The sequence below is a fragment of the Helicoverpa armigera genome, chromosome 2, assembly GCF_030705265.1.
Source record: "Helicoverpa armigera isolate CAAS_96S chromosome 2, ASM3070526v1, whole genome shotgun sequence".
In the NCBI taxonomy this organism is placed as follows: domain Eukaryota; kingdom Metazoa; phylum Arthropoda; class Insecta; order Lepidoptera; family Noctuidae; genus Helicoverpa; species Helicoverpa armigera.
Window position 1 is genome coordinate 15,049,932 of NC_087121.1, and position 72,089 is coordinate 15,122,020.

The window sequence follows — 72,089 nt, forward strand, 5'->3', positions numbered from 1 at the left end:
CGTTAGTAGAATGAGGAGAGATGGCGCTGCCGTCGCGTAAACACTCAGTCCGCGTCGAAAGTTTTAGAAAATCTCTTATAATTAGATTTAACTAGACAATAACCTTACAAATGTGCTAAAGTGATTATAAACTCATAAATATGTGGTACAAGTGTTATCCTTAAAATACATTTAGCTTCAACAAAGATACATAAACCTGATAAGTGACAGTGAACTTGAATAAACAACAGTGAGATACGGATACCTTGAAACTATATTTAGTCATTTTATTTGTATACGAACCTGGTGAACTAAATGTGATTGATCAGCAGTGTAATTAAAGTCATATAAGTGCTAAAACTAATTTTAACGGCGGTTATTTTTCACTTGTTTAAACTCGCGCAAAAACAGCGCCCCAAGTGACCATTACACGAACTATCCCAAAGCTGTGAGAAAAATAAAACAACGCCATCTATGTTAAAGCTGTCAAACTAACTCGCGTAAACTATTGATATATAGGAAGTTTCAAACCTTGAACATTTCCCCAACTGCTACCTAAACTAACCACAAGATGGCGCTCTGTGCAGGTTGTAAACAATTAATACCTGATAGACTGAATCTTATTTGTTCATTATGCAACGAAAATTACGATTTGGAATGTGCGAACATAGCAGAAAACCAATATAAAAAATTCACACCGGAGATAAAAGCAAAATGGGAATGTCAAGAATGTAGATGCAAAAAACCTAAAAACAACAAATGCAGCACACCCGCAAGACCCCAACTTCCCACCGATTACAACAGTTCTCCAGAGGCCTTCGTTACACTCCGGAGAAAAGCAAGTCAATCACAACACAACGATACTACACTCTCAGACAACACAAATATATTTGGAGACACATTTAATGGGGAGAAACACACTGAACCTGGACTACAAGCACAGATAACATTACAAAGCTTAAGTGAACTAATATCCGCGAAACTGAAGGAAAATAATTTATCTATTATATCAGAAATAAAAAATACTATCCAAAAAGAAATTAACACAGCTATCCTTAAACTTCGAGAAGACGTGAAGAAAGAAACTGACTCCCTGCATGAACAAAACCACCAACGCAAGTCAGAGATAGATACGTTAAACACAAAAATTGAAAACCTAAAAAAAGAAACAGAACGCCTACAATCCGAAATAAAAACTCTGTCGAATAAAGCTTTACCTAAATACGCATCTGAGAACAACTTGAAAAAAATAGTTTTATACGGCCTCCCTGAAATTTACAAAGAGCCTGAAAACGAGCTCCACTTTAGAATATTAGACGTATTCCGTGATATTCTGCAAGTTGACCTGTTAGGCTATATTGAAGATACCCATAGAATTGGAAAGTATAAAAACAACACCCGACCTTTGGTTATCGAACTCATAAGCAAAAGAATGACAAAATACTTAGTACAGAATCAACAATATTTCCGTGGCACTGGACTCTATTTGTCTGAATTCCTTGATGAAGACGCGCTGAAAGAGAGACACACCATGCGAGAAAAAATGCTAACAGCCCGTAAGAAAGGTCATTATGCTATTATTAAAAATAACCAATTATATATAGAAGGAGAGCAAATAAATTACAACCACGACACAGAAATATGTACCAACAGCAACAGCCCTACATTTCATGACAACAAACGCGAAGAAAACCATACATTTCGGAACAACAGATCGACTTTACGACACGACTAACTCGAAGAAAACACCACAACCCGATGAAATCGACCAACAATTCACGATATTATTCCAAAACATTCAAAGCATATGTAATAAACAGCATATAATAGAAGCTTTTATAAACCAGACCCAAGAATATGAAGCAATATGTATGACGGAAACGTGGCTCTCAGAAGAAAAACTCGATCTCATTAACTTCACTGGATACAAAGTGGCTGCATCATACTGCAGGAAAACTCGTGGAGGTGGCGGAATCTGCATACTACTAAAAGAAAATATAGACTGTATAGAAAAACATGATGTTACAAGAATGTCAATTGAGTATATTGTAGAAATGTGTGCAATCGAACTAGTCAACGAAAACATATTATTAATTACTATATATTGGAATAGAAGAGAAGAAGACGTATTTTACAACCAATTAAACAAAATGTTAACTCATATTAACCTAAAATATTCAAAGTATAATATAATTATCGGGGGCGACTTTAATATCGATATGCAACAAAATAGTAAAAAAGCAAAAAATCTATCAGACCTTATGTCAGAATTTAATTTTACACAGCAAATAAAACAACCAACTCGAATAACACAAAACTCATCAACTTGTATAGATCTAATTTTTACGAATTCTAAAAATACACGTCCACAAACGTCAGTCGAAGAATTGGGATTCTCTGACCATTGTAGCACAATAATAAGCCTCAAAATACCGCATCCTCAAAACCAAAACAAAGTCTACCACGTCAAAAAACGAATATATACTAAAAATAATATATGTTTATTTAAATCTGCACTGCAGCTAATAAATTGGAGCGACTACATTAAACCTAACAATAATATAAATCAAAACTACGAAGCTTTTAATGATATTATAACTACTACATTAAATAAAATTATACCTAAAAGAAAAATTAAACTAAAAAGAAGCAAAAATAAATTCTGGTTAACTAAGGGAATCAAACTCGCATGCAAAAATAAAAGATTACTTAAAATACTATGCTTAAAATCGTGCAATCTAGTTATTAAAAGATATTACAAAAAATACGAAAAAATATTAAAACGATCAATAATTACAGCAAAAAAAATACAATACATAAATAGAATAAAAACGTCTGAAAATAAAGTAAAAACTATGTGGTCTATAATAAAAGAACGCACAAATAAAAATCGTACCGCAGAAAAGCAAAATATACAATTAAAATTAAATAATGTCTCTATTACCGAACCTAAACAAATAGTAAACATATTTAATAATTTCTTTGCCTCAATTGGTAACGACCAAACGAACCCAGCTAGTCATCAACCACGCGATCTGCCTGTAACTCAACAGTTAGAGAATACATTCTTCCTTAGACCAATAGATTACCGCGAAACCAATAAATTAATAAAAAACTTGAAAAACAAAAATAGTCATGGAATAGACGAATTACCCCCTTCCCTATTCAAACACTGCGCCGACGAACTCACTCCACCACTTTGCGTATTAATAAATCAATCGTTCGAAGAAGGTACATTCCCTGATCTTCTAAAAAAGGCTATCATAAAACCGATACACAAAAAAAACTCGAAAATTGATCCCAACAACTACCGCCCTATAGCACTCTTGCCAACGGCCTCAAAATTATTTGAAAAAGCTATGTGCAATCGGGTATATAACTTCTGCGAGAGATTCAACATTTTTGATGAGGGACAAAACGGATTTCGCAAACATAGGTCAACCACACTTGCAGTTTATAAATACATTCAAGAAGTAATTAACATTTTAAATAATAAAAAATACGCAGTAGGTATATTACTTGATATGACTAAGGCATACGATAGAGTTCAATTTAGTATATTGTTGGACAAACTATACAAAATAGGAATTCGCGGTGTTACCCACCAATGGTTCGAGTCTTATCTTAAGGACAGAGAACAATATGTAGAAATTGACTACTTTAACCAGGACACTAATGAAATATTAAACGTAAGATCAGAAAAACAAATTTTAAACTCCTCAATTCCACAAGGCAGCGTAATTGGATGTTTGCTATTTCTTATCTACATAAACGACCTTCCGAAAATTATGAATGAGCCTAGTGTACTATTCGCGGACGACGTTTCCCTCCTCACCTCATGCAATAACGAAACAGAAATAAACGCAAAGCTTCACACCATACTTAATAAAACTACAGAATGGATGGACCAACATAATCTAGAAATAAATTATAAAAAAACTAAAATAATGACCTTTTACCCCTATCAAAAATCCCCAATAACAATTAACTTCTCAACTAACAATACAAAAATAGATGTTGTCGACAACTTCACACTACTCGGACTTACCATAGACACTCATATTAACTGGAAGACGCACATACAAAATATTAAATCCAAGATCTCCAAATTTATTTACGCTTTCCGCGAAGTAAAGGTAACCACAGACCTACCAACTGCTCTAAGTACTTACTACGCGTATGCGCACTCCTGGTTCAGCTACGGCATCATCATGTGGGGAAACAGCACCGACGCACCATCACTCTTCACTCTACAAAAGAAACTAATCCGCATACTAACAAACATAGAACAAACAGACAGCTGCAAACCCTATTTCCAAAAACACAAAATACTCACATTACCATGCATCTATATATTAGAAATATGTAAATTCGTTAGGAGATACTCAAAGTTCTTTACCAAACGCGGAGACAAACACACCAATAGATCACTGAGACACAAAAATATGCTGATGCTACCTACCTCCAACATGACACTACACTCCAACAGCCCCTACGTGATGTGCATCAAAATATATAATAAATTGCCCAACAAAATTAAGGACGAAACAAGTGACACAAAGTTCCTGAATATGCTAAAACAAATATTATTAAAAAAAGCATACTATACAATCAACGAGTATATTACCGATAAAGAAATAACTTAAAATTAATAAAAGCAACATATAAAGAAAAATAACTATAAAACGAAGTTATGCTACACAAAGATATACGCAATATTATAATATAAATAAATACTTAAATAATATACTACATACTACCTACTATATTACATTAAACGCCTTCCTCTCTTCTAACTCTTTGCTGTGCCCATCAGGGTCCATAATTGTGACTACCACTATTATTTTATATTTTCCACCAAATGTACATTATGGAATGCAATAAATGATATGATATGATATGATATGATATGATAATCTACGTCACGAACACAGTTGTTCACTGAACTAAAGTAATTAGAAGTCGCATTTCACGTAAAATACGTCAGGGAATGCCAATGGTCTTAAGTGCTTTATTGAAAAGTGGACTTTTAGCTCGGGGTTTGAAGTCATAGAAATGTTTCTAGACGTAAAAGGGTAGTGGTCTTAAGAATCTTTGAAATCAAGATTCTTTGACTTATTGTAGGTTAAGATTTGTGCTTTGGTTAGGTACTGGTAAGGACTATGCCTTTGAGGTCAACATTTGCATGGAATTAAAAAGTCGTGTTTTATAAATTTTTTAACATTTCGTATTTTAGAAAAATATATTTTAACGGGAAAATAAAATTGAGGAAACCAATTTTCTAACCACGAGCTTAAAGCTAGAATTTATCAACGGGTTGGAGTTTGAGAGCAAAGAACGATATTTATTGTTTCTTGACTTACCAGTTACTTAGTAAGGTAAGGGTGAAAATGTTACTGAAGGTGTTTATCATATGTTTTATCTATAAAGATATGAAAGTGAGTTTCAAAAAACGTTTTCTTCATACAATACACGACAATATCACTTCCAGATATAATTCCGTGGCGTGTAACAGTATCCCGCGCAAATGGGTGTTCGCCGGCCACGGTATTGCGTTACACAAGCGACAGGGGACGGCCATTTCCTTCAGTCGAGGCGCTAACTCAATCACCACTCTCAGGATTTTTCCCCCCGGGTTCCGTCGCAGACGTGACCGAACCACGTTGATGACTGCCTAACTAAGTTCACTTCAATTCTACGTACTTTCGTCTTTGTCCGCGGGCTACATTTCAGGTGCACTCTTGACTCTTTGCTTTTAAGTACGACTGGTTCTGTTTGCTCGAGTTTTTTTTCTGTGTCACTGAGCCAATAGTGACTTTGTTGAAACAGAAATATCTGATTTCTGTTATAATTCTTGGAAGAGTAAATAGTCGTATGGTTCAATTTCATGTTGTGTTTCTTGGTATCCTGTAATTGATCATTTCTTTGTCGGTTACTGTATTTTTTCACTGTAAATTGAACCTTCTTTAGTTTATTTCCTTGAGCTAGTGCTTTAGTTGTAAGAACTATAGATGTTCTTCTGAACTTTTACTATCTTTGGAAATTGGGGGACTCTGAATGTAGGATTGAGCAATAAAACTTTTATATTGCTTTTCTGTTTTCAAAACAGTCACAATAATGTTATGGCATAAAGTACCTAGTCGTTGTTTCACTACCAGTGTAATCAGTAAAATGGCTGTAAATGTAGGCATAAATAAACAACTTCCACATTCAAAGGAAACGAATTTACGAAAGAAAAAACTTTTTCTTGAAATAATGAACTACCTAATTGGTTTCGGAATCCAGTCAAGTAAATTTTAATTGGTATTTAACGAATATTAAAGTAGACCTTGTTATATAAAGTTGCTTAATCATGAAATATGGCAAGTAACGTCTTTTATTATTAGTGGAACATTCATGAGTTATAATAGTCGCCGTGACAAAGTATAAAGGAAGTCAGCTCGCAAAAGGTGTGCAGTTAAAGGCAGCGAACATTGCTAATTAGAAGTGCTGTTGCCGGCGCAATGCACAAAGTTACAGCTACCTTTCATACTGCAACTGCACTTTGCTCAGGAACATTTTTCCGCCGCGACTGAGGGCAATGCCGACGTTTGCGCCTTTTTGTTCGAACTAGCTAGTTACGTGTGACACACAACCGTCGGGAATAGAGGACGGTACATTATTCCTGGCTATTGTTTTATTTTTTTTAATTGCAGAATTGTATATAATGTTCAAACATCTGCAGCTAGCGTATACTGTTCTTGTTAATTACAGATTTAATTAAAGTTATGAACTTTCATATATCTATCAGAATATTTTGACATTCTGAATAAACAAAAAAAAACTGCAAACTGAACTGAATCGGATCCACCCATTTCATATACTATGTGTAGAAGCAAATATCCGATATTTTTTGCTATACAAATTTCGATATTTCGAGCTGGTATATTTTAATTGTGATGGGCGACAGGTGTTGGCTCGTATACTTTTATAGCCGTGTGTATGTTGTATTTCGTACTGTACGGCCATGGGTTGCCTTTCACGTTACCTTTTAGCTTTTACATTGTGAAATTGGTGTTGTTCACGTTAATAAACTTTTTCTTTGTGATCCATTCATTTAGGTATGTTTCTTCGCACACATGTCGGTACATAGTAGGGAGCTCTTTCATTTGGTCTTGTTAACTGTTTTACTTCGTGTTACAAAGTTAGTTCTGCTACATTGGTCCTTTGAGTTCCTGTTAGTAACAAAGACTTGATAATGTTTCCATTAAAATAGTTGCCCAAACACTATGTCACACTGTGTAAAATTACAGCTCTGTATGAAAACATCTTATTTTCATTACAGCATATTTCATATTATTTAGGAGTCTGTGTGCCTAAACATGTTGGTAAGTTATTATTCCACATATAACCTTTCTCATTACTTGTATCGTAGCTGAGCTTGCCATTACCGTAAGTTTTATTATGACTACATCATGAAAACGGCTAAGTCATGAGTGTATACAGCGCTGCCTGAAAATGGGGCGTACTGTGGGTTATTGCATATTGCGATAAAAAATGTTTTCATAAAAATCTCGCTGAGTTCGCTCAGCGCCGCTCACTGATCTTTTAATCTCTTAATTACATGAGGGCAGAATACGCGGGATTTCACCAAAATAACCATGCAAAATGGATGGCCACCCCCGCCCCGCGCACACCTCGTGAATATGAATTATTCTTTCGTAGCTACAGTTTGGACGCATATTTACATTTTATATGAGCGCCTACGACGCTTCGCTCAGCGCTGCTATTTCACTGCGCTGGCGTTTTTGTAGCTACGGCTGGCAGATTTTTCGTGAAAGGTAACATTTTTATTCTATTTTTGGCACGATTCATCATCAATCCCGTTCACGCAGAAGAGGTATACCTTCCGGGGCTATTTCCGCAAGTCGATTGCGAAACTCCCACAATGCTAGTTTTTATTGCAAATCCATAGCTGAAGACTTGGGCGCTCGGGAGTACGGTGCCGGTTTATCACGGAGAGCTCCCGGTGTCGGCCCACAGTGGCCCCCTCTTTAACTTTACGAGCATCGCTGAGAACGAAGCAGCCGCAGTAAAATTTCAATATCCGCCAAAATATGACATTTCATTTGGCCTCTCGCTGAAATGCCAAGATGGGACGTAAAAATGTAATGGGTTTCTTTCTAATTATTTATGTTCCTAATAGAATGGGCCTGCTCTCTTTGATATTAAACCTATAAACCAGTGTATTTTTTTCGTGCCTGCTATTTCATAAAATGTTCCTTTTAGAGGCCATACAATGGAGAAATATTTTTTTGAAAACAAGTTGGCTATGTTCGAATATCTTGGATGATCGAATGAGACATCTTTAATTAATACGTTTAAATATTATGAAAACTAAGATTTATAGCACCTGATATACGGAACGATGCATAGGAGCGTCAGTCAGCCCTCCGTGGGTACGGTGGGGAACGCGTAAGTACCTACTTATAAATCAATTTACGTACCTAATATTTTAATTTATAAACCGAACGAGCCGAACATTGTAAAGAACGGTAATATGTTTATTACCGAAATACTATTTATATTGATTGGATGGGATTACCATTTCCTATAGGATAGTAAATGTCGTTCACAAATTCGTTTTTCTGTTGAGTCTGAACGGCGCTTTCACGCTACTACGTAACAGTGGAAACTGGAACAAAATGGATCGCAAAAAAGAGTTACAAGAATGTTTCTGCGTCACTTGGCGAGTGTGACGTGGATAACGTTAAATGATAGTGGTATTATAGATTCCAGAGCTATTTACTTACATTTAAGGATATAAAATAAACGTGCATGTATCCTGTTTGCTACACAAAATACTTAAGTGTAAATAAATTTACGTACCATAAATTGTACCTACTGAAAAAATAAATTAATCTGGATCTGAATCTGTATGTATTTTAACTAAATATATAGTTAATGAAAGGCCTTTGCTGTTTTTATATTCCTTTTCTACACCATCGATAGAAAATCGATTTCTGTCAACGACAGCTCCTAACTGTTTTTCAGTACGATAACCACAAACACGACAGTGGATGCAAATGAACACTTTCCTAAGGTTAAAGTAGCTAAAGACTGGGCGATAGGAAGATTCTTCTGGGAGGGGCGTATGAAGAATATTACACATGCTGTTTTGATGACAGTTTGGAACACAAACTTTCAGGTAAGAGTTACGTAACATGGTTGAAATAGCTGCTACATGGAGGTAGTATAAAACCTTGAAGTCAATAAGACCTACCTATAAATTGTTCTTAGTCGCAGTAACGATGCTCAAGAGACTGGCAGCATTGAACTTTGGCAACAATGCTTAGGACTTCGGCCAAACTAATAGTAAGACTGTGGCTCATAAAATATCTATCTTACACACTAAAATATGATTCTTGTTTCAGGCCTTCATTCTTATATTAATAGTATACAAGTATTTAGTTTATTTCCTAATAGTGTACTACTTGGAAGGAAACTGGATATTCTTGCAGTTGTCCGTGTATATTGCAGAATTATTTTTTACTTTCGATATATTGGTTCACCTACTTCACAAGCATTGGTCCCTGGTTCGATTACATGTTAGAGTTTATCGGAGGAACTCTTTCTTCTTGGCTTATGATATAATATCAGTTGTGCCTTATAATTTGATATGTAAGTATATTATATGTAACTATATTCTGTAAAATTGCTGGCTATAACTTGTGTGTGTTAATAGTGTCATAATAATGTTTATTATATTTTAGTTTCAAAAAGACCTGCCTACGAATCCGTTACATTAATTGGAAGGTGGTTAGCCATAGGAAGAATTTACAGACTATTTATCTACTTTCAAGAAATTAATGAACATGTAAGTATTAAATGATGTGATGTAATTTTTTTACAAATCCAGTAGTCACCAAAACATGTTGTAGTTATTTTAGTATATTTCATTACCAATATTATCGTTGAAGCGTAAAAACCACCATTTTCAATCTTTTTGAATTTACTGCGTTATTTGTCATCCGATTGTAAATATATTTTATGAATGCTATGTTACCCGATTTATTTTGAACACAACGAATGCTTTGCATACATGCTAACTTACTATGAAACTGTTTAATTATTTAAATTAATAAATAAAAAACATTATAATACTTCTATTAATGTTAACGATATTTTGTAACCAGATGCGTAAGTCCCGGCGGTTTTTGTTCTTCTGTGAACAATTCCTGGTGTCTGCATTAGTACTTCATGCGAGTACTTGCATGTGGTACTCGTTACACCGCCCGCCAGAAATGGAACACGCTTGGTACAATCTGGGCTATCCTCCACACGTGCAGTCAAGGAACCTTAAGTTTGACAAGTAAATATTTCTTTCCGTATTTTAAGGTTTATTAATGACTGGTTAACATCAAACCTAATAGTGTTTTTAAGTATTTGTACTGTGTTACTGAGCAGAACTAGATGACATTGTAAGTGTAGATAACGCGGTTAAGAGACAATTCTGTTTCATTTTGTATCAAAAGGTGAAGCAGTTTCCTCAATACCGCGAAATGCCAGTCCTGTACAATCACAGAATAACGAGAAAATGAGCGCATTTTTCCAGTTTTTACGATTCCGGGTCTCGTTCCCGATTAAGAACATTACCGCAATATCTGCTGAACCATTAATTATGATTATGTAATTTGTTTAGAGGATACAGATAACGGTAACACCGGGAAAATATAACCGTTACCTCTTTTGCAACCGGTTAAAAAAAATCCCTTCATTGAACTTAACATTCTCTATTGTTAATTGTATAATGTAAAAAGATTCTTATATGTAAAGTCGTGTATTAACAGTTACAGAACAAGTTGGTACTATTGTACTTGTCGTTTCTTCAACGTCGTATTTGGCGATTCTTTTCCTATGGTAAGTTTAGTTTTTCCTTTTCTATTTGATGGTGTTATCAACCAATTATTTTATTCACCTCAGACTTTTCTAGTTGAATAAAGCAGTTGATTGTAGCATAAAGTCAGACTATTAGAAAATTGTTATTACGGGTTCTACTTCACTGATTTTATTCACCATTTTTATAGTCGAGCTTACAAAAGTGGTTGACGTCAAGCCTGATGCTCGTCGGCTATGTGTTCTTCCGATATCGTTTTATTGGCACTCTCGCCTGGGAACTGGTCATAGAAAGAACTAGAAGATCCAACTTTGTGGACAATGTAATGTACTTTTAAAATCATTTTCCAAATCCAAACCATATAAAAGCTTAATACTTTGCCAACATAACCAAATATAAATAACAAATGAATATGTGATTACGGCTGAAAATACATTATTTATTTAACAATAACCCGGTATGAATATTCATGATCAGATTGTACAGTTTTTAATCCTTATGAATAATTGTTGGAAATTAACTAGGTTATGAATAACCGATCGGTTTGTTTTCAGTACCATCACATGATAAACTACCTAAAGTTCAGCAGGGCGCCATCTTGGCTCGTAGATCAATGCAAGAACTATAAGCTCCAACTGTGGAAGATGAAGGCCGGGATCCTGACATCGCAACACCTACAGAAACTGCCTCTGCCATTACAGATGGAACTAATCTTCGACATTAACGTCGGGAATTTCCATAACTCCATGCTATTTAGAGAGACTAGTTAGTTCAATGTATAGTATGCTACACTAACTTTATAATGGGAGCTGCGAAGTTTGCGCTGAATTCAATACCTTTGTAATTTCTGTCGAACTTCCTAAAAACGGAGTCGGCGTTTACTTTGAGGCTTTTTGAGTATAATGATATTGTATTGAAAGGAAGTTTTCGTTAATTAAGAGCTGCTTCGTGCACATTTTATTAAAGTTTGTTAATCATCTATTGTTTCGGTTTTAAGTGGAATATCTCTGAAGCAACGTTCTCTGAAGAGCTCGAAGATTTTAGGTAGTTTTGTGCAAACTTACTTCATACGGACGTCATTTGTAGTTCTTTGAAGTTGATTGATGAATATTGCGGTTCCATTAGCTCATATTTTCTGCTTATCATGCAATAGCAGGAAAAAAAGTGTTTGTATTCTGATCGGATTAATTCATTGTAAAATTCTCTTTATCGTCGAATTTCCGTGGAAATTTCGAATGAGAATCCTATTAAATTCATGAGCTTTAAATCCTCGTCTCGTTTTTCGATTTCAATGGTATTAAAAGTGTTTGTTACTACTTTTAGAGGAATCGTTTATGCGTCAGATATCCCTGTTGATGCGCCATGAGTTGTACTTGGCTGGGCAGCATATTTGGAGCCAGGGCGTGGTGAAGAGTGGTATGATATGTATCAAGCGAGGCGTCATTGAAATGTTGTCTGATGAAGATGATGAGAGTCCCATGATTGCCTTTAAAGATGGAACTGTAAGTATTTCAAATGGATTGTACCATTTAATTATACGAGTAGGTGCACTTAAAAAGACAATGGTACCTACGCTTATCATAGGGATGGCGAGCGTAGCGATAAACTTGTATTGTAGTATTTAAATTGAAGAGATGTTACGGGCTTTTTTATTAGTTTTCTTTCTTTTTTCCTCATGCTCTCCATTGAACATGTGCTATGTCTTTGTAGAATTGTAGGAAAATATAATTTTGTTTCCTACATTTATAGATACGGAAATACATTAAGGTAATAAAACGGTAACAAAGAAAAAAATAATAGCTTATTTCATATTGAAATTTCGTTCGGGAGATAATTTACTTTTAATATCGGGTTTCCATTGTGTTTGTAATAATAATTCCGTAATATTCTGAATTAAATTGAATTACGTATAGTAAACGTACTTAATAACGATTTGATTATGATTATTACGGATAATGAGCAACGTTTTGTAATTTATGTTCATGAGGATATATTAATAAACCAATTAAATTATATTATATGGATAATCCATCATAATTATTCGAAGCGAGTCGTAGGTACTCAGCAGAAGTGATGGCTATGTGGTATGTATTTTTATCGACATTGACCATATACCTCTACATACATATTTTTTATTTATGCGACTTCACATGGTTCAGCTTATAGAGTAGCACTAATTAACTACTACAATACTAATCGCGCTTTGAAACTTAGATTAAATTGTCTGTTCAGTATGTAGGCTTGAACTTACAACTACACTCAAGTGAGCCGAGGTCGAGATTGTGGGACTGCGGGAACTATAAAGGAAACGACCGCGATTTACGAATACTCGTAACTTTGGGACCAGTTAGACGTACGTTTTATTACATGCACTTAGTTGTCATTACTAGGAGTCTGAATGTTGGGAAGATACTGGCAAACTGATTTGTCCTTATAAAAATCCAAGTCTAAAATATATTTAATTGTGTGCGTTTATTGTACGTCGATTTATTTTAGGGCTATTTTCTGAGATTTTTCTCAGTAATTAAAAAAGAAGGTATACTTATTTTTATAAAGTTTTAAAGTCAAGTTGTAATTATGTTTTCAGGTCCTTGGCGAGTTGAGCTTGTTCTACTCAATCCCATCCAAAGTTACTGTGAAGGCGGCTACTTATGTTGAGTTACAGGTAAAAAAAATACAAAATATGTTTACCTATGTTGGATAATATCTCCGATACTTAATTATGATAGTCTTAAGTATAGATTTTATGAAAAAAAAAATGCTAAAACCAGTTAAAATATTGATAGTGGCGGATTAATAGTGCTATCAACTTACAGTCATAATTTTATAAATTTCGTAGGTTTTAAAAAGAACCGACTTCATGCGAGTTATCGCGGAGCATCCCTGCATGTTTGAGCTCATACGTAAGAAAATTGGCGATAGACTCAACAGCTCGAGAACTAGACAGGTAAAATAAATACTTGACTCCTTTATAATACAGCTCCTCACTATTTCAAATTACACAAAAACCTTTATTGACATGTAATTTCTCAAAACATTCATCATAAGATTAGTTTTATCAATTACAAGTTAAGCGTAGTTTTTTCATATAAACAACATTACTTAACTACAAAAAATCTACGCTATTTTAAACAGTTTGGAATTTTCATTTTGAGTTTAAACCGTAGGTTTTAGTTTCAGCCGCACCGGTTTGTTCGGCGCCCACCTGAATTTCACTGGAATAATAAACTAGATGTAACTTCAACATTTAACAATATCACTAAAACTTTTTGTCCCTTGAACAACATAATTATTAATTTTAGCTAACAGGTATTTAATAAGCTTGTTGATCAAAAGGATAAAGGACTTTTGTAATAGTAATATGTAATTTAAACGTGCTTTATAACTTTTAACTAATAATAAATTATTCTCGAATAGTTTCTATTTAAATCTCAATAAAACCTTAAATATTTTCAGTAAAAAAATATTGCTATAATAGTCCACAAAACAAATACACATTCGTTTGTTGATTGAACAATATCACCAAAAAATACTTGTTTAGTTTTTAACATATTTTGCTGTGCATATGTGTACTCAAAATATTTATATATGCATGTTTTTTTTATCCAAACTTTTCATAAAGAACGCAGATACAGTTACATAGCTTAGTTCATTTAATAAAACGATTTAAAAGTATGTCCTTTTATCTAAACTCGTCACAAAAAAAAACAAACAATTACATAGCTTAGTTCATTTTAACATTTCTCTAGGAGGCAATAGAGAATTACGATCAAGGCGACTCGAGACTCATTCGAACCCGCTACCGGCCCATGAAAGTGCTTAAAGACAGGTTAGCCGGCATCGAGGAAGAGGACCCCACGTTTGTAGACGATTCGCACATGTATTACAGAGGTAATTGAGTTTCAATTTGATTGTAACAAGTTTATTTTTATATTGTTTGTGATTGTGATGTTTAACGATGTGTATGTTTAACGCGTTTTCAATCGGTGATGTAAAGTTAGTGTGTATTGTCTGTGCTATATTTTATTTCATAGTTTGCATCAAAGTAAAACTTAATTAGTATAAAGCATGTCGCAGAATGAGAATGACAATTCTTCTTCCATGCCCAGCAGTGGGACGATAAAAAAGCTGATGATGAAACTAATAATTTAAAAACACATAAGTTGTGATTATTGCAGAGCTCATTTAAATTTTTGACGTACTTACCAAAATAACATTCTTTACAACCAAACAGTGCCAAACTGATCGGGTACAACATAAGCGTAGCATCGTACTACGCTGCTACGGCATAGCCTGCGTAGTCCTTTACCGTAGCATGTACACTACAGTACAGAAATTTGTTGTTTAGACGAGAACAACGAACGTCAGCCAAAATTCACGTCGGAATACTTGGAGCTATATCAAATGTCCAGAAACGTTACCACGATAGATGCGCCTCATATTTGTCTTACATCCAACTTCCCTTGGATACTGATTCCCGACACTGACTTCGTTAGTATAAAGTCTCAAGATATTGTATGTAGCAGTAAAATGGAGAATAATAGTTTGATGTGAACGTTCTTGTTTATAATGTTGTTCATTATATATTTTTTTAATTGTGATGATATCATTAGTAAAGCACGCAGAAGTGTAAAATAATTAAAACGAGGATATTGTTGCACTCACAAATCGTCATCTTAGAATGAAAACATCAGAAATCCATTTTTTTCGAAACGTTTTTTTATTGCATCTCTAGAAAGAAAATTTCGCACCATGAATATTCTATTTTTCACCTGAAATGTAAAGTTTTTTACAATTACTAGGTTTTAATTCCAATGCATCGATATGCCATTTAACCGACATATTCCTTGTATTCATACGAATAAACACTTCAATAAACTAAAGTGCCACAACATACAAAGCAAATTGAATAACATTTCAGACGCGCATGTTCGACGTGGCACATTTCGCAATGGTGCTCTACGTATGTTTCATGACGCCTTTCTCGGCACTACAGAACTATCAGTCGGATGCTGAGACTGTGCTCTCGACTATAGTGGTCGCTGGGTTGCTCTTGAACATTTATATACAGCTTACTACTGCCACTTCTGAGAAGGTAAGTCACGCGGCCGTAATTTACAATATTTTATTTATTTATTTATGATTTTTATACACACACACAAAGAAAAAATTAATAAAGTGAATTGCTTATTTTTAAAGAAATCTCTTCCGGCATATCTGCGAAAGGATTTTCGTTGGGTGATTATCCTGTTTCTTCGAAAACTTTACGTCTTGTTTTAAAAATATGATACTCGGAGATTAAATGATTTGATAAGTAGAAAAGAAGAATCGACACCGCCTCCTGTTGCTTTTTATTGAAAGCTTCTGAGAAAACTATTATGCTATTTTGCGGTGGTTGAAAATATTACATTAATCTACACGTAAAGGAGTTCATTCATCTGATATCACAACAAAGATATAAAATAAATAGCATAAAGCCACTAAAACAATAGAATAAACGACCAGAAGCATAAAAATAACAAAAGACTACCACAGGCCTTCAACAAAAAAAAAAAAATAAAATAATAATTCTTGTGAATGTTTGTTACAAAATAGACCAGTTCATAAGTTGTTTGTCCTGCGGTTAGGGCCGCCCACGACAAACATTCGAGACGCCTCTGGGCACGTGGGTAACATTAAATGCCATTTCAAACACTTGCGTGTTACGGGAAAACTCAGAATTTCCAACCCTAGTTTCTAAGTAATTAGTCTAAAATATAAAAGAAGACACAATTAGGTAGGATGACGGAATGTCGTGTTTTATGTAATTGGTGTGTTGTTAAGTAAAATAGTGGTATTTTGCTTTTATAAAGTTAGAAAACATGAAGAAACTACGAAGGGTATTTTATTACCATATCCCATTTTTTATAATAATAAACTAAATCATATTTATAAAAATGAGTTGCTGATCAAATTAGTTTCACAAAAAATAGAGAATGGCTGGACCGATTTAGCTTATTTTGGTTTTAAAATGTTTGGTTTTAAAATCAGCTTGTATTGAAATATTAGATTGTTGTTGAAATTAAACAAAAACTACATACAGTTGTAGGTATAGATACATTTACTATCACTACAACAACCAATAAGAATAAATAACAAGTGTTACGCACACAGGTAAATGCTAACACAGACATACTATAAACTCTAACATATAAAGGCCCAGTACACTATTGTAGTTATTATTGCGGCGTACAAAGAGCTCGGCTTGATTGGATCGAACCGTACAAAGGCGGTTTGCGTGAACACGGTTAATTCAAATCAATTAATGACATTGTGAGGTTTGATTCACAATTCGTGTTATAGGTATGTAGTTCTATGGTGTAATGGGAAAGCCTGTAAACGGTACTTTGTTTACGTAATTTAAGGAGACCTTATTAATGTCACGCCTTCTCAAATATATTTCACATAATGTCGAACCGTCATCTTCTTTTGTCTCGTAAATCAAAACTATTGAAATATACTAGCGGTACCCCGCAATTCCACTCGCGTGTCGAGGGAACTAGTTCTCGCATCCCAGACAAACAGTATCCTATGTCCTTTTTCAGACTTAGGACTATCTGAGTATTTAAATCGGTTCAATACTTTTGGTGTATGAGCCTGATAGACTGCCTAAGAGTTACTTTGGCGTAAAAATATCAGTACAAATTCCTTTGTTAACAGAACCAAAGAAAAGAGACAGTTAAAGAAATAGCTGAAATGAAAATGGCATCATTTGGTTTCTACCTGGATATTATATCAGTGTTCCCTGTGTCTATATTCACGGACACCTTAGACCCTCAGGGTGAGACGGTGGCCGGTCAAGTAGCCTTGCTCTTCCCTATACTGCAAGTTTGGCATCTATGGGACTACATGAATAAATGGGCTCAAAGCTTTGAGAGTCACGTCAAGGTATTTATTAACTTAACATATTTTTGGTATTAAAATTAATAAATATGCCACCTTAATATTCTCTTTGAAAGCGAACTCCGTTGGTCTCCAATTTCATGTCCGAAGCTAGACGATGCATCATTCGCTCATGTAGGGCATGTAGGCACACCACAACATAGTTACCTATTTTCCAGTACAGTTTTTAATTAATACTATTTTTAATTTTCCATTTATCGGAATTGTCAAGTAATTTTATTTATGTAAATAAAAATGGTCAACGACTTGTGTCACTAACTGTACTGTAGAGAAAAATATTAAACAATATTCAATTATTTTTCAGTTGCTGATCCTGATAAAATTTGGCTTGGTTTTCATTATATTTTCGTACTGGTCAGGATGTCTTCTGTACCTATTCGCCTGTCCTAGGAAATTGTGTCGTGAGGTAACTTTTTATTATGTTAAGTGCATATTTTGCTTAAAGAAAAAGGAAATAGTAATATTTAACAAAAACTACAGTAAGCTGGCTTTACTCGAAGAGATCATCGTTTAACCCAGTAGTAGTAGTTTAGACAGTAGCCAGGGTTTCTGATTGTCTATAATAAGATGCGATGGTAGGGTAATTTTTGAGGAATTTCCTAACATAATTAAGTATAGATAGTAGGTATAGCTAATCTTGATGGTAAACGTCAAAAATATGTTAAGCTTTTTAACCCTTATCATTATTTCATTTATAAAGAATTCAACAAATCAAAATCCAAATATTTCCAATTACCATTGGAAATATTTCATAAACTGATGACGCATAATACTTTAATATTTCATGCATTATTGTATTTGATTGTTGTAGTGTACCATTAAATTACATAATATCATTTAATAACTCAATGAGACCGGGTGTACGTGGGATTTGTTAATCAGTTAGTAATTTAACTATTAATTAGCCTAAAGGTTTAAATATAATAAATGGGTTTTTTTGCTTACCCGGGTATATACTATACTTACACATAATTTTAAAGTAAGAAGCTGAAGACCAGGCTATATACGATATACCTCACAGTCAAAGGGGCTATGTCCTGCAGAATACAATCTAGAATTACACACCTTATGATGATGTACATAAAGTACATTTTCCCTTAACAGAACACGTGGATGTCTCAACTGATATACTGGGAGACGAAGGTGTTCATGACGAATGAAGCCCGTCACGAGAGTCCTATGAAGACGTCGTTCTTGTTCGGAACTTCTGTGTTCACTGGCTTCGGCAGTTCTGAAGTTGCACCCGGAGAACAGGATCTTTTAATTGTAAGTAATAAAATAAAAGATACAGCTAAGAAGTCATTTATTCAAGTTAGGCTGAAATTCATCACTTTTTGAAGGTCAAGTTTGCAAAAGATAGCCCCAAAAAATGCCCGCTCTTCGATCACCACTTACCATGCGTTTTTGCTGCGAAGAAGAAATAGCGCAACAAACTCCTCAGCAAAACAAACATTATAAAACCGTTCTGACAAAATCATAAACATATTAATACAAGATTAAATATTTATAAATAGGTCGTCGAAGATTTACCTCTTATATTTAAAACGTAACTCTTGTACAACATCTTACTCCTATAGGTATAGAGAAAGCGCAAATCCGATTGCGTACGTTAGTAGGGGTCTTACAAGTAATCCAGATATGGGCCATGTACCGATTAGTAATGGGAGTTTCCACTCCAACAGCTTACGTATCTCGCATTGCTTACTACCTAGAAGTGCAATACGAACCTTGAGATACAAACCTATATACATACATATTATATAAGTACATAATTATACCTCTATGTTGTTTCTAATAGCTCTGTAGTTAGATTAGATTATATCGGCAGTTAATGATTACGTTGTAGACTAAACTAACTTCTGTCTTTTAGGTTTTCATGCCACAGCTACGGAATCGATTTAAATAAAATTGTGTACATAGAAACAACTTAGCCTACATTTTAACAGATGCGTAAAATGATTTTCCTGAGACGTGGGTGACACCAAGGAGAACAGCTAGGTCCATAGTTTAATACTCAATACTCAATACTCAATAACTTTATTGCATTCCATAATGTGTACAGGCTGGTGGGTAAAATTAAAAGAAACAATTATGGACCCTGTCGGGCACAGCAAAGTTAGTTTTTAGAGGAGAGGACGAAGAGCGCTTTTTAAACATAATTATATTGAATTAAATGTAGAAAATCTTATTATATTTAGATATTTGAGTAGGTATTATTTCTGTGTAGATTTATTTACATTTTACTTATTTATTAAATTTATATTCGTTTATTTATGTATTATTAATTTACATTATAAATATTCTATATTATGTATTAATCGTTATTAATTATTTTATTTATTTATATTTATTTATAAATTAGCTGTAGTTTTTTTATTTATGATTCAATAGTAAGAATCTAATTAAAGGTATTGCACGGTAAGTAAGGTAATTAAATTGATATATTAAGTACTGCTTGTTTATTCCAGTTATCCTAGTTTCCCTAGTTGGTATTTATCTTTGAAATATTCGTCAATTGTGTAGTAGCTTTTATCTAAGAGAAATCGTTTTAGTTTATTGGTAAATATATTATTTGATTCAGTGTTTTTTATGTATTCTGGTAATTTATTGTAGATTTTAATGGATGTAACAAACGCACTAGAGGAATGCATATTTAATCGTGAGGTTGGTAGATTGAGTCTATTTCCATGTCTAAGTTTGTGTTTTGTTTGGATGTCTGCTCTTTTACTGTAGAATTGTGGGTGCTTCCTTACAAATTTGCAAATTTCAAATATATAGAGGCAGGGTAGTGTTAAGATGTTTAGTTTTTTGAAATGTGGTTTACATGAGTCGGTGTCTTCAATGTTGGTTAATATTCTTATAAGTTTCTTCTGTATTGTAAATAATGAAGGTGCGTCTGTACTGTTACCCCACAATATTACTCCATATTTAAGCCAAGCGAATGCGTACGCATAGTATGTTACTATTGCTGTTTTGAGGTCTGTTGTTTTCTTGATTTCTCTGAGGGCATATGTAAATTTAGATAGCTTAGTTTTTATTTTCTGTATGTGTGGTTTCCAGTCTATGTGTGTATCTATGTCGAGGCCTAAAAGGGTGAATTTATTGACTATTTCTAATTTCGATCCTTTGTATTCAAAATTAATATTTATGGGGGTTTTTTGTCGCGGGTGGAAAGCAATTAATTTTGTTTTATTAAAGTTAATTTCAAGGTTGTGTTCGCTCATCCAATGTGTTGTAGTGTCAAGTATAGATTTTAGGGTTTGGTTTAAATTTAGGTTATTGTTGCATGATGTTAAAATAGAGATGTCGTCGGCAAATAATACGCTTGGTTCGTTTATGTAGTTAGGGAGATCATTAATGTAGATTAAGAACAGTAGGCAGCCTATAACACTTCCCTGCGGTATGGAGGCGCTTACAGGTATGTTTTGTGATCTAATCAGTTCAATGTGTTGTGTTTGTGTATTGTAGTGTTCGATTTCAACAACTTGTTCTCTGTTTTTTAAATATGATGTAAACCAGTCATAACTTTTTCCACGGATACCTATGTTGTAGAGTTTATTTAATAATATATCAAATTGTACTTTATCATAAGCTTTGGTCATGTCTAATAGTAGTCCAATAGCGTATTTTTTGTTGTCAATAATTTTAAGTGCTTCTTGGATATACTTGTAGACAGCCAAAACTGTGGATCGGTTCTTGCGAAATCCATTTTGGCTGTCGTTGAATATATTATATTTTTCGCAAAAAGCATAAACACGGTTACACATAACTTTTTCAAATATTTTTGATGCTGTTGGTAGTAGTGCAATTGGACGGTAATTGTTGGGGTCAGTTTTATCGTTTTTCTTGAAAATGGGTTTAATGAGTGCCTTTTTGAGTAAGTCAGGAAAGACACCTTCTTCAAAGGATTGATTTAGGAGTATATAAAATGGCAAGGTTAGTTCATCAGCACACTGTTTTATCAGACTGGGTGGAAGTTCGTCAATTCCGTGGCTGTTCTTGGTCTTTAAGTTTTTGATAATTATATTTACTTCATACGGATCAACTGGGTTAAGATATAGTGTATTTTGTGTAGTTAAGGCTGTCGGTAGCCCTTTAGGTGTACTGCCGGTAGATGTGGTAGCTTTCCCACCAATGGAGGCAAAGAAATTGTTAAAAATATTGGCTACTTCTTGCGGTTTCGCCGTTAACTTATTCTCGACTTGTAATGATATGTTATGTTTCTCACTTTTACGTTTTTTGTTTGAGCGTTCATTTATGATTCCCCACATTGTTTTTACTTTATTATTCGATTTTGTCATTTTATTTTTGTAGTGTAGTTTTTTAGCTGTAGTTACAGTTTTCTTCAGTATTTTTTCGTATTTTTTGTAATAATTTGTTAATGTAGGATCTTTTGTTTTTGTTACTAATATTTTTAAGAGTCTTTTATTAATACTAGATTTTTTTATACCGGCAGTGAGCCAGTATTTCTTATATTTAGTTTTAAGTTTAATTTTTATTAATGGGATACACTTATTTAGGATTAAGGTAAGTTTGTCGTTAAATATTTTATAGTTTGTGTTAATATTATAATCAGTTTTAAGTATTTCGTTCCAATTTAGTTTTTGTAATTCCAGTTTAAATTTTAATATGTTTGTATTATTATATAACCTTTTCTTTATATACCAATTATTTATACTGGGTTGTTTTGGTATTTTTAAATGTAGGACTGTGCTGTGGTGGTCAGAGAAGCCTAGGTCGTCTATAGTTATGTGCATGTCTTTGTGGTTAAAGTTAGTGAATATTAGATCTAAACATGTTGCGGTATTTGGTGTAATACGCGTAGCGCTTTTTACGTGTTGAGTAAAGTTATTTTCTTGCATTAGATTTATAAATTGGTTAGCTTTTAAATTATCCTGTAGTACATTTATATTAAAATCGCCTCCTATTATTACGTTTAATTTGTAGTAGGTATTTTTTATTTATATATTTAAGTACTTGTTTTAGTTTTTCATAGAATACTTCCTCCTCTCTCCTATTCCAGTATATAATTATAATTAACAAGTTTTCTTTAGGTAATTCTAAGTTGTTTATAAAGATGTTATGACTACATTCCTTTAATTACAGGATAAAACAAAACACTGAAAACTATTGTTTTCGACATTTATTAACATCTCAGTCTAAATAATCCAGATCTCTTCAGAACAAGTGAAATCTATCGTTAAAATAAGAACGTTCATACAAAAACACTTCATATTTCATCCCACGTATGTTTCCCATTAACTCCGGCTCCATAACCATATATTTTTCTGAGAAATTTTGTTCAATGCAGAAAAAGTTTTATGGGGTGTTGGGTTCAATTTATAGTAGGCCTATGTTTTTCCTGTGGTTTCGCTCATGTAAGATTTACGAGATATTGGCCGTATTGGTTTATTGTTATTGTGTTTTGTTACTCATGAATTTATTTTTTATAACGTACCAAGTAGATACTACAATATTGAGAAGGAAATTAAAAATAATCACCTATTTCGTTTCAGTCTCGCTTATTAACAGTTACAATTTATAGGTATACAAAATGTTACCCTTTTCATTGTTCGAAATTATTTCTCCCGTCACATATGCCATATCTCTGGACAATAAGTATGGACACGTGTGTACTAAACCCTAATTTATTCACACCCGGATTAGTACTGATGCGTTTTTATACGTTCATAATTTAAATAAAACATGAAGTCGGAGTTATGGCGGGTAACCGCGGTCAACCCACGCATTTTAATTATAAATTCTAAATGTATCCTGAGAGTATCATGATAACCGACTCCCCGCTAGCGATATAAAGTGGCGACACTTTTATAGACATGCAAATTTTATACGTAGCTACTGAACCGCCAGTCTACCTAATAAACTACGTACGTACTTTTATGTCCTACGTACTCAGGTATATCATACGCGTTAATTATTTTATTTAAATATCTTTACCTAATGTCAAATAAAAAAAGGTTAGTATATAAAACTGTTGAGAGATAGGCAATTTGACAAAATAATACACGACACTTTATTAAAATAATTATGCCAAAATTAAATTAAAATTATAATCACTTCCAGAAGAATTATAAGAATAAATTATGGGAATATATAATAGGTGGAATTCAGTCTCTAATAACAACTAACTTTAAAGTACCGAAATGTTGTTTCAGACAGTAATGCTTTTCGTACTGGGAACCTATCTGGTCGTCTACTATACTGCAAAGATTTGCGCTTCTTACTTGTTGGCGACACAAAGGAAGTTGAAGTTTAAGGTACGCAATGTTTTTTTAATTAAAAACCTTGAAATCTAATTAGGTACCTACTTTTCACGTGCAAATTCCGGTCGCCAGTGTAGTGATAATTAATGATTAAAACGTGATTAAAGTTGCTCCGATATTGTTCCAATTGTTCCTTCGGAATTTAGGACGGTACCTCCTAATGAATTTTAATTAAAACAATATTGTGGTATTCGAAATTGTAAAAAAAGAAACATTTTTTTAGGTAGTCACTAACCGTAAATTTTAATCAGTGTCGAAAAACAAGAGCAATATTGGAATCTTCTAAATCAATGAATCCGAATGATAGGAATTGTATTTGGACTGTCCAATGACCCGGATTTTTTTATTGTTGTTTAAATATTGGGTTGAGCAATTCGTTCGTAATAAGACCTATCGTACCTATTTTTATAAGATATAGCTTAGATTAATAATACAGGGTTCGTTTGTCCTTGGTTTTAGTAAGTATGTACCTATAACATTTTCGTGTTAAGAGCGTGTACGCTCGGCGCGCGATGTCAACTTTAGGTAATTCAACGCAAAAAACCGCGCAGACTAGCGTCGCGGCTGTGTGCGTGCCTATCATACTTCACGTATAGTCACACAAACCATTTTGATCCTTTCGAGTGAAACTGGTAGAACAAAAAATATATTATTTAGTAAATAGTTAATAGCGGGAAAATAGTGTAAGTCTATGGATGTCTAAAATATAAAAGCATAAAAATAAGTCGTTAACACTTACACTCTTTTGCAAAAAATTCGGGCACCTATGATAACCTTGGTTTTGAGGACTTTCTGTATCACATACAATTTGACATACAATTTTCAACAGTACTAAATAATCGACTGATGATTAATGACAATGTTAAGAGTTTCTGTATTTTAACCGATTTCAAAAAAAGAAAGGAGGAGGTTTCAATTAGATTGTTTTGTGATTGTTCTCAATTTGATTGTTCTCGATTTCTCAAAGACGCCTGGACCGATTCGAAAAATTGATTGTTTATATGAATGGTCCAGTCCATCCAGACCGAAAAATTGTGGTCAAATAACAACAATTGCCGGAAAGCAAATATTGGTTTTAAAGCTTGGGTTTACCATTGCAAATAAAGTTTTAAGTTATCTATCCTATATGCTTCAAAAGTTATTCGAGATCAAAAGTCAAAATTTGGGTACATCCAAAATGAAAAAAAAAATTATAGCTCGATTGGTAACAGACATCTGCAATAAGTGATTTCTAGCCTAAGGAGTCCGCCATATTGGATTTAGACTCGCGACACATTTTTTTTCGAGTTATTCATAGCAAGCCCTTTCATTTGATACCCATATCGTAGGAATGCATTAAAAACATTTTTTTCTCCATCTTGGGTATACCGCCATATTGGATATAGAATCATACATTGTCATTAAAACTGAACATTCAAACAAAATTTCAACTCAATCGATAAAAAAATATGCTTCAAAATTGAGCTTTAAATAAAATAGTAATGTATCAAGATTTGTTGGTCGCGCTTGAAATGTACTCTATTCTCGGTATCCACGGCAGAGGTTATTCACCCTACGCGATGTGACGGAGCGACACGTCCTCTCTCTGTGAAGCCTTGCGGCGGTCTGGTTTGAGTTGAGTCGCGTGCAGCGTTTTATAGTAGTTTTTAAATAATTTATAAAAAAATAAAAACGAGAGATTAAATTATAATATAAAGTTTATGTTTTAAAGAAAGAGTTATATTACTATAGTAAATAATTGTTATATTAAATTAAGTAAGATAGATAGGTAAAAAAAGCATTTGAAATTCACAATTTTTCACATTGTTAAAATATTTTTTTTCTGAAAGACAAAGACCTAAATCAAAAAATGTTTTCAACTAACTATAGGCATGGGGATTTCGTCTATGAGTAAAAAAATAAATATGATTAGATTTGCCACTGTTTTCACATGAATTTAAGCTTCGAAATAGACGCTGAACGGGAATTTTATAAAACATCTGTTACGTTATAGGGGTTTTAAGTATTTAAACTACACAAATTGAAATTTATGTTCAATTAACTATATAGATAGTGAAATTACCTTGCGTTATTAAAAAATAACATAGTTATAGGATAAGTAGTTACTGAGAAACAGTGGTTTGAAAAGTACCATTTTAGGCCAAATGGCGCGCGGCTGACGTACACGCTCTTAAACAGTATTACCTATTCATATTTCCTGCCCCATCAAATGGGTTCGCCGAACAATCTAGATTTTCTACTTTATTATCTTCAGCTATAAAAACTCTTTTTAGTATAACCTATATGACAAACTCTTTCACCTTCATTATAATGTTACGAGCTAAATATTTTCCTTGGCTTTATTTATTACTCGCATCCATCTTTCGTAGGAATCCATGCGGGAGTTGTTTTATTTCCTCTCCGTAAATCACGTTAGTGGAAAAATCAAAGCGCGGGTGAAAAAGTTCTTCTGTGTGCAATGGTAAGCGGGATATTTGAGAAACTTATGTCTAAAAAACTATTTTGCTACATAAGGAGATCCTCTATTCTTTATTCTTAACTTATATTATAAAAAGGAAAAAAGACTGGGTAACTAGTTATTTATATTTTAAGAGGTTTCTATTACTTACTATTTTTTATCCTATTTTTATATACTATTTTTTATCCCTACATGGGTTGGTTCATTTTGCATTTTCTCAAGCTATCTAATACAATTGTATTATTTACAAGATAAAAAATACCACTTTTACAACAGGTACTACAACCATGCTGTATCTACTGAAGAAATATTCGAGGATATGTCCACAAACATCCAACAAGAAGTACTGTCGATAGAAATGGTGGAAACATTGCGTTTCTGCCCTCTTTTTCGGGTACGTATGTACTGCATTTACTATAAGAAGCCTCTCATTTGCTAACCATTGTTTAAAATTTTTGCTGAATATAAGAAATTATTTTGATTTTACCTTTATATGGAAGGGTTTTATATTCAACTGTAAGACGTTTCTATATTTCTATATTTTTTGGTTAATAGAACTGGTACAAATTCACATTTCTTAATTATATTTTTCCCCATGATCCATGATTCTATTCCCAATTTCATCAGCTTATCTTTCAACTGTTCCTGAAATAGCACTTAATCTCAGGTTAGAAGCCACTGGGAATATCTCAGAAGAGCAATACAATCGCGCTTTGAGAACTTCGATCTTATCTATTTCTTAGAACTACTAGCCATCTGTAAACTAGAGCCGTAAAACAATAACATCCGAGTTAATCCTTAGAGAACAATCCGAGATTCTCATTTAAATTATAGTAGGCAATCTAGTTGTATGTAGCACGCATCTGAATAACCAGTTATTTTTCATACACTGTAATAACCCTTAGCGTATATTGACTTTATTACTCGTACTTTATTCGTTTATGTGAGAAAACGGCCGAAACGATTGAGATGAAATTCGGTATGAAGTTAGTAAGAACTTTAGCGTTTGACTTTTCCATTGGCCAGTAAATGATAAATGAGCTTATGTATTATATTCCACGATGATAAAGAAAGAACGATTAAAAAAATATATTTCAAGAAGTATCCACCTACTTTTCCTATCTACTAACTCATCAAGCATCTTCATCTTGATTAAAACTGTGAACAAAAGCGAGTCGCATTAAACAGAACATCCAAGACGGATATAGGGCATTTAATTCTGTCGCTAGGTGCACAACAGGGACTTTCTTCAAACCGTGGCGAGCAATACGAGGAAACTGGTACTGCCTGATAACGAGGTCGTGCAACATGCTGCAGATATCGGCCGCGATATGTATATCTTGCAAAAAGTATGTACATTTTAGTATAACCTTATTTTTAAACGGTATTTTTGGTTTTGAACTAAGCTTGATCTGACACGATATATGTATATCTTGCAAAAAGTACGTATGTTGTTCCGTAACCTTGTTTTAAAACGGTATTTTTGGTTTTAAACCCAAGCTTGATCTGACGCTGTGATTTGAGTCATTGAGTCTGTATTGTCTTTAAGAAAAATAACAAAATCAGATAGCTGTTTATAAAAAATATCGAGTCACGCAATTAGTTACTCACGGCAATCACAATTAATATTAAAAATAGTTGAGATCTAAAGCGTTTTTTCAAATAAAAAAATATCTTTTTAAATATTTTAATAAGCTTAAGGCTGGCAGTTTTATTCAAACAAATATTAACCTGTAAATGAATTAAGTTGTAGGCGTGACTGAGATTTAATTTCGAAGTCTAGTCTTTATGAATATTTATTTTTATAATATTTTTGAGACCTTACAAGTTTAAAGTTTTAATCATTCGTTTAATAACAGGGTCACTGTAACTTGTTAAACAATCTTGGAAAAAGACATATGACGATCGGTCCTGGCACACATTTTGGCGTTGTGGAAATGCTATTTGGGTTACCAAAGGTAAATACTACTTTCACCATAAATTCTTATTCTCAGTACAGTATTTCATTATTACAGTATCTTGGAATCGAGGATTAAGTTTTATTTCTGAAAATAAACGAAATCATTGTGCGATTTATCTTACATGGAATTATATTATTTCGTTAACCAATAATACATCTGCATTATTAAAAGCTGTACTTGTAATTGTTTTAATGATCTCCAAAGGATTATAGTAGGTTTTCTGCGTAAAGTTCACGAGTAGAGTGGAGAAATAAAACAGTTGAAAATTGGCTTTCTTATGTTTATTTAATCACTACCATCAGGATACTATCGTACTATAATGATTAACCTTTTCAATGTCGCCAGAAATAGTAGTTTGAAATCAGTTTTAAAAGCATACGTTTAGAGTAGACAATGCAACATTACCTTTGTTTTATAGCCTTCATTAACATTACCCAAACAATAATTTGTCCAGGTATACACGGTGGTGACGTCGACAAACTGCATATTACTGCATGTGGAATACAGTGCGCTGGTGCAGTGCTGGGGCACGTTCCCAGACATTAGTCACCCCATTATCACGGTGATTCATGCATTTAATATCGTACACAACAGATGAGAACCTTTGTGTGGCCGCGGCTGTGTCTGATGTATTTGTGTCTGGTCTGGTGTTGTTCTACAATGGTTTTATTTCATCTATAGTATGTGTGTGTGTGTGTGGGTAAAGGTGGGTTCTAACCATAACATTACAAAACAGAGAATTTACTTGGAAGCACTATAACAGAAAAAAATATTTATTAGGAGTAAGTAGTTAGTCGTAAAACTATCTAATGAAATCCAAAATTAGACTTAGTTTTACCTAAATGACATGTACCGATTAAAGTCGCAGTATATTACCTACAACTACGATATTTTAAAATCCCCTCACACCGAGTACTATTTCAGTGCAAACTCATTTAACGTTTGCAATTTGATTTTCCTCATCGATTACTCGCCCACTCGATTTTCTTTTGCATCTATTCGTAAGCGTATTCCTATATTTGGGTAAACGTACATTTCTTTCATGTTAGTCAATATTTTGAAATTTAATTTTAGCTGAGAAAACCCGGGATAGGTGTTACGTAAACGGTTTCGAACATCATTACTACTCATGTTTGCGGTGCAATTGAATTGGCGGTTTTAATTTAATTGCGGTGCAGCTATCGGAATTTGTGTCATCAAATTGTAGGACATCACTATAATACTGCGTTAATGAACGCACTATTAAAATTTGCCATTATATTAACATTTTATATAATGTTGTACTTTCAACAGGTTTTGGAAGACCCTGAAGTAAAAGCCAAGGCTGTGGAATTTGAAGACGCAAAGCCTCTAACTGGTCGAATTGATGTTAAAACTAACAGGATTGCAGTAAGTTCTCTAGCATATTGTAAGCTCGTTTTACGAAGGACTACCACCATAACTAGCCAATACATATCGCATCAGTAAACCAAGCTATCGTAATAGTTTTATTAGTAAAAAAATTGTTTGTTTTGTAGCAAGAGATAAAGGAAAGTTTCGTAGTACTCACAGGTAGAGAAGCGAGGGCCCACTACGTGAAGACATTCGACAAGTTAGGCGTACTGAGGTATGCAAACCTTTTGTGCTACAATTTATAACATTAATTAGCCCTATTATTCAAGAACAATGCTGTTTCGTACACAACAGACGTACTTCTTATAACAAGCTTTATTGGGAACAATTCATTATTAATTGAAAAGATCTTAACAATTTTAAAATTTAATTAAGAAGCTATTGTTAGTTGAGAAGAAATTTTGAAGAAAATCTTTTCTTCGTAAGAAGAAGTACCTACCTTTATATTATATTCTGTGAAGAATATTATTTTGATACGAAACTATAATATCTTACCTTGGAAACACATCCATAACAAATTGCCTCATTTATTCGCGCGGTTATGGCTTACCTATAAAAGCTTAATATTTATATCACGTTGTGTGAATAAGCTCCGTTCATGCGTAAAAAGTAAGGTTCGCGGAAAGTAACAGGAGTATTGTTTTTATAAAAGAGTAGTATTACACAAACCAATTTTCGCTTTGTGTGGGATTTTGGAAAACAAAAGCCAATCACAAGGAAACAAGGAAACCATTGCACCAATGGATATGTACCTCTATATATTGCACCAACAGTAATCAAAGGTGATCTGAGCGCTACGGCCTGTCACGACAGATACTTTTACCACTGTGACAAGAGCTTAAAGCGTCCATTGCTGCGGCCTGCCTACTTTGAATAAATGCTTTTTGATTTTGATTGCATTGTTGGGTTAATCTAAAAATGTGATTTTAAATAAAGTACCCGGTAGTGTTGGATGCCGATTTTTGTCCATCACTAAGCACGAGTTAGACTAGGATACGGGGCAGAAACTACCATACATCGATAAAAAAAATTCAAGCGCTAGTATTGTAATCTTTAATGTGTTTTGGTATTTACGTTTACAAAATTATAGAAGAAAAAACCTGAATTAGTTTATATATTTTTTTCATACTGTGCTTGTCTAGGACTTCGTGTGTCTGTGGCACAGAACTTCCCTAAACACTTGCATAAACGTAACTTATTGTAGCTGTAGTAACACAATTTAAAAATATGATTCATGTGTGTATTCCCGTCGCCGGGATCTGATAACTCGTGTTTCCAGACACCTCAGGTATATCTTCATGCCGGGATGCATTACTCCCCATGGAATGTTCTTGAAGTTCTGGTGTGGCGTGCGCTTCGTAGTCGCCTTGTACTACATATTCACTGTGCCGTACGATATTGCTGTAAGTTGCTCTGTTTTATTGTTTTATGCTGGCTACAGATCTTCATATTCGTAGTACATTTTAACACAGTTCGACTGTACAGTTAAAATTATTCGTGAGCGCGTAAAACTGACAGCTGTACTGTTGAACTGACAGGGTTCCTTCTATCTGGCAGAATTTTATTTGGCCGAATTTTATTTGGCATAACACACTTGGCATAATTTTTTTTCAAGGAATGTTTTTAAGGCATAAAAAATATTTAGCATAATTATTGTTTCACCGAATATTTATATGCCCGAATTTACAGTTGCATACTTTTAAGATGGCAGAATTTTATTTCGCATAATTGCTTTTGGCATAGTTAGAGTTTCGCATTATTTCGTTTCGCATAATGTATATTTTGAGAAACTATTATTTGGTATAATCTCATTTGGCGTACTATGAAGATGGAAGAATTTAATTTAGATTCAATTTATTTAGCAAATTGCCATTTATAACCTTCAATTAAAAAACATTGTATTAAAAATTGAAGCTAGTAACGAAAACGAATCGCTGCAAAACCGGCTCCACGTAGTCTTGTCTGCCCTACCCCTAGAGTGCAATTCAAAACCGCGTAGGCGCGGAGGGGCGAGGCGGCCTGCGAGCTGAGGCGCAGGTAGTTTTAACGCTTGCCGACGCGGCTGAGGCTGGCCGGCTCGCCGGCCAGTAAGCCGAAGCTGCGGTGGTGAGCGTGAAAACCATCTGCGACGATAAGCTCGCATGGTACCGCCGGAGCCCCGCAGCGCCGGAGCCGTGACAGAAGCCATGCTTGCTCCATGTTGCATGCTTACTTCCATACTGCATGCCTGCTTGCATTCTGCATGCTTGCTTGCATGCTTGATGACTATACGAGATGTATGCCAAAAGGAAATTCTGACTGACAACTTTCTGCTAAATGATGTTTCTACTATTTAAGTATTATGAATATGAAATTTATGCCTAAAGATAATTCTGCTTGCCAAAATTATGCGTTTTTAAATTATGCGAAATGAGTGTATGCCACACGATTTTCTGCGAAATGAAGGTTATGCCAACTGTTGGTATGCAAAATAGGTTTGTTCCCACTAGTTCTACTGCTTAGTTCTACCGTAGAACTAATGGGAACTTTTTTTCCCACTAGTTCTACTATTTGAGGTGTAACAAAATAGTAGAACTAGTGGGAATTATGGTTTTTATTGGTATTCCCACTAGTTCTACTGAACATTGGCAGTAGAACTAATGGGACATAATTTTGTTCTACTTGACAGAAGAAGTACAGTCGACGGCCGATAGTTGCGATTTTTTTTAGAGCTCAAAATCGATAGCAGTCAGAATAACTTAGATTTTTTTCATTACTTTCAGCAAAAATCTAACGTTTTTCTTTATAAAAGTACTAGGATAGCAGAAATGAAGAGGAGCTAGTTAATCTTTTTGTTCTTTTGATGTTTAAACACCACCATCGTTTGACACATTGATTAAAAAAAAACACACTAAAGTTAGTTTAGTTAAAAGGTTCTTCTAACCTACAGACAGACAGACATGTGTTGCTGGGGCAGTGGCGTAGCGTGGGGGCAAGGGGCACATTCCCCGGGCGGCAGCTTTTAGGGGGCGGCAAAATTTACTCAATTAAAAAAAAATCGCAACTAGTATCTGCGCCGCTACATAAAACTGTCTAACAATAACAAAACACTAAATAAGAAAGTTGAAACTTTTTAAACTTAAAATTAATTATTGTTAAAATTTGGTACTTAAAACACACGTGACACTACATTTTACGTAATTTTGGTTTTGAGTTTTAAATAAAAAATAAATAAAATTTCGCGCTCGCTTCGCTCGCGTGTTCAGAAACTGTATGCGCTTAATTTAGCATTTGTCAACAAACAAAAAGTTAAGTACGTTTGGGCTAAATTTTACGTAATATTTGGTTTAAGTCCGATAAAAATTTCGCGCTCGCTTCGCTCGCGTATTCAGAAACTATATTATGGCCCTTGTTTTTGCTTTTGTCAACAAACAAAAAGTTAAGTACGTTTGGGCAAAATTTTACGTAATTTTTGTTTTAAGTCCGATAAAAATTTCGCGCTCGCTTCGCTCGCGTATTCAAAAACGATATGCCCTTATTTTTGCATCTGCCAACAAACAAAAAGTTAAGTACGTTTGGGCTAAAGTTTACGTAATATTTGGTTTAAGTCCGATAAAAATTTCGCGCTCGCTTCGCTCGCGCATTTGGAAACTACATAGGCAACTTTTCTTTATTTGCATTTGCCTATCCACACAACTGCCGACATGCGTTTAGCAGAGTGCTAATTTAGGTAAACCGATGAGGTGGTCCCCGACAAGACAAACTTTCGTTAAAGTGGTCCCTCATGACTAAAAGGTTAAGAACCACTGGTTTAGATAAACTTGAATGCTATAAGCAATACCTACCTAGATACAAGGCCAAATTTTACGCTTAGGTATAGTTCCATGGAAACTAGTTTAAGTCTTAGTCCCGTAAATTAAATTAATTTGTTAAACAGTTTAAAGTAGCCCCGCTTTTATATATACTTATAAGTACCTACATTTCAATTTTATATATACTTATAGGTACCTACTTCGCTAGCCTGCGTTGCGTACCTCAAAGAATTTTAAACCTTCAAGAAATCAAGTAACAAAGATATAAAAGAAAAGTCTACTTGAGAACCTCCCCCTTCTGCCAGGGCTGCGGGTTGTTCGAAAGAGTTACCGCGGCTCTGGAACATAAAGCCTTCGACGGAACACGACGGTTTTGGTCAGTAAGAGTCTGACACTCCCTCACCGCTGCTAACCCACAGCGGGAAGGGTCATTTGATGATTTTTAACGTCGATACAAAAAAAAGTCCCTTTCTTTGAAGTCGGTTAAAAATGACAAACGGCCAGTAACACTTGTTAAAAAAAAATACACGGGAAGGGGCGGCAAAATCGACAACTGCCCCGGGCGGCAGATACCCACGCTACGCCACTGTGCTGGGGAGTTTGTTGCGCCACTTCTTCTTTCCAGCAAAACACATAGGAAATGGTGAAGGCTCGGCGTTTTGGGGGCTGTCTATTGTAAATTCCTGACGTTCAAAAAGTGCTGTCTTACAGCCAAGTTTGAATAAATGATTTTAGATTTTTTGATTTTGATTTTTGATTTTGTTAGTTTGATTGAGTGTTATGTTTGTAAAAAGTAGTGTAGTGTAAAAATAGTGTGTCAACAAAGGGGACTTTAGTTCAACGTCCTTTGACATTTTTAGACAAGTGTTCAACAGACTATTAAAAGTACGACGGTAAATGTCCGAATTACTTTGTAATTTTTTAAGCGTGTTTTTTCAAACGATTATTTTTATTTGATATTTTTTTGCCTAAATTCTACGGCTGCAGTTCAAATAGCCAGTCTCTTCAAAGTTATTTTTGCGTTATTGTATACATACATTCCCATTCAATGTGTATTATTATAAACAATGTCTTTTAATTAGTAGTTTTGTAGATGAATATCAATGTCTGATTTTAAACACCATCTAGCTCCTCTTCATTTCTGCTGTCCTAGTACTTTTATAAAGAAAAACATTTAATTTTTGTTGAAATTCATGAAAAAAATCTAAGTTATTCTGATTGCTATCGATTTTGAGCTCTGATAAAAATCACAACTACAGATAATCACGGACACGGCGAGATGTCACCCAGGCCGTCGACTGTACTTCTTCTGTCTAGTAGAACAAAATGTCCCATTAGTTCTACTGCAAATGTTCAGTGGAACTAGGGAATACCAATAAAAACCATAATTCCCACTAGTTCTACTATTTTGTTACACCTCAAATAGTAGAACTAGTGGGAAAAAAAGTTCCCATTAGTTCTACGGTAGAACTAAGCAGTAGAACTAGTGGGAACAAACCGCAAAATAAGATTATGCCATAAAAAGTTCTGCCATAAAGGGGGGACCCGAACTGACAATGTTTTTTTAAATACAAGTAAACTATGATGGTGATGATGAAAACTACAAAGTTAAAACTGTTAAAACTTTGCTGTTAAAACTGAAGGTCAGTCGGTATTACTCTGAGTCGGAGAGATGTATGTAAGTTAGTTCTATGAATAATGTCGCGAGTGCTCCTAGTTTTTATTACATTATTGGAAACTTGCGTGAAGCACGAACTGATTCGAGTATTCTCTAGAGACATTTCTCTGTGTCCAATGAGGTGTTCATAACTAGCCCAAGAAGGGAAAAACTCGCCACATTGCATATTATTTGATTTCTGAGAAATCTACTTATGCATATGTTTGATAAATCTGCCATAAGGCTATTCATTACGTTGTGAGGATACTCTCATATCTGCCCATTGACTGAACAAGTATCCATATAGAAAACTACACGTGTATCAATCACATAACCTATGTGTGTATACTGAAATATAATGTTGTAGAACATATATATGACGGCAATAAGTTTTTCAATATTTTCAGACGAAACAACACAAACACAGTGGACTATACAATTATGCGGACGTCGTCTTATACATAGACATAGTCATAATGGCGTATGTTGCGTACTACAATGAGAAATCGTTGCTCGTCACACACCCACTCCTGACAGTGTCCCGATATTTGAGCCATTCCTTCTTAATGGACATCATTAGTGTCTTCCCAGTTGAAGAAGTCGTGAGTACTCATTAAATTGTACTTTTGTTTTATATAAAAAACAAATTATACATAATGGTACTTTGTATTCCAGTTCAGAATAGTAAATGACAATTCAGATATGGATTTGTACAGATTGAATCGAATGCTTTTGGTAAGTATTTTTATACCTAAGATACCTTTGTAAGCAAAGAGGCGGTCGTTACTCATGACGTTGAAAGGGCGTATCTGTTGTACGTACCCAAATAGTCGACAATTGTAAGTTATGACCCTTTTATCAATAGATACCTACCAGTAAACATGTCAAGTCATTCGATCGATTTGTACATACCGAAGGAGGCTGGTAAAGGGGTAAAAGAGTTTCTCGAAACCTCACATTATAGTCCGGAAATATGTTTCCATTGCATTTTGCGTTGATTCGCCGAAATCCATTTTACGAGTAAACGGAAACATGATGATTGCAATTACTTGGTAAATGTGCCTTTTCTGAAGTTACCAGGTAATACAATTCATGAAAGCCTAATGGAAAATGGATTACACACCTAGGCAATACCTGAAAGTTTTGAAAGAATACAGTGAACAACGAAATAACAAAAGCGTTATCTAGATTCTATAGCTGTATAGTACGGATCGTCACACAATAGTATTCAGAGAGAACATTTCTTTTGTTCAGGTGACTAGAATAACAGGTGCTTTCGCGTACTGGGAGAGTGATATAATGCGAGTAAATCCAGCCATAGTGTTGTTGAAGTTCTTGCCTATAGCCTTGACAATTGTGAACTTTGTAACTGCGTTCATTTTCGTGAACGCGTGTGAACCCTACTTGCCTCCAGAGTCGCGTTACATATTAGTCAATTGTACGAAGATATTCATCATTTCTAGTGTTAAACATGAGCAGAGATGTAAGTGGAATTTTATTTCTTTTGTTCATTCATTGTTTCCCTAAATTACTCACAGGAAAATTGTTATAAATGTTCAAACTTTCAAGCTTATCTTAGCTAAGGTAAAACTGAATGTCTTTCGTCCCAGATTTTTCATCATTATCATTAAGAATTTATCTATATCTTTGTACGAACGTGTGGTCATACTACTTTGTTTGTCCCAGATGCGGTTACTGAATACGTATACACGTTCTACTGGGTTTACGAGATATTTGTGGGTGAGTACTTCTAGTAATTGATACTACGGCTACAGGTAATATATGGCCCCAATGTTTCGGGGAGTGTCAACCACAGGGTCGAAATTTATTATTGGTTTAACAAGTTTCGGATAATTCATTAAGCTTCGTAATTTATCGGAGGATCGGAGGCAACGGAAAGTTATAAGTCTATTAAATAACGGAAAGTGAAGCCTGAAAAAATCTTTTGTAGAAGCTTTCGGTATAAAAATTGATCAAAGTAATTTTAGGCTACCAGGCTCTTTGTTTTTGGGGAAGCCGAAATTCGTAGCGCCGTATAATGTTCGTGGTATAGGTTAACCCACAATTAAAATAATTACCTATTTAATCGCCTGAAATACTTGTACATTGCGCCTAATTGCCTTTGAATTACAGCTGGGGACTTGGGCTACCTCATTATTATAAACAAAACAAATAAGGCTTAACAAAATATTAAGTTAATTTAGTTTATAAATAGCCTTTTGATACAATGTATGTAGGTAGTTTTTTCACATTCGGCGCGATAATATCCAAGTTTATATACTTTGGCCTGAAATCTCACTATGATTTATTCCTAGGTTTGGGCTGCACTCCGATCAGTATGCCTAACACGGTAGACTTCTGGCTGATGATGTGTCTGCAGATCGTTGGCTTCATGTACTTTGCCTTCATGTATGGGTATGTCGCGTCTACGCGGTCGACAGCCGCACAAGCCTTGTTGGAACATAATGTGAGTATTTTCTTCAGTGTTCTCCATAGTGCACGATGTATCTATGTATATACTTACCTACAATTTTACGCTACTGTACTTACTCACTTTTGCATTTATGATCGTAACTGGGAATTCCGAATGGCTTTATAAGCATGAAGTGATCGATATAGATAATCTTAATTTGATCAAGATACACATACAACCGTTCACAACACATTTTATACATAAACATAAATTATATTTCTCGCTTCAATAATTGGAACTATTACTTTTGATATTTACTTATTCTCACTTACGTTCATGTTATGATTACGTTGAATTTGGGAATGATCAAAAATAATGATTACTTTAGAATATGTTCTACGTTACTGTTCCCATTATCGCCCTTTGTGGGGAACTTTAGCGAAGGATACCGTCTAGAACATTAACAGGCGGACGCTATTGTTAGTATCAAATAAAAAGTTATAGCTTTTAGGATGCCACTTAAAGCCACAGAATACTGAACACATTTCAAGCCATTTCATTTCGCCTTTCACTGAACGTATGAATATAACTTTTATTATCTTAAAGTTCTATAAAAAAATAATTAAACGTAAGGTTAATTTACGCCAATCATTTTCTCTTTGGATGACCTGACTCTTATAAATTACAATACGTACTTTAAGAGGATACTCATTTCGAATTGTTCCTTATTACAGTGTAAGCAATATTTCAATTTCGTTGTAAGCCGATCAAATATCTATAAAGTTAATAAACCGAATATGAAAGGAAATCAATTTCCAATAACGGTTCAATTGCTGGGAGGGAAAAACTGATATTATTTATTTACATGACGTAAACGAAACTACCCACTACATAACATGAGTTTGCTTATAAATATCTGTACCTACGAACGTCAAACACACGCATGAGATAATTTTATTTTAAACAGCGGCATGTAACAATGAACAAAACCTAATTAACAGCCGAGATAGACCATACTGGCAGTCTAGCTCTATGTATTACGGCTAAAGTTCCGTCATTAAAAATATTACGACTTCGCAGTTCCAGTACAGTAATTATATTAGTTTTAACGAGCAAAGTCCCCGTTTGTTTTATAGGAAAAAACAAGGGATCTAGCCAACTTTCTGTACCAGCAGAATGTGGATCCGATGCTCACGGTGAAATCGTTGAAATATTTTGAATATGTGTGGATGAGGACGAACGGCAGTAATCCTCAGGTAAGTCATAATAAATGCCTCGTGTTCACGTTGTGCAGCGAACTGAATGTTCTACCAAATTGTGAACAGAACAAACACCAAGTATTTCACTGGTCACGTAGTCGTAAAATATTGCGTTATGCACTTTTTACGGAAAGTACATTAATTCTGGTGAAACGCTGACGGGTGCTGTGGTGAAACAGTTTTTATGTTTGTGTTTGTTTCAATTTTGCATTTTTATCACGTTCCAACACAAACGGGATAATACACATTCTGATTTTCTTTTAAATATTTTTGTGGGTTCAGTAAATTCTCAGTTTAAAAATTCTACATATTCTTTTGCAAAGGTCAGCAAGAATACCAAATATCTTTGTTCAAAGTATGTCGTAAAACCAATGCTGAGTCCGCTAAATGTATCTAGATTCTATCAGTAGTGCCGCAGGTGGTATTTAGTGGTGACAGGTGCGGACAGCGATGTCGCTCCATCATTTTGTCACTAAATTAGATCCTGGGTCACGATGATATATTATTTCATTAATACTTGAGTAATCTGTCCTGTCTCATTGCACTGTTGCGGGCGACATGGAGCTTTTGTTTAAAAGAGGGGCTTTTCCTTGTATTGTTTCATTAAAATTCGGGAACTTTTCCTTTTTAGAAATTGTATATTTTAAATGTTCAGAAATTATTTTAATTAATAAAATGGGTTCAGCTAAATCTGACACAACAACAAACTGTATGTTACAATACACAGGTCAAATTCAGGACCTCCTTTTATAAACGTCAGTTAATAAACTTCTATGATTTTTTAGAGAATATGTCGTCGCCTAAACTCGGCGCTAATGGAAGACACATTAGTATTCATGTACGAGCGTGCTCTGAGGGAAGTGCCCCTGTTCGGCAAGGTGGAGAGGTCATTCATCAGGGTCTTCACGCAGCACGTCAACGAGATGTACCTCCTCAAGGGGGACACCGTCATACAGTGCAGGGACATACAACCTTACATTTATATCATTTATCGGGGAAAGGTAACGTCAAATAGTAATAAAATAAACTACGATTAAGTTATAATGAGTTCGAGGAATCTTTATTATGATACATGTACAATATATTTTATGGCAGCAGAAACTCATGCTTTACATACTTGTTAGCCCTAATACATCACATTTTCAAAACCCATCGCCCCAAATCGGAAAACCGTGAAAAAGTTATACGTATCTTATTTGTATTCATAGATATTTTTTATTACGCACACAAGTCTGTGTCCACAGTCAATCTTTCAAGTCAAATATTGCTCGAGGTAAATGATCGGGGACTGTATGTATCCCGGAGATGTGTACCGGCTCACTGAACAGGAACAATAAGGAAGGGTTTTTTTGATTATTCCGTTTTTGCGCATCTCACTAAGTTTGTATTGTAAACACGGACAGGGATGTACATACGTCATGTTATGTTCGAAGGACCCCTGACCCTTTTAGCGATCGTTGACAATACATTTTTTTGGGCATGTACCCATTTTATGAGCTTTTTATGTCGTAGGCATATTTTAACGTGTATTTTTAGATTTGCGTATTATATAAAATATATTTTACAGGTTGATGTTTTGACGTCATATAATGAAATGATAACATGCATGGGTCCAGGTGGAATGTTTGGGAATTTTACTGGTGTAAGTTTAAATTCACTTAAAATTTAACTTTAGTATGACGCTACAGCTGTATACATTTTAGCTGGCTTCTCCAAAATTTATATTTACATTTCGGTAACACATCTTTCTTGCTTGTAATAAGAAAAACTTTCTGTTAACCCAAAAGTATGAATATGTATAAACTGTAGAATATTTTCATAAATTTTTCAGCAACCAACATCATGTTCCGAAGTGACGATATACGCGAGTCGGAGCCTCGATTTACTAGTTATCCCAAGTGTGACTTTCTTCAACTTGGTCAAATATTATCCCAAGATTCAGGACCCTTTGAACAAGGCTTTCGAAATGTCTAGAGATTACATCTTGCCTATTAACATGGATAATGATGATGATGAATCTTCAGACGGTAAAGTGGTCTTACGTATCTTGTAGGTTAAGCATTAATATGTTTGATTTTGGTCTCGAATATTATGAAAATTAATCCGATAAGTTTAGGTTCAAAACTTTAAAATAAAGTGCTGTGTCTAAATATTTTTACCAATACTTAATAGGTATTTCTGCCACGTCGTTATAGGTTAGAAAAAGTAGGTACCTAAATTAACTTTTAAAAGTGTCTGCGGCAGTGTCGGAGAAGATGAGACAAAATAGGCTTTCGGATTAACTGTAACTTTATCAATGAACTGGAGATTAATAACTTTCTTCACCGGATTATTGTATCGAAAAGAACTCAAGATAAAAGTACAAATTATAAGTATTTACGACAGATATATAAATATATTTTCTTATTTTGCAGAATCGACATTTGACCTTTCATCGATAGAGTCGGGCGCCGATTCTAGAAGTGGATCCAGTAGATTTGATATATCAGGTGTGTTAAGCCACCCTTCGGAGGTAGGTTCCGATACTCTCGACAGCCGCGCGTGTCCCTGACCAACGCAAAAATAGTATGGGAGTGTATGAAACCGCTTTCGAAGCACGCGATTGACTCGCGCGGCTGCTGAGCGCTTCTAAATAGCACCTTTTGCCTAGTCTATTCACAATAATACAGACAAATAATATTGTTTCCAAGAGTAGGAAGTATGGTGTTTGATAGTGTACAAGGCCATACAATAGCTACAATAAAACAGACAGCAAAGACTTTCAACATCTGCAACATAACGCCACATAAGGGTGTCCGTTTACCAAGATAACAGGCTACCTAAAGGGAGCATTTTCCTTTGCGTTCAAACAGGGTTGTCATCAAACTATCGTGTTCCTAATCCGTAGGGACAGTTCCGATGAGCGTGTCACAGTCTAACGTGAGCCAGTCGAAGTCGTCTGCGAGTGTGTCCACGTTTCACAGCTACTCGCACGCCTCTAATCTGCTGCGTCCCGGAACGTTCATGTTTCAGGTAAATTGATACCGCCCTAATGAGGACTTGTGGCTTACCAACCGGGTGTTTGTTTGTTTGTGACTTTGGTCGAATACGGCTTGTGTGGGTGTGCTTGTAAGTGCCACCGTTATGACTGATTTATGTTCGTTGGCCTCGAAAACACGAGCTCAGTGGAAACTGGGCGAGCGTGTAAGGCGTAAATCAAACGTTGCTGATTGACATTTGATTGAGTGTGCTAGCCCTAAATGCAGAAAACTATGATGTTTCAGTTACACACTTTGCGAATACTACTCATATTATTTATCTCCTCTTTTCCTATACCTAGAGTAACAGGTAGTTCTAGCTTACATTTCTTGGAACAATTTCAGTGTTGGGTACAATATTAGGTTCACATTTTCACTGAAACTTGTTGCCGCCGGTACATAACACCTGTTCGAAGTTCTGTGAAAATAACGTAGTTAAATACCTACCAAAAATGTAGGGAGTTACTTGAGATAATGATAGTTGTGCCTACTTACATTTTGTAGGAACCTTTATTTTATTCTTTAAGTAACATAGGCTTTCCGAGTAAGTTCGCTGAACCATTTGATGTGAGTGAAAGGACAAGGGTACAATAAGACTTGTAAGTGCGTGTAGCCTTTTACACTACATCCGACGCTTGTGAAATTAGGCTTTCTATCTAGTAGATGACGATGCTAGGAAAATGTCAGGAAAAGCTAGGAAGTGACACAAAGTAATGAGGTTTTAAATGAAGTATTATTATTTATGCTACAACAATTTGTTTCAGAGTTACGGCTACTTATCCTGTACGATTGTAACAATACATTATGTGATCGGTCTGTATGACCTGGTAACTCTAAATGACTGCTACTTTTTCCTCTGGGCACATGCCCTGTTGGACATTTACTTCTATGGCAAGATTTATCTCACTATGCATCAGGTAAGCATTATGTTATTGACTTTGAGAGAGTTTTGACTACTAAGTACAATATTTTATATACAATATTTAAAATAATGATTAATTTTATTGTTTCTTTAAAAAAAAAGTTCGAACGTTATATCTGAGTCAACCTTTCTGTAACTGATTTTCAACCAAGCTTGAGATTATTTCTAGTACTTTTAAAGGCCCTTTTTACGTATAGGTTAGCTTTTGTTGAAAAAAAGTTGACATGGAATTTGATTCTTTTGACAATATTTTAGTTTTAGTTTAACAGTACAAATGTGAAATAAAGTGACCATAACTGCATAGGGGTACGTGAGCAAACACGGGGAGCTCGTACTGGAGGGCCCTAAGACTCGCCACAGATATTTAAAGCATAGATTCTGGGTGTGCTCCGACGTGGTAGCCAATTTCCCCCTGGAATTCCTCGGCTTTTGTTTTCCGTGAGTTGTTTCATTGTTTCTTATTAGGTAAAATTTTATTGGAATTAATAATTTTGTATGACTCGACCAGACCACGGCACTACAGAGACCCGAATTTTTGGAGGGCGAACGTGGGGCCGAAGCCAACACGCTGAAGCCCTTTTGAGACAACTTTAATCAATTATTACAATCATTATGGCTGAGGGCATTTAGAACATGCCAAATAAACAGTAACCTGATTCCACATTACAATCATCTTATTAAAATTGTTCGAATTAACTGAAAATACTTAAAAGACATTGTTCATATTCATAGTATTTTCGGTACAGTAAGATTTTACACACCTCTAGCCATGAGCACGTAGTTGATACTAAATATGGAATGAACATATTTTTGGTGGGTATTCCAGGAATACCGTGAAAGCTGTGCATTATTTACGCGCGATCAAGCTTCTAAGACTGAAGTATTTGTTTGAATTCTATCGGGATACGTCTCGCGAACTCACCAATAACCTTACCACGCTTCAGGTACTTTTACACTTTTATTGCTAAGTTCTATTTATTTCTCCTTATTGTTACAACTATGTAGCTACCAGCAGGGGTTTCTTCCTCGTTCTGTAGGTACTACTCTTAAGACCTGGATAATAAGTAACTTTTTAAATTGGTCCAGTAGAATCTAAGTTCCTCTCACTGACCATACAAACTCATCAACTATATAATATCAGTAAGTCTAGACTTATGATTGAAAATATAAATATAGAAAATTATATCTACAATTCAGGACTTTTTTCAATGCTATGTGATTAATACAAGCCCCAATGAAATAAAGATTTTGATAATTTAACTAATACGAATATAACTTAACTGTGCACAGGCGGCGATGACAATAATAGGAGTCGTCATAGTGATCCACACATTTGCCTGCTTATGGCTGGTGGCAATGATTGGAACATCCCCTATCAGCATGATTCGGACACTCAAGGTTCATCTTATAGATGAGTAAGTTAAAAAAATCAAAGTCCTAAATCCTTTTTTTATGTGTAAAGATTTCCTCAATAAAGTAGGACCGTTCTAAGCAGTGAGAATGTTCAAAACGGTAATCTTAAACAATGAGACCTGGTTACCCCCAACTATGAAGGGAGCCAAATTTGGTTCATCTTAATTTAGCTCATACTAATCTAAATTATTGAGCATACCATTGTCTTATTGGATTTCTATATACTAATGGAAATTAATTTAACAACAGTGTATTTAGAATTGGTACATATAGGATTACAAATCAATACCTAATGTATTTATTACAACTGATGCACATAAGCATAAACATATACACATATAGTGACTTGTAATCTGAGCCTGTGACCAATTTCCATCACAGAGAGACGCCGCAACTCCGCTGGGACTATGTGACGTCATTCTACGTGATAGTAGCCATGCTGACCACGACTGGTAGTGACGAGTTTTCCATCGAAGAGGTCTTGCCCATGAGCATACTGGCCGTAGTTCTCGTCTGCGGTAAAATGTTAGCAGCGATCGTGGTGGCTGCGTCCATACAACTGGCGTATTCTAACAAGTATGCTTTAACAGCGTATGAGAAGGTCACGAGGGAACTTATTGATATGCTGAAGAATCAAGGACTTTCAAGTAAGTGAAATTGATTTGAGTTATTTTTTGTCACACGAAATCTGTATTTTTCTTTATAACTTACGGCCAGTTTCTTCATCAAAAGTAAAAGTCAAAGTAATGTCTAAAGTACAAGTAACGGTCAAAGGACAATGGGCACTTTTTATGGGATTTGGTACCCGCTCCAACAGTAACGTATGATATATCATTAGAAAGGTATTTACGTGAAGAATAATAAAAACTATAGGGCTTGCCTCAATTAGCTGTCCGATCCGAGTAACGATAAAAATTGAAGCGACATACAAGTATGTCATCCATATATGCAAATTCATTAAGAGGCATACTTATGTCGTCAATGTAATAATTTTTAACTCAGTTATTAGACATCTTACATTGTTTGAGATACACTTTATTATAATGTAAATAGTTTGTGGAGGCTAACTACGGAAACACAATCGTCATCTGATTTGACAAAAGTCATTTTCTCAGCACCTCTTGAGGAGCAATACTGAGTCGTCCTATGTACTACATATGTTAACATCGTCTCCTGACTTTACAACCTTAATGATAAGACTGATGCTAGCTGCTAATATGGTGGATGTTAATAATACAACACACGACAAGAAAAAGAAACATATTATAACAAACATATCTAAAGAACAATATGTCTCCCTAAAACTGGTTAAGACTAGTTTACCACGGATTTTCCATCAGAAGATCATTTTATAGTTAAATATTATCGTTATCAAAAATTACGATACGATATAGACCTCGGCGAAACATTACACAGTTGTGATGATTTTCCATTGTGTTCAAAATATTTGTGACAATCTTCACTTAGAGTCCTTTATTTTGTCAATTTATTTGAACGTTCGGCAAAACATCGTCAAGTGTCTACCTGGTCCAGCGCGGCGGCCGGGATGAGAGATGCGCACTCTCTGGCGTTCCGCCTCCTCCTTCTCGAGCATGACCGCTTCGCAGAAGGAGGCGACGGCATCCCATTCTCTCTCGCCCCGGACCATGGCCTGAACCAGGGCCGGACGCGAGAGGTCGCCGCCACCTAAAGCCACGAGGACCCGGCGGTGCCCTTCCCACGCAGGGCACTCCTGGACTGTGTGGTCCACCGTGCCCTTGGGGCTATCCGCACAGTGGTGACACCCGGACGCCTCCCAATAGTATTTAACCTGGCTACAGACTCCCAGTACTACTTTACCAATGTCACATATCCGAGCAGAATTTTGAGATTTTGAGGTGTTCCAGCTAATGCATTCCGTACCGGGACTATATACATTCTCAGCCTAAAATAAAAAGTCTAAAAAATACACTGAATAAAAACCGGAACAGTGGTTGTCTTGATCAGGACATGCTATTTCAGAATTGACAGTAAGTTTTTCGTAATGAATTATAGAAAGTGCATTCCTCTTTTTTCCTTCAAATAATATCTAAACTGAGATCTTGCCTTCTATAGGAAGCTTTAATGTGGTTCAAACCAGACTATATCGTTTTATCATAAAATTATGGCCAGTGATTGTTGTCGACTGTTAAGTCGAATGATAACTAAATATTTTCTGAAAACACAACTAATCATTTTACATAGGTACTATCTTTAAACATTCTGGCTTCCATGTACCTACACATTATATGAAATTAAAAAAAAAACCAGTTATTAAAACACGATAATCATTAAACATTAATTGATTGTAAATACTGAAAGACTTTCATCAAATACATAAGCTAGTACTGCGTGAACTGCAAAGGTGTGTACAGTCTTTTTTTAAAGCAGTCGGTAGGCAAACATTCTAAGAAGGCCAAATTCCTGATTTTTTTTTGTTTTTTTAACCAGTTTTTATTCAATACAGTTGGATTTAAGAACTACATCTACGTTGATGATTTATGAACATTACGCATTCTATTAGTCGATGTCACGCGAAATGGACAAGGATTTGGGACTAGTCGTCATAGTAAACATTTTTGGCCTTGCCAAGACCTACGCAATGGTACTAGAATCAACACTGTTGGACAGGGTACCAAAACGCCCATCGTCCTTTGTTTTTTCAAGGCTAAAGTGACAGCAAAACTAATAGAAAAAATGAATTTGACCGTTACTTTTACTTTAGACATTACTTTGACTTTTACTTTGGCTTTTATTTTTGATGAAGAAACTGGCTGTTAGTAAATTAAGTCTTCTGTAGAGTTTTAGTCTGATCATCGTGTTTTAGATTACCAACTGAAGAAGTTTTGGAAATACATACAACAGCTTTGGGTAACGGAGCGTGGACGACAGGTAAAATTCTCTTTAATATGCTTCATTTTTTTAACCGACTTCCCAAAAAGGAGGAGGTTCTCAATTCGGCCTTTATGTTTTTTCCAACCAATCTCATTTGATAGCCTTCAATTTTACTATAAATCTATGACCACAGTTGCCAATCCTGTTATCCCAAACACCGTATGTACGTCGCTGTGACCTGATGTCTGCCATGTTTGGTCATCACTTGAGGAGTTGCTACATCTTCGCCGACACTGGAGAAGCGTTTCTAAGACAACTGACAGTCGCACTTGACTATACTATTTTCTTCCCTGGTTAGTTATTGAGCAATCCTTATTTAATTTGCTTTATATTTTGTCTTAAAAATTGCACGGACTTGATGAGGTTTTTATTGTGTACTTTAAGTAGACTCAAGGTTATTTAGATCCAAGATTGACTATGGCAAGCTTCGTGGAGAAAATAATTCACGTATAGGTTTTCTTTTTTTTTTCTCGTAGACTAGATAGAGAACTATCGATACAGCTGGAAGTTTGTAAAACAAATTGTACTAAAGGAACAGTCAAACTCACTTCTTCGAACTTTCACGTTTGAAAATCAAAACTAACATAGATCCGGTAGTAGATCTAGAATTCTCTATGCAGCTAGTTCAAAAGTTTCACAGATAAAAGTCAACTTTGTCAAAGGAATTGAAGTTGTTAATTTTACATAGAATTATTGATAAGACGCATACGACTTCATACGCGGATGTTAACACAAGGATTCTTTCTGATTTTTTCTGATATATCCTCCAAAATACTTTGGCTGTATCCTTACTTTAATTTACCTAAGTCTGAGTGATTTGTTTATCGTCTTTCTTTGATGAAAACAAAGCTATATAACCAACCATACGATCTTCAGGTAACTACATAGTAGTGGCTGGCGACAGCGAAGCTCGCATGTACTGGGTGGCATCAGGCTCGGTGTCGGTCGTATCAGTGAGAGCTGACCTTACTGAGATCACTCATGAGCTGCTCGGGACAGGAGACGTGTTCGGCATACTGCAGGGCATGAACCGAGGCATCTCGCACTGCTTCTCTTATAGAGCTGAGACCAAGGTATAGTAAATTATATTCAGTTGATTACAGAAAGTATAACTGTCTATTAACTTGCACTGTTCTGTCTATATATCATAGGTATGTGAACCGGTAGATGGGATTTAATTTAATTAATATTTCCAAAGTGTCCGTCAAAAAGTCTACCAAATTAATCGTGTCCAGATTTTATTAACATACATGCCTATTTATTCTTCGATTTTTCTTTGCATTACAACAGATTCTCTTCTCACACATTTTTTGACATGTTTATTTTAACAGCAAAATTAGAAAGAAACCCACATAAATAGAGATCAAAATTAGAAGAAAACTTCAAAGTACTATATATTTTCATAGTTATGTGTTGTCTCAGCTTGGTGTGATACATAGGTAATTTTAATTCTATCTTTTCCTTTTCACAGGTAAGCATTTTAACGCTAAGCATGGATTCGTGGATCGACATTTTACGATTTTTCCCTGAAGCGAAGAAGATGATACTGGAAAGATCGGAAGTTTTATTTACACAGATAACTTAAAATATCATGCTTTGGTACAGAAACTCGCAATATCTTTCCTTTGATGACATATTCGTGTAATTCCATTATGTTTACTATACAAATAAATATGTACGTAGATTGTTGATTTCACTTGAAAGCCTTACACTTAGTGAGTTGAAGTTTCATGGGCTCAGACTATGTATACCTAGTGGAAAGTGTTAGAAAATTCCCGAAAGTTTTAACCAAACACACAAACGACATAAGCACATTAAACCATTGTACACTGACACACATAAAGGCACTTCATTCTAGATTGGAAGCCACTTTAAGCCGCTTACGACAGTTTCGATATTCGTGCCTTTGAAATGATGAGAGCCCAATGGAATCGAATCGAAACTGTACACGCGCCAACAAAAGTGAACTGTGTATCGAAATTTATTTTTGAATAATATTTTTTTATACAATACGCTGGCGGCCTTAAATTTTATGCCTTCAATTTTTGGAAGCAAAATGTATTTTTCGCTGTTGATGTAAAACAGTGACAGAGAAGGGATTAGCCATTATTTATTACGATAATTTAACTGGAAATGCCTGGGGGGAAAGCGCAGGACGGCGAGCAGCGACGCATTTTAAAGGCTTGCATATCTAGGTATATATTTTACCATATCAAATATACACCAATTTCCTGCTAGAGAACTGTGTGTAATGTTTTATTAATTTGAATGTAGTATTTATTATATGATGTCTGTGTTGTTATTGCTTTAAAATCTTTAATTATGAGTTTTTTGTAGTGTATTTTAAGACTAAGCTACATGCCTGGAAGCTTCGAATACCTAGTCCATAAATATTTGATAGACGGGTTGAATGTTTTTGTTATGTAGAAACCTACAATATGTCCGACTGATCAGGGTAGACAAGACAAAGGCAATCTAGTCTATAGAGTTCAATAAATATACCTATTCAGCCTTTAACAATTTCATATTTGGAGAACAGAATTATCTCTGCGTAGAATTATTAAAAACATACATAATAAAGCTGTCTAATGAGTTTTGTAATCTAGTGTACCCCTTGCCAAAGTCATAATATTATTAATGTTGAGCAAACGAGTGTTGTCGCTAGCGGTGTTTGCTTTATACAAATTTGTTCACGAGCTGAGCAATAATTAGAATATGAAATATGAGGGAGCAGAACCTACGTAAGTGTAGCTTTCAAATTACAGATACGCATGCTATTAAAACAATCTTAATTGGTTGAGCATCAACTATTCATATTATACGTATTTGGGGAGTTCCCGAGACTTCCGTGTTACTATTGATCATTTTAATTTACCTAGTTGTAGGTACCTATATCACGTTCCTAAAGTGTCTCCAGTTTCAAGGAAGGAGCGGACATAAATTAAGAGCAGCGAAATTTTAGCTGCTTGTTAAGCACAAAATTTCCGATGAACTTTAAAACATATTGCCGTGCCCCGGCGCTGCTCGTAGAAGTTCCAACAATACCATCTGTATTTGACACATTCCACTGACTAATGTTACAATTCTGCAAAGTTAACAACGCAAGAAATTAAATACAATATGCACTCATTTACATAATTTGAAATAAACGCGTTTTGTGTAGTCAATAAGTCGATATAATGGGCTATTAAGAAGTTGGAATTGTTCGTTTAATTGGGTCTGCTTTGTGAATTTTACGACGCAAAGCCGACAGAGTTTTGTAAATATTAAATATTCCGGGACGAGAGGACCGCGCGTGCCGTTTGGCGTGCGCAATGAAAAATCAGATTTTCATATATTGAGGTGGGTGCCCAAATGGAGGCAATATCGAAGTGCTGATTTGTCGCTCCGCTGGATATTGGTCTGGCGTTGATTCAAATCGGTGCGAATGTGGAGACGAGGTAAATTGGCCCGGTTTAATTCCCGGAACAACATAAATAGCTACATCGGTTTTATCGGAAAACTACTCTCAAAATGAAATCTTACTTTTTCATTTAAAAATAAGACATTTAGCAAGTAGATGTACAATTTTAATAAAAGCACACAAACTAAAGCTTTAATTTGTCGCTTGTAAAGCACCCACGACGCTGAAGTAATTTCTAGCACGACAACAAGATTTTTCATAGTGCAAAGAATTTCATATTACTGTCGTGTTTATCGTTACTTTTTGCGTCATTTGCAACAGCAGATGACATTGAGGCATGTGGAAGATTAATCTGGGAGGTGTAGGGGACCAGCGGGGGCTGCGGAGAGAGGCGCGGGGGGAAGGGGTGCAGATGTCCGCGTTATTTAGTTGAGCATTACATCAAGCTCTTGCGACGCTCTCCGTTCTTTACTCAAATTAAATCAACGTTCATTCAAGTGGCTCGTCGCAATCGTTAGTCATTATACTTGTCGGTTACGGAATAACATTGCACAATTCTTTCCCTTTAAAAAAAAGAATGAAAGGAAAACGATTCTGAGTTATTGTATAGCTATTATTAGGTACCTCGTAGCCGGCGCGTTATTACTTCCATTCTACAAAGTTTGAAAAGCCTCGAAAGAAAGGACGATCAAACGTCGCCCTCGTCCCTTGCAAGGTATCAATTTAATCATAAGGAGTTACGAGCTTCATGGCTATATTTATGTCGCTCCATCTCAAGCGAAATCCATTCGGGTTGAAATTAAATTAAGGGCAGATTGAAATAACCTGCCAAAGATGCCGATGGAATACCGACTTAGCTTAAGAGTTTTGAATTTATGTTCGTTCCTAACAAAAAAATCGAATGCCTCCGTTAAGTTGATGTCATATTTCCAAAAAAATTACCTATCTCAGTGAGCTCCTACTTTAAAATTCAACGTACCTATTTTGTTTAAATTAATATTTATGACATTTTATTTAAAAGAGATTTAGGTATATAAGTATGTGACGTCTCGATATTTTTGAATATCGACTGACTATTTATAGAAAATATTTAGTTAAATAAAATTTGGGTGACCGGTTCTGTAAATTTTCAGCGTAAAATGTGTCAGTGGAATATTTGAAACAATTTCTGGCGGTAGGTATAATGCTCAATGGAAGTGGAATGAAGTTAGATAGATACAAATAAGCCCAACTTGAATAGAGCACGCGCCGCGATACCTTTACGGGCACAATGTGCTTTTTGTAGCTTTCATGTATACGATTATTTCTATGTAAATGCTGATTCAAAACTACAATCATAATTTTGTGGATATAATCAATAATTCCGCAGAATGATATATTTAAAAATGAATGAATATTTGGAACGGTAGGTAAATCTTTGTCTCTTAATTCTTTATCTTAGCTTATTAACTCTTAAGCATATTCATGATAAATCTGACGCCAACATAATTTATCCATTTAATAAAGTTTGCAGTCAAAAAGGTTACCTATACAGTGAAAACTAAGCTGTGACAAAACCAACACACAAATAAACTACTTACATGAAAATATCCAAAAAATCAAAATGCCTTTAGTGGTCCTTCATGATTGCTTGAGCAGATACGTCAAGTCCACTTATAGTTAAGTGGAGGAGACACCGAGGGCACTTAATTAAGTGCCGTAGAAGCCGGGGGGCATCGTGAAATTGCACGTAAACCCCACTCATATAGAGGCGATACTTTACTTAGAGCCTTATTATTTTTCTTATATTCTCACAAAGCCTTTTCGGTAATGAAATCGACTTTTTGTAAAACTGCAATGTTGATGTTATGAGGGATCAAAGGCCGAGTTTGAATCCTGATTTTTTGCTTCGTTGCCACTTATCACGATCGTTTGAGTGGCAGTATTGGTATAAAAACTATCGCTCATTATCCGGGAAGACACAGAGCCTTGCTAGTTGTTACTTCTCTGTTCAATTCTAAGAGAGAGCACCTAATAGTGGTATCTTATTTCTGTGAAATTTTCCAGTCTCAACCAGGAACTTTTATTGGAACTTTATTGTTTCCATAATGATAACAAACTAAAAGCTAATAAAGCCGACCCCAACATGGTTGGGAAAAGGCTTGAATGATGATGATGAATGATAATAAACTAAAAGGGTGGAATGTTGATGAAAACAGCATTTCTTACTGTTTTCTTTCAGATGTGATTTTCTGTAAAGATAGGAGTATTCCGTATGCCTTGCATGAACAGATTTTCCTGAGAAAAACTGCCCAACATGCTTACATCTTATTTACTAGGAACAGCAGCAAAACGATCGATAGTCCCGACCTGACATTCCGTAAATTATGTCCTATTATGCAGGGAAAGATGAATCGCTTGGCGCTAACTTCGACAGCGCAGCGACAAGTTGACCCGCTGTTGTTACTGAAGTTCCATGTTTTCACCAATACTGCAAAACTATGTACTTTACCACTATTACGTTTTTCTTAAACACACTTTGTTTATAAGAAATTAATAGGCATTTTTTTTTGCTCCATTAAGCACATTTTCAGAATATTCTTAGTGCGATTTATGATTAATCTAGATTACGTAATTTATTTTCACATAGGTAATAACAATTAATATTAACATCGACCACAATAATAGTACACCAAACACAACATATTATTATTCGAAATATTTATTTAATACCCATTCTACGTGAACGCGGTTACAGTCTCACTCCATTATCGTAAATATTAACCTCTGCGGGGTTAATGTGTGCTGAAATACAGAACAAATACGAACTGAAGTTAATCTAGGCTTTATTTTTTATAAACCTGCGATAGCTTTCACGGTCTTTATTCTTAAGGGATCAGCAGAGGTTGGAGTGTAGCCAGCACGATGTTATACGGTGTCAATTGATCTCATGCATCAATAACATTGGCACACAAGCTGTGGGATGCAGTCAGATGTACACGGAAGATGTATGAAGATTGTGTTCGTGTAGGAAAAAATAACTATTTACTTACATGAAGTATTTTTGAAAAATAATCGAATATATTACATCATAATATAGAACAGAAATTTTGTAGCGTTATTGGCATTATATTACGATAATCTTTCTAATGTTCGATCTGTATTTAAATGTAGTGGCGTTTCAGTATTCTACCGTAGGTATCTTAAAACTTTTGAAAACTTTACCTCGACTACACCTTTGGAAGATCACGTTCATCCACAAAGTACGATATTATCTCATAGTAGAAATAGTCGTTAAAATCGTGAAGTCAGTACGCTAATTAAGCGGTGTTGGAGTGGAAGCGAGCCCGCATCCTCCAATACAACAGTTTACAACTCCCTGGCTAATGCACTTCTTGTTCAGTAGTCGGGTGCGCTCACTTGTACTAGTTGTTGTATCTTGCTTGCGGAATATAGGGGTTTTATAATTATTTTCTTTTTGTAGGAAAAATTACGCATTAAAAAAAGAACTGGGGAAAAATTTGTGTCTATCATCAGTATCATTCTTTCCTTGATGAGAATTAATACAAGTATCAGCACTTTTTATTATAACATAAGACGATTTCTGCTGTTCCTTAGAGTCCCGAGAGAGTCCCGCAACAGATTAAAATATAGCTGTACTATAGGTAAAATACACAGATGGTTCAGTAGATCTATTGATCCCTACAACGTAATAATCAAACAAAAAATATATATTTTAACTATTAGGTAAAGTACCGCAATTAATGACTTAGAAATACGATTAGAACCTTTTTAAGCAAAATATTAATAGTTTGCTTTTTTTACAATAATGGAAGTTCTTTATTTACATACAATACATATCAAAAACTATCCTAGTAAAACAAACCAAAAAAAAACACTACCTATAACTAAAAATCGTAATTAATTAGGTAATTGAAAAAACCTCCGAATGTACAAAATATTATATAGTCGGGAAATTTCCACGAACGTGAAGTTGTAATTTATTTATTTTCTCTGAAGAGTTATCATGAGGTTCCATACGTATATATGCAAGTAAATAATTAATTAAGTAATTATTATGATGAAATATATTTCTTCTGTGGGCGAGCCTGCTGTAGTCAACAGTGCATAAATCCTGACTTCGAGCTATTACCGAGAAATTCCTGATGGAAAAATTCAATAACAATATTTGTATTTATGTCCATATTCTGAGGAAGTTAATCTAATTTAAGAGCTTTATTGACAGTGACATCCTATAAGGGCGAGTAAAAATGGCACATTATTTTTATCACAGCTAATCGACAATTGAAAGAAAAAGAAGAAATATTATTTAGAAAACAATTGAAATTGTCGATTTTGTAGGAATAAATTAAAGAAGAACAAAAAGAGCTACATAATCCAGAAGTATGTATGGAGCCGTACACCAACCATTACAGGTTTAAGTTGGCAGAAAAAAAGTTTTTTCATATTTTTTTATAAGTTTTTATATAGATAGATATTTGTGTCCTCTTCAGACTACAGCGTTTAAAACTGATTGTGCTACTTTAACTAATGTAGCAACAGAGACTAAAATACAACTTATTTGTAATAATCGTAATGTGGTTGAATGGTAGCTATGTATTTCTATGAAATCCTATTAATTGTTGCATTGAGCTCATTTGCTCTAATATTAGATTTCAATTATAATTACCTACATTTCCATTAATAATCCTTACATTATTGCCAGTTTAATTCAATTTTGTGGTTTGTGGTTTCCAGCACTATTTACTACCCTTTTTGTTTATATGTTCTATTTAGATTTAATTTATTTATATTAAATCCAAAAGATACATAGGGTTTTTGTCTGTGGAGACCATAATAATGCTAGTACCCATCTCATAAAAGGACAGATTTTCAATTTTAAGTAAGCAATACTGAGAGGGTTTAGAAGATAAAATTAAAATAATGCCAGCATCTTATGTATTCTGCTTGTTTAAAGGAACGCAAAAGCGTATACATACGTGTAGATATGTGAGCTAATGCAGATGCAGGCTCATTCAGAAAGAGTACCCTTGCAGTAATAGCAACGCTACAGTTACTTTATATTGACAGACTAAAGTACTATCATTACATTCTAAAATTCATAACGCTAGTCATTTAGGATTACCCAGAAATGGCCGTGTGTGGACGTTAGATAGCATTGCGACATTTATGAAATTGTGCTGCGCAGTCGTTCACAAAGATATACATTATTCAGGGTTCACGCTAACGCTCGACTCTTCGCATTAAAGCCGTTGACTTTTGTACGGCAGTTCTGAACTTTATTTTTGTGACATGGTTTAATTATCACTGCGTCTCTGTATGTCGGTATGAATTTTGCTTTTAGAATTTTAGCTATGCATTTTGTATGAATAGAAAACTTTGTTTTTGCTAAGATATTATTGCAGGTTTTTTTTTGAAATTCGGAATAATTGTGGTATAGTTCAAATATTAACCCGGAACGCACTTCCTGAACGGCATGCGGAAGGATAATGTAAAGCTGGATAGGATCTTCCAAAATAGTTTTAACTATTCTTCCTAATTTCATTAAGCAGAAGGGCCAAAAGCACTAGCAGCAGGTTTCAACATTTATACTGTTTTTTTTACACGATTTACCAGTGTTTTCCAGTGTTTCACCATTCAGTATTTCACTTCTATTCACTTTTTAAGTTACCTTGAGACAGTGTTATTTTGTACCTATATTTACCAGCGCCGGCATAAAAACTATGAATTTTTAATGGAGTTACGAACAACGATATGCTAAGTTCCTCATATTTATTCAAATTGCTGTGTTTTTTGTAATTACGCTTTGTGCTAGGTAAACCCACGCCGGTGTTAATGGCTGAGACGGGGATTTGTGAATGTAAGGCGAAAACTTTCCTCTATGCACTGAAATCATAATTAAATGGATTTTCTTAACACGGAGTTGTTTATAATACTATTTTTCTCCTGCTATTTCTGCAGAAACCCATTAAATTTTGATCTTAGAAAAAAGTTTGTTGTGAAGGTATGAAAATTCTAGATGGGCGAGATACACAGTTACAGGTACATATCTAATGAATCTAAGTAAACCTAAGATTAACAAACCTCAATTACCCAGCTTTATGAGATTTTTTTATAACAGTAGTAGGTTTGAGAAGCTAGTCGTAACTAAATAATATATGTACAATTTTTCCAGGAGGGACCTATTATAATAGTCGAGATTTCTAGACATTTGTCAGGTAATTCGGTTTTGTATTCTTACATTAACGTTGCAAGGTATTTCCTTGCTCACGAATGTTGCAATTCGTTTAACTGGAAGACGCAACTATTTTGTATACATTTGGAGACATACGTACTTGAAACTTATACTTTAATTAAAATAGTGCTCTCTTCGTTCTTAAAATTTATGTACGATGCTTTTTCTAAAACTATACCTTATTAGAAACATAGGTATTCGATCTAAGCAATTTTTTTAGGAGTTGCTTAGATAAAAAATAACGAAGTGATTTGTCAAATAACAACCATTAAGTGTATTTTTTTTAGTAAGTGTGAATCCGCTATATTCTTAAGCCATGTTTACGTCAGTAAACTAACATTAAATTAAACTCAAAGCCTAAACTTTTTTGGGCAAAGTAGGTACCTGTGTCCCTCACAAAAGGTCATCACGTAACGCCAGCTTAGTGAGGCTTAAGTTCCACTTTCTGAAATTAACAGTTTGTCCACAAACCGCTTATTTGTGTAACAGAGAGTTCTCCATCACGGGCCACGCATATTCACAGTACAAAGTATAAACATGAAGTGTTGTCACCCTTTTTGGATGGACTCCTGAATTATTAATATTACGCTTAACCGGAATTTGTTACAGCCTGTGGCTTAACAACTTTTGGGTGAAATAAAAATATGTTTCCGTGAAATGGTGGCGGTGAAACGAGTCTTTTAATTATGAGTTTTTGGTGACCAAAGGATTATCATACGATATTCAGAGTGGACAGGGCCGTGTGGTCTTTATAAAGGTTTCGGTGAAAGCTATTATTCAAAGAGATTTGTATGTTTAATTACTTTGCTTTTATTGTTAGTTGAAGTCCGTGTAGTACTTATTCGAAAACTCATAAAAATATTAATAAAATAAAGCTTGACTACTACCTACATAACGTATTGGCAGTAGTCAAACTACCTATCTGAATATAAAATATGAATTGCAAAATGGACATTAACTACGCATTAGGTATGCGAGTCCACGTAGGTATATTAAGTAATTAAAACTTGTCACATTTGTTTGAATAATTATATCTGATGAGTTATTAAAATATGCAGAAGAACGTCGAGATCCTTAATGAAAGTAATGCCATTAAGTTAATGCGTTTCACGCCGATATAAATTGCACCGTTTAATCAACCTGAAATGTTTACACTTACCTACATTTACATAGAGTGACAGGAAACAATACCTACATTATGTATAATTATTAATTTAATGTACGAGGTAATTTTGCTTTTTGCAAAAAACATCAATTTTAAATGACATTTCAATCTAAGAATTTAATTTCCCTGAAATCCATAAAGCCACTTGTCATCGGGTATTACTTTGCGAGATAAAATCGAAAAATCCCTTTTACGACTTCCAATAACGAATGGAGAAATTCGGTGCTATAGGAACGCGCACGACATAAATCATGTTGGGGCTCGATATTTTATAGGTTTTAATTTTGGCATTTTATGTTGTGATAACATCTGCGGACGTAATGGGCGCGCCAGCCGCGGGCTCTTTACGAGGTCTGGTTTATGACGCGGCTTCTGATCCCCTCGTTACAAACTAAACCGACATATTTTTTCAACTGATCCACGACATTATTAGCTAGTTAATTGAATGTTGGTTGTGCTATAGGCAATGATAGATATATATTTGAAGGCCATTATTAAGCTGGCTTCAGGTTACTTTATGCAGGTTAACTGAAACTCTTAATTCAGCGAGATGATCGTAAAAAATCCTTCCTAGCGAACCTAATAAAATGAGACTGAAACAATCTCGGTGGAAGGCAACATTATTTGCGTTGCGACTGGACAAAATATTTCATCAAAATGCAAAACAGCACAATTTCCCTGCAGCGAGCCGCGCGTTGGAGAAAGAACAGAATTAACTGGACGTTGGAAAACAGATAACTTAATTTGCATAACTCGTTCACACGGGGCATCGCCAGATAACCTAATTTGAGCTGACGGGTTAAAACGAGCGGAAAAAGTCTGGCAAAATGTTGGTCTTTTCACGTCAATTATGTATTAGAGCAAGCTATTGGCCGCTATTAGGGGTTCCTTTTTTCGGTTCCGTTAGTAAATTGGTTCTCCGTTCTCCGTTATATCGGATTAACTGTTTATTGTGTTATGGTTTAATTGCTGTGCAGACTACATTAACGGCTTGTTTTTGTTATTGGATCTTTCGCTATAGGAATTCCGAAAGCCACTTGGAAGTAGGTACTTATTCAGGAATAAATTATAGTTTAAGAACTACGCAAAATCTCAAGTTCAGCACAAGGAAAACACGCAAAGCGAAAAAATGCAAAAATAGGGAACCTGCGTGAAATGGCTTGAACTAAATCATACAACGTAAGATATCATTAAAAATAATGAGTAAAATATAAGAACAAAACTATGTCCATTATAAAAAAATATAAAATTATTCAGCCAACACCACAACCGGGTCTATTGTTGCCTACTAACAGTTATACGTTTCTTATTTTTCATTGAAACACGCGGAGCGAGCAGTTACCATTAAAAGGTCCGACGTTTGCCCCCCGAGAGCTCTTTCATCGCGCCGTGTGTGAACCTGAAGCTACGAACCAATCAAAATAACAACAACACGTTGCTTTTGTAAGAAAAATAATGCACAACGTTGAAGTTTCATAAAAAAAGGTGGTAAAACATTTTTGAAATAAGTTGAGTAATTTATGCTGAATTGTATTTATGTGATATTTTACAAACCTTCACCTTTTCTACTTAAAAATAATATAATTTCAACAAAGTAGTTACAACTATAAAAGAACAGTTATCTAACACTTTCAAAAAGGTTTTATCAACTCAACAAGTTTACCTGTTGATGCAAAGATTTTGTAAACGAAGTTATCCAAATTGTTTGTAGGCATCCAATTATTTCGCATTTCATTACTGTCACCTCTGTCCTTTCGCAGCTCTGAAACACATGTGTAAACAAGTCCCGGTCTCTTGTGTGAGTGGCGCGACACCTGAAGATATCCGGCTGACTTGTTTGTCGCTCATTCATTCACTTCAGATGGCATACAGATAGCGTCGTTGGCGGCTAGATTGAATTGCTCTTTCATATCGCTACGGCTTTTCGGTAAGGGAGAATGATGAGGCTGAGATTTGCATGTGTGAAAGAAATTGTGATAAAATGTGTAAAGTATAATATTAACTGTCTGAAAATGCAGGTTCCGTCCCAATTATTTTATTACTCTCTTAATGTCTTACTCCAATTCACTCAGACTTAGGTAACTTTACCTTTGAGTTTGAGTGTACCTCGCGGAACACCCATTGTGGGCTTTTAAATTTCGCATCCACTCACAAAAGCAAGGAACGAATCATCTAATTAGACATTACGTCTGTAACATTTCCGAAAATCCTTTGTATTGCAAAATTTTATGCGTTCTTTGTTCCAACGGCATTTTTAAAAGAGTTATAGCTGTTGGAATTTGAGCTTTAAGTTTGGGTATGTAAGGTTGTTTTTGTTGATTGGTGGCGTTGAATATTGAGGTGGTGACAATCGCGGAGCGCAGTAGGAGACCGTTCACTAACGAGCCCCCCGCCTCCTCATTTTCATTTTATCGTCGCGCCGCCCTCGACGGCTACTATTTACAGTTCTTTTGCACCACTGTCATAAGGTAAGTATCTCATTTTGTAATATCCTAATGAGAAATTTTGAACGTCTTTATTTGTACGGCTTAATGAAACTGTCTGTTGAATGGTAGATGAGTTCGTATGTTTGTTTTCTACATACGAGTGTGGGTTTAGACAATACGCCATGACGCAGCAACAATGATGTTCATTTGACATTGACATTGTCAACATTGGCGTAAAAGGAAAACCGGGAAACCAATCCACATTATTCTAGATAAAATAAATTAAATGGAAGTGGACTTGTGAAATGGCCTTCAACGTGTTTTTCATTCCTTTCGAGTACAGCTGCGTTTAAACAAGAGACAGCAAAACAATTAGTCTGTCATGTACGAGGACCTGAAACTAGGTTACAAGTTCATCGAATGAGCGCTTTATTGGAGCACTGATTTATAAAAACTTCGTAAAGTATATGTTTTTTTTTATTGTGGAAAATTGTATGTTTACAAGAATGGATATGGATAACTTTTATGTATGTCAAATTAATGGATATGTCTGTTTGAGGTTTCTTATGTTGGTAGTAAGATTTGAATAAAAAGTAAAGAAGAGGGTATTTCATTCGTGAGTTTTATCAGTAGCTAAACCACGTGGAAACCCACTTGGACATATTAATTTGTGATCAAATTAAATCATTATTATATTATGTAAGGTGTGCAATGGAAAGTGTTTTAACCAAGTCCAAAACAAGGAGGTTCTTTCAACAGTCAACTCAGTGAAGAATACTTGTACAAAAAATAAATGGAAGGTATAAGGCAGACTCAATCTACGGATATAGGGGTGAGTGCTGACGGTAAACTAGAACTGATGAACAAGCGGAACTTTACTTTGATCAGACGCGAACCTACGTACTTATGTAGTTGATTGATTAAAGATATTTTCCCAAGTCAAGGAAACACTTCTACAAAGAGGTTCGTATGGAACCCTTCCTATGAAATTGTTAGCCTGATTTTATTTTACTACAATGTTTTGATATATTGTTCTTTAAATATTAAATGAAGAAACCTTACCTTTACTTCTATACAGTTAGAAAAATTTACTACTGTACGTGAACGTTTGAAAGAATACAAGTGATTCATTTTTCAAATATTTTATTTTAAAATTAAGCCTTAATTATACCATTTGAACATACATACACAGATATAATAGGAGAATGGAGACTAGTCAAAAATTATGGCAAATAATGAGTAGTAAGCGGAATTACGTAACAAAACGTTAAACAAGTACAATAATGAAATACCTACTGCGTAATTATTCATAATTAATTAATAATTCACATAAATATAATAGTGAAAACTGTCAGTAGCTTACAATCCGGCTTTGTTTCAAAATCTTTTAATTATTAAAATGTTAAATACAGAATTCAGGAAATTAGTTTTGAATTATTTAACCAGAATATTAATTCTGTTAATTATTATTTGCATTGTCAATTTAACGCATGCTTCAAACTGCTGATTTGTTGACTGCAAAACTTGACATCTACAAAAAAAAGTACTTTTGTTTTTTACCCTCAGTCCAAAGGACCACCTTTCTAGCTGTGTAGTCTATTTTTGTTTTTCATTTCTATTTGTAGATAAGTTATTTGTCGATTCTTAAAACATGTTACCAAGCTCATCTTAAGATCGAAATTAAGTAGAATATGAAGAACAAACAAACATTAGAACTATCCAACGTAAGAAAAATGTGCATAAAAAAATTAAAAATGTGCTCCAAGAAGAATCAAACCAGATTTTACAAGTACATTTACAATACATTATTGAACTGCAGAGCTATAACTGTGTAGGAAGTAAATAAGACGACGATGGAAGGTAGCATTGACATGTTGACGTCCAAAGTACCGAACACATGAATCCGGACGGGACGCGTGCGCACGCAACGGAGCAGATCCTTCGCTAGTTTGTAGTATTCTTCATCTAAAAATAAGGGTTTTTGTTTATTTATTTGGTTAGGGAACCAATTTTATAAAAAAACTTTTCTCCTGTTAATTGTAATACAATTCAATGACTTTTTATTTGGCCAGACCAAATCGAGGAATAAGATTTGTCCTATTAAGATAAAGGCAATTCAAAGTAGGCTAAAAATCTACACTTTTTCGAAAAAAAGACAGATCCAAAAACGCCTGCCCTTCACTATTAAAATTGAATATTTATACTAAGTTTCTCGTCAACAGCACTCGAATATTAGATAGGTACTATTAGGCTGTAATACCGTTAACCATTAAAAGTGCATTTTTTTAAGATGAGTGATATTTTGATATACATATACTAAACTGTATGAGTCTTCTATGTTATTGTCATTTGAAACTAAAATAATTAAATGAAAAGCTCAACTTACTTCCAAGAGTATGAACACAGAGCTCGCACAATCTCTGTCGCAGCTGTTGTGAACTGTTCTGTATCTTCTGCCCAGCGCGGGATATCACCAGCAGTGCCAGCAGGAACACTGACATCGAGAACAGGTTCATCACCAGCGTCTTCACCGTGTGAACACCCTGTGAATAACCACACAGGTATGATTTGAATAAGTATGGAATTTTTGTGAGATTTGTTCAAATAAGTATTCGGATTTAAAGTGTTCCAGTTTTTGACAAAATTTCTTCTAAACAAATGAAATTATTGAGATCTTCTTAAGTGATAATTCTTCAATCGTTTCCTCCTCTTATTTTAATTTATTGTAATATCCAATCCAATAAAGTAAGTACAATCTTTATAGGTACATACCTCGACGGTTATGATAGCAATGGAATACAACAGTATTATGTAATACGCCGTCACTATCAACAGCATGATAGTCAACTGAAACAAAACAAGTCAAAATTTTAGTTCACAACCACATTTTTAAAAACCCCAAAAAAATAACAACTTATTTGGCGCTTAATTTGGTCATTTTCATTTACCTGTACACTGAACATTGAGTTGCACAAGTGTGTGCTCTCGTTAATACTCTCGTATGCTTGCGCCCATTTATTTATCTTCTCGTAATTTAAAACAACACGAGGCAGTCCTTCCACATGTCCCATATTTCTCTGATTTTCCATCATAGCGGACAATTCGCTGTCTATTGATCGCGAGATAGCTCGCAGCTGCTCGGCCACAATCAATAAAATACAATCCAATATAAAATACTGGAATATGTAGCGAAAATCATTCACGGTGACGCTATACTCCGATACAGTGTTAGAAACCAATCCATTTTCCAAATCCTCTGTCTTTACTTGCATTATGTAAAACACTATAAATTTTATACCAATAAAACAAACCACCATCCATATCATAACTTTTTGTGCTCTTTTCATTTTTTTATTGTAAACATCATCTTCGAAAATATTGTAAAATTCGTCGAAATTTGAGAGCAGCTTGTAAAATCTTTTCGAGAAATATAATGAGGATGTCATGACGTATATGGAGAATGCTGTTGAAGAGAAGAAATATATCCGCTGAGCTTTTAATTCTGCGTTTTGTCCGTGCACGATGTTGTAGTAAACATTAAAGAACATGTGACCTGTTTCGAAAACTACCCAGATGGTAACGAGACAACGCGTGCATTTTCTTAGACACAAATAATTTCTGAACACGCACGTCAAATTCTCTATGATCAAAAGATATTTTAACGGAGTGAGATTCAGTTTTCTCATTTTGAACTGTTATCAAACAAGTTGTTATGATCGATAGATGAGCTGTGTGCGTCTGTCGCGTAGAACGTAAACTACTACACTGTTTGTAAAAGTCGTTAAGTAATGGTACAATCAGATGTTTGTTTTTAATCAAATTGTCTAATAAAAGTGATGGTTTTAAATTAATTGTTTGCATTGGAAATAACCTTGTAGTCTAATATAATAAAGTGCGCTTTAGCTGAAAATAATGATGAGGACAAAACCACAATAATCGAGACATTGTTAATTATTTTAGCTGAGCTCGGTTGAGGGCTCATCAACCGTAGCGTTGTGGTGCAAAATTAATAGCGGCCAGATATTACCTACTGTAACGGGTGGTAGCGACATTTTTTAAAAGACCTGGTCGTACAATAATGTGCACGCAGTTGTTTTTTTGTTATCTAACGAAAAATTTAAAGTTAGAGATCGTATGGAAGAAAGTTTTTCAAATGTAACCAAAGGATAATGAAAAATGACAACTTATAACAAACAAATAAGTACCGAGATTTTGTTCAATTTCTTAAGGATAGGTGAAGGTGTAAGTAATTGTTAATCTCAGCCTGAATATACCAATTAAAAGTATCATTTGTACAATAAAGCATAGCAGCAAGTTTAAGCTGCTGCCTATTTTCAACTTCTTACATCTTCACCTATCTCTTCTCAATCTCAACCAAATTAAAAAAAGCATCATTCATACAATAAAGCGTTACAGCAAGTTTAAGCCGCTGCCTTGCACCGCTGCAGCGCTGACGATGCGCTGTCGCGACTGTTTGCACAGCACTGCAGCGCCTGTCATGCGGTAATGGATATTGAAGTGTTCAACCAAGCTGGATTTTTGTTACTGATAAAAAAATATACCTATTCGTTGCCCAGTTAATGGGACTCAGTTTCCGGATATCGAATTCGGTCTGGTATTGTATTTTGTTTGTTGGTTTCGATGGGTTTTCAACTTTTTTTCATGATATGAAATAATACGGGTTTTATATTTTTTCGAAATAAATGAATACCTTATTTTAACATTTAATAAATTAATAAAAATCATTTTTATTCACGAATATCTTGCAAACGGTTATCAAATATCCGCTGTTTACCTAGTACATGCACATATTTTGAAAAATAACCTTTCGCTTGACTTGATAAAATATGCTCCAATAGAAATTGACTCGAACTTGAAAGCAAAGACGAATAAAAGTTTATTTTCAATTGCACACTTTAGAAACCATTTTTCTAAAGTCGCCGTTTATTTATCCATTCTTCTACTTTATCCGAATATTACATTTCTAAGAAAAAAGTAATAACTCAAATATTCGTAATGCTCAAACAAAAATATAAAAACTGTCTGGCGTTTAAATCAATAATTCTGTTAAAGCTACATGTAGAATATTAATAAGTTTGGCACTTTTGTCTGCGAAGTTTCAAATAACTGTTATAAATTGAAACACAATGGATTTCAAATTAGATTTAGGTAATATAAAAATGTAAAAAAATATTGTTATGGAATAATAAAATATTAAAAACACTATATCTGAACATTAACAAGAACTACAGTCAGTTATCTTGCGCACAATTTCTCTTCATAGCAATAAGAGATAAGTTGGGCTTTACAGAGCGGCGGGAAATAATGTGCAGTCGGGATGAGCACAGATATTAGCGCAATTACACACGCGAGCACGCTCAGCACGGCCCCACGAATAAAGGTATGCACACATTTACACGAACATACATTTCATAAAGGCTTCGACGGTCACCATTATGCCATCGACAATATTGCAAATATCAGCCCTTCAATGCGAATTCATCTTTTGAATATTCAATGAGGATTAATCGACAATGTAATGCATCTATATTCGGAAGTCGGATTATATTTTGATGGTTTTGCGATTGTTTTTATGTAAGTATTTTTTTATTTTATAGAACCACAATAGGTACGACTACTTTATTTCAAGCCATGATAACTTTAAGTACCCAGTACATGTTAATAATAGATCCTTTATTAAAATGATACAAATTAATGAAAAAATATCGCTGAAAGAATTTGTTGCCATAATGGAGAGCATTAATAGTGAATTCAAAGTATAAAAATTACGGTCAAATCCTTTATTTAGGAATTCTAACGCTTTTTACTGTCACTACACTACACCTATGTCACACAGAATTAAGTCTACACAGCGGTAACTAACCCAAAACGTCACTTGAAACCGTAGCTCCATGTGTAAGTACCTTAAGGTCACATTAGTTACATGCGGCTAGCGGCGCGCCACAACGCGACGCCGTCACGCTCTGCGTAGCGTGCCGGTGTGTGAGCACCTTTACTAATAGCTCCGCAAAAATTGTTATTGTAGTTGCTGAGTCTTATCGCGTTGTGTTGTCTGGAGTGTAGTTTAAAATATCAAATTACTCGTATCAGTTTTTATTTAACGAGACAAAACATTAGACGATCTGTTTTTGACATTTTTATTGAGATTTAAAAACAATAATTGCATACAAATTATCCTAAAAATAAAAGTTTAGTATCAAAAGCTCCTTTAGTTCCCTTATTTGGGGTCAAAATGGTTACCAACGTACTACATAACAGTATCAAATAACAGTGACCCCTGGGGCCTATCTGTAGTTAATTGTCTCCCCATGGTACCTAACGACAGATGGCGGCAACTTGAGCAGCGTGGTACCAAATTATGCCATCTATATGCTTCCGACGACCGTCATGTTATGGTTCTTCAAATAACAACAGAAAAAGGGTAACTATTTCCCCATACAATTTTGCATGGCCCGGCGTAGGTACAATGCTACAAAGCGTAGCAAATCCGTAGCGGGTTATAACCGCGTAGTATTCGTAGCTAAGCTCGATAATTCAATACTTTACAACATTGAAAATTGTCTAGAACATTAAATTATTTAAAATGATTCCCCATCAGTGAAGTTGTTAAACGCTAAGAGGTAAATGACGCGCACGATTCGGCAATAAACCTTAACATAATGTAGGTAACGACCCGAGAGATACTAACTTACCTGACGGCTGAGAAAAGTTGAGGGTTAACTGTAAAAGTTAAACAAGCTTTAAAAACCATTAATATTTAACATTTTCATATTTAACTAGCTCGCTCACCACTTTGATTCATTTGTTTTCGGGGCTATTAATTTCCAATCCGTTTTAATTTGCGGCGCCGGATTATTTACATTAACGAGTTCGTACTAAAGTTGCTTTTATGTAATTAAAGTAGTGATAGTATCTATGGCCTTATTTATATACTTTTTCGAAATAGAAATAATCACATTTATTCGTAACTAACTCAGAGTATATTTTTTTAATTGTAATTGTAATTTTTAACGAATTATTTAGTTGCAATATCCAGTTTTTAACACAGCTTCTTTTGCTACAGTTAATATTACAGGTTTGAAAGTGATCATTTTTAAACGTTAAATAAAATTGAGTAAGTATTTGTTTACAGTTATTAAACAATAAATATTTTATGCGATGCCTGCTATGATAATAACTCTAACAAAAGTTCATCAATATTTGATTACTTTAATTCGTGTGATATAAAAAAATTGAAAACATTTAGACGCCGAAAAGAAATTACATTTTATATTCGGCTGAAAAAATATGCAAATGGTTTTAGCGTTATTACTGTTACGTAAAACCTAATGTTTCCTATATATGTTACACGAATATCACTCTTGTATTTATAATTCTGATTTTAATGAAGGGTTGTGGAATACAGTGGTTCCCAAAGATAATCTGTGCGTGTAACACGCGGTGTATACATTAGTACAATATTGACAGAGGCAATCGGGCCCGCGCCCAGCCGTGACTGGGACAAAGTGCGGTCCGAAGTGGCCCCGCCTGCGCCCGCCTGCGCCCGCCACACTAATGGAGGGAAAACGGCCGATTACAATTACGACCCACCGAGTGGAAAGTTGAGCTTTCATGATATTAACTCAAAGGTCGAAACGTGTTAAACCCCACGTTTTAATACCCGTTTCTTAAACTTTTGCATACAACTTCTAATGGAGGATTTACGAGTTCTCACGTTAAAATAAGTTACGATGTCCTCTTTATTCCCGGAGTGGCGAGCGTACTTTAAATATATCTTAGTTGGAGCGAAATTTATTTTTGTGTTCGTGCGTTAGAATATTATATTTTGCGTTCTTTGTGACTTTTATGAGCTTGTTTAACAATGAAATGTTCGTCCAGTATATGCATTAATAACAATTATATTTTGTAAAACAATGTAGCTTGTTAAAGTTATGAATGTCTTCAATAGTACCAGCGTAATTTTACTGGGGTTTCTGTAGTAGCAATAGTCATAATAATGAGCAAATTAATACTATAACAATGCGATTGTTTTCAGTTCTCAAGACAATGTTTTCAATTAGGTATTCACTTCGCTGATCTAGTTTCAGGATAATGAATTTTATTTAGCTGAAGCTATTTCACGCTTTCCAAAAACCATAGTTTCCGTTGACTACCAAGAGAATCTCTAGGTTTCGATTATTCTTTTATTGTGTATACCTGCGTTTAGGCACGCATGGTAACACTGGGACCTTTTAACAGATTACTCCCTGCTCCCTGGCCCAAAGGTAAAGCTGCTTTGATTTCGTGGAGTGCTGACATCATGACACAAAGACGCAATCATTTCACAAGTGAACAACTTTCAAATGACTATCTTCCGTAGCTGTCGATTTGCTTCAGTGGCCTTCATCTACAGGGTGAAAATATAGATTTGTCTTAGAGTATATTATCACAGTTGTTTTTTAATTCGAATCATCGATGACAATTTTAGATAGCTGATTTTCTTAGCGGATAGGCCCTGTCAATGAGATAACTCAACATGCATAACGGCATGAACGGCATGGTTAGTTGTAAACTAACGGCAGTTGTCTTTTCTTCAAAACGTAAGATTTTTTATCCAACTTAAAGTTAAAGCTTATTCCTGACCAATAAAGACAAAGTGACAGACGAAATCGGGTGCTGCGCTTGTAGCGTTATGAGAATAAGAGTTTTCAACATCTTTTACCGAATCGTTCGAATGGAAAATCGCTAATGAGGCTGAACGCAACTCAAAGAGGACATACTCGCCGAACAAATTTGCCTATTCCGACTCAATTCGAATATTTCTTTTATTATAAATGCTGTTATTACGCGATACGAGCATGGGTAATTTATTTTTTATGAGTTCCGTTTGGAAGTAGATTTTGGTGGAAAAAATAATTTGTTTGGCGCTCAACGATTTTTTTTTATTCGCAGTTTTATAGCTTAATGGCGTTCAACTACTTATATACCGATTTACGATGCATTTTTATTTAAGGTATTTTTTGTTTCGGACACAAATTGTGTATTTCGCACGTTTGGTGAACATATTTCCGAAAAGTGTTTTTACCGTGATGTGACTTATGATGAAAAGTTGCAAGAAGTTTAGACTAGTATATGTAATGTGGTAATGGAATTTTCCTTGAATAGAACAATACGACATGCTCGTAGATGATGCAATATTGTTTCAAAAGTAATAAATTAATTCATGGACAATAATAAATTCAATAGCCGGATATGATCTTTCTAGTGCTACGAATTATTACAAATGGAAATTCTTAGAAAGACCTTTTACATAATTTGTTGCTCAATCGTCTGATAATAATTTCTTTTCTTCGGTCTACTTTACTTAAACCAACACAGAGTTACGAAGACAATTAAGATATTAAACTGAAGATTAATAACGAATAATGTAAAAAGGTAGACAATGAATAAATGTTCCCTTTTTCTTGATAATTCCTCCGTGCGGAAAATCGCAAAAGGGTTTTAAAGTGCTACGGATAAAGGGGGGGTGGTGCGGATTAAAAGTAGAGGGGGGGATGGCGCGGGGGTCGGTGTTCGCGGGGGGAGGGGTGCGAGCTCGTTAGCGACAATTTTTCTCAAAGCTCTCGCCAGGGAATTGTCACAATTCCGATTGTGACGAATTACGCCGGGAACAATATGGCGCACTCTTTTTTATTTAATGAAATAGAACTTAACGACTATTTCAAGAGGGATGTAATCAATTGATCATCTTAGTAATGCCTTGTCTACCTTCTTTAAGCTTAGAACCTACCTATAATATTTCGGAAAGCCGTTCTAACAAGGCCCACAATACTTGCGACAAGAAACCTAAAATACATTTACAAAATGATACCCAACCAATTTTATTAAAAGAAGATTTAATGAAACCTCAAAATCAGATGATTAACCATTCCCATACAGGCTCCGAGCCTCTTTATCTGGGAAGATTTCATTTCTAATCCAATAAATTGGTTCCCCGAATCCATTAAATTAATACGATCATATCGGCCGGGAAGCGAACATCTACGTACAGGACAGTATATCAGTAAATGGAGGTACAGCGTACATAAATTTAAAGCCAGTACTTTTTTAAATTATTTTCCGTAGCGCGTGACGTCATTGATGCAATCCGGCGTAGTGATTGTATTAAATGGTAATTTATTTTAGTTTGCCTCGAAGGCGTGCCATGCCGCTGTTAATTACAAAACTAATTAAAACTGCCGATTCTGTAATTAATCTCCTCGCCGCCGGAGAAGGGGACGTCTGGCAAAAATACCTATCTATACACAAGTTGTGGTACATTATCGATGTCCCATTAAACAAGTTTTCTTATTAGAATCGGTAAGATTCATGTGACCGAGAGTGCCGTAGCACAAACTACTACGTACTACATGTAGTAGTACTTCTACCTACGCTACAGAAATGCTAGTTACTTGTCAATATAGCATTGCGTAGGTATTAAACTTGTTGATTCTTTGTGAGTGGGAAATTATATATTACTATACGGGTACAAAAGTGACAGTATCCGTCAGTCAAAGGTGAAACAAACTTATGAATCACAATCAATACTTACATACTTAGGTACAAATAACTACCACTTTAATAACAAAAACAAACGTCGACTTCTAACAGCAATACCTATCTATGTAAGAGCCCTTAACTAATGTAACGCAATAGGGTTTTAATATAATAAAATACGGAGTGCCGGATAAAAGGCATAAAAGACGACAAATTGATTGAGAGTCGCTAGTACGGACGACACCGCACTGAAACAGGGTTGTAGACAGATTGGCCGTCATACAAAATGGAAAATGAATATTGAAGCATCGGAAAGTAGTTAGGAGAATGTACTCTGTATCTTTGTGTAGTGTTCTGTAGGTGAACAACAAAGAATGTCCATCATCCATGTTTCCTCGAAACAGTTTTGTGTTTGATGTTCATACATCTGTCATTGAAATAAAACTACCATTATGCACTACATACATTTACATACCATAAAAACATTATTTTACTATAATAATTAACGGCATTACTAGTAGTTACTGGCTACTTTATCAAAATAGTGGCTATCATTTCACGTCTTAGGTAGTATCAATACAGGCCAAACCAAACCAATACAAACTACCCAGGTCAAAGACATAAAGCAGCCTCCAGATAAATAGTTACTGATGATATTTAAATCTCAGATAAATAATTTGCACCATACATAATCATTTTTATTTACCACAGACATATTTTTTTCGAACCAGTATTATTCGTAAAACTACTTTTGCCTCTTACCAAGACACCTCTTTTCCAGTCTTATGTGTAGTTGACAACCCTGCCAGGCTTGGAGCGGTGGTTGCGGATCTAATTCCAGCATTATATCGACGCTCTGACTATCAATATTAGTTACAAGAACAGAAGCGACGGCACATCCTATAAGTATCTAAATAAGGTCACAAATAATACTTGTTATATTTTAAAGGAAAAAAAGATATTTTTTATTGTATTTTCTTTATTATATTTTTTATACTAGATAACTATTTAAGTGTATGTAAATAAGTTAACAAAACTCTATTTTAC

At 34.8% G+C, this 72,089-nt stretch overlaps 2 protein-coding genes across 2 annotated transcripts; one reads left to right on the forward strand and one right to left on the reverse strand.

The window, feature by feature from the left end:
- The first annotated feature begins 8,242 nt into the window (after positions 1-8,242).
- LOC110371402 (uncharacterized) lies at positions 8,243-44,370 on the forward strand. Its single transcript, XM_064041643.1, has 41 exons — positions 8,243-8,433; positions 9,013-9,166; positions 9,393-9,639; positions 9,732-9,835; positions 10,155-10,330; positions 10,809-10,878; positions 11,046-11,177; positions 11,410-11,620; positions 12,179-12,357; positions 13,443-13,520; positions 13,695-13,802; positions 14,605-14,746; positions 15,204-15,346; positions 15,777-15,950; positions 17,555-17,782; positions 18,102-18,203; positions 18,902-19,067; positions 23,978-24,075; positions 26,451-26,542; positions 26,816-26,933; positions 27,769-27,888; positions 28,399-28,497; positions 28,955-29,062; positions 29,794-29,889; positions 30,018-30,106; positions 31,172-31,295; positions 35,748-35,942; positions 36,016-36,075; positions 36,595-36,823; positions 37,027-37,080; positions 37,656-37,807; positions 38,890-39,009; positions 39,798-40,013; positions 40,580-40,654; positions 40,844-41,039; positions 41,427-41,501; positions 41,900-42,024; positions 42,794-42,946; positions 43,256-43,389; positions 43,778-43,895; positions 44,242-44,370. Exons 1-41 carry the CDS (start codon positions 8,387-8,389, stop codon positions 44,368-44,370), a joined length of 5,436 nt encoding a protein of 1,811 aa, XP_063897713.1. The 5' UTR covers positions 8,243-8,386.
- Positions 44,371-62,301: 17,931 nt separating this feature from the next.
- LOC126055304 (uncharacterized) lies at positions 62,302-64,431 on the reverse strand. Its single transcript, XM_049844007.2, has 4 exons — positions 63,455-64,431; positions 63,279-63,353; positions 62,893-63,049; positions 62,302-62,471 (listed from the first exon to the last, which is right to left on the reverse strand). Exons 1-4 carry the CDS (start codon positions 64,190-64,192, stop codon positions 62,302-62,304), a joined length of 1,140 nt encoding a protein of 379 aa, XP_049699964.2. The 5' UTR covers positions 64,193-64,431.
- Between the last annotated feature and the right edge of the window lie 7,658 nt (positions 64,432-72,089).

Excerpts from the sequence above, each read along its gene's own strand:
- LOC126055304 (XM_049844007.2), bottom strand. The coding sequence starts at position 64,192 with ATGAGAAAACTGAATCTCACTCCGTTAAAATATCTTTTGATCATAGAG. Across the intron at positions 63,050-63,278 it reads TTGCTATCATAACCGTCGAG|GGTGTTCACACGGTGAAGAC; the intron begins GTATGTACCTAT and ends GGTTATTCACAG. Across the intron at positions 62,472-62,892 it reads CTGTGTTCATACTCTTGGAA|ATGAAGAATACTACAAACTA; the intron begins GTAAGTTGAGCT and ends CCTTATTTTTAG.
- LOC110371402 (XM_064041643.1), top strand. The coding sequence starts at position 8,387 with ATGCATAGGAGCGTCAGTCAGCCCTCCGTGGGTACGGTGGGGAACGC. Across the intron at positions 39,010-39,797 it reads CGAACGGCAGTAATCCTCAG|AGAATATGTCGTCGCCTAAA; the intron begins GTAAGTCATAAT and ends ATGATTTTTTAG. Across the intron at positions 42,947-43,255 it reads TTTATCTCACTATGCATCAG|GGGTACGTGAGCAAACACGG; the intron begins GTAAGCATTATG and ends ATAACTGCATAG.